The following is a 72089-nucleotide window of genomic DNA, read 5'->3' on the forward strand; positions in this document are numbered from 1 at the left end:
GCTGCCTGTCAGCTTATTTTGACACATGGGCAGGGTTGTCTTAAGCATATGCGATGCTGGGGTGCAAAAATTTGCCCCGTACCACCTCCCCCCAGTTTGCTCAGTCCCAGGCACGCAGGAGGGCGGAGCTGACTGGCCACCTCAGCGTCACGCTGGCTTGGTCGCCCCCAGAGCCGCGTGCAGCAGAAGAGCCCACCGCGGTGCTCCAACTGACTGACGGGCTCTCAGGCCCCGGACTCTTGGTCTGGCGTTCCTGAGAGCCCCTGAGAGCCCGGGTGCCCTGCACCCCTAGCGCCTATGGGTAAGACGGCCCTGCACATGGGTCATACAATTCCACAAGCACCTTTTCTCCTCTGGCAGTGAAAGCACAACAAATTAAATAACAATTTGCTACCTTTTAGTGACATCTAAAATCGGCTGCCTCAGGTGGCCACCTCACTCTGCCTAACGGTAGAGCCAGTTCTGCAAAAAAGAAAAGAAAGGAGAGATAGACCACTTGTTTTACTGGTACAAAATTAATACTAGTAACAAGCATGTAACAGCCCATTTATGGCAGAGATAACCAACATGGTGCCCTCTTGACGTGGTTGGAAAACAACACATGCCATTGCTGACCATTGGCTGAGGCTGACGGGACTTGGAATCCAACAACACCTGGAGAGCATCACGTTGGCTATCCCCAAGTCATAGTTTTCAAAGTGATTCAGGCACATTGTCTTATTACAAGGTTGTTTTAGAATTCCCACACAGCAGGTGAAAAGTCTGAGGCTGAGAAATAGTGGCTTGCCTAAGGACAGGGTGAATTTGTGCTGATAACTGAATCCAGTATTACCATATATTTTTCTTTCTTGGCTGTCTGTGCCTTTCACAAAAAAGAATGGAAGAGGTGAAGGATTTTTAATTATTTTATCTCCATGTCTGGAAATCATATAATCACTTCATATACTGTTAAAAGCATGAGAAGAAGAAAAGGAAAATAATAATGCGGAAATGTTATTTGAAACAGGGAGTTATTAAATCCATGCACAGCTCATTGTTGTTAACCAGCTAACTAGTGTGAGATTCCATACCCTCCAACATTTCTCTAACGAAAAGAGGGACGTCCCATTCCATACTGATAATTTTACGATTTATACCCCACACATCTTACTGGGTTGCCCCAGCCACTCTGTGCAGCTTCCAACATATATAAAGGTAAAGGTAAAGGGGCCCCTGACCGTTAGGTCAAGTCGTGGCTGACTCTGGGGTTGTGGCGCTCATCTCGCTTTATTGGCCGAGGGAGCCAGCGTACAGCTTCCGGGTCATGTGGCCAGCATGACTAAGCCGCTTCTGGCGAACCAAAGCAGTGCACGGAAACGCCATTTATCTTCCCACCGGAGCGGTACCTATTTATCTACTTGCACTTTGACGTGCTTTCGAACTGCTAGGTGGGCAGGAGCAGGGACCGAGCAATGGGAGCTCACCCTGCCACGGGGATTGGAACCGCCGACCTTCTGATCGGCAAGTCCTAGGCTCTGTGGTTTAACCCACAGTGCCACCTGCGTCCCTCCAATATATATATGTAAATAAAAAAAAATAAACATTAAAAAAAACTTTTCTATACAGGATTGCCTTCAGATGACGCAGGGGTCGGATAACTCCATACCCTCCAACATTTCTCCAATGAAAATAGAGACATCCTACGGAAAAGTGGGACATTCTGGGATCAAATCAGGAACTGGGATGGCTTCTCTAAATCAGGGACGTCCCTGGAAAATAGGGACACTTGGAGGGTCTGAGATTCTGGACAGGCGAATCGAAGGACATCTTTGCATAGTTAAACTGTGGCATTCTCTGCTACAAGCAGACTTGGAAAGTGGGATTGGACCGATTCATGGAGCAAGAGGCTATCAATGGCAATTATTCATAATGGCTGTATGCTATCTCCAGAATCAAAGGTAGCATATTTCTGAATATTTTGTTTATTTGCTTATTTAAATAATTATAAACCACACTTGGTAAAAATAACAAGACAGTGTGCAGCATGATGGCATGCGACTGGAATAACATCAGTATAAATTACAATAGCATTAATGAAAATTTAAAGATTGGTCGCTTGTTGTTTTTTAAAAAATCAAGTTCCAAAGGTCTGTCTGAACGCAGGACATTTTTTAAAAGACATCTAAAAGAAACCAGGGATGACTCCAGCCAAACTTCTATTGGCAAGGAGTTCCACAGGGCATGGCTTGCCTCACTAGTTGGGAACTGGTTGGCCACTGTAGGAAATGAATGCCAAGAGGCCTTTGGTCTGACCCAGCAGGGATCTTCTTATGGTTGTGTGACTCTTAAAGTTGTATGTGTGAAATGTTTTTCATGTGAAATTGCAATGTATTGCAGTAGCAAATGGGTATTTGCAAGCACATGTGTTATATAGGCTTATCACTGGAAAGGTGTGAAGTCCCCCCTCCCCGTCCCTAATTATCCAAACATTTTAGATAAACCTTGCCTCAGGCTGGTTTGATAAATGAGATTGCTCTCCATGAAGCTTTTAAAGGAACAGAGTTTAAACTATAAGTAATTCAACGGATTACAAAACTGTCATATGAAAAAAGGCATATGTGCAGAAACACAATAGCACCATCTGACATATTTGCAGCGCCACGTTTCTATAAATATAAAGATATGTTAGTTAGCAGTGAATTTATTCATTTTAAAATAGTGAGAGCTTGCCATTGTGCAGCTGTTCATAAAAGCTACTGTCCCTGGATACAGCCATTTAATGCATTATCTTGCCTTCTGGCGATGCTCAGTACCCCATCCACCACAGGATATAGGTCACAGCCTATTGTGACCAATGCCTATTATGAAAAGTTATAATAGTTATAATGTTCTGGAGGGAGGATTGGTTTAGTCTTTCCATGCGAAGGGAATTTTGTATGAGAGGCAGCATGCAAGCACGTGATCCATCTCACATCTGCACTCCCAATTAGTGCAGAACCACTGCAGGTGGTATCAGGTGGGCTTTTTTTGGTGTGTGTGTTTTTTTGCACTGGCTATTATTTGCTAGCCATCAACTCATGCTGGGAAAGGAGGGTTCCTAATCCAGTTTTCTTGCTGGCTCAGTGCTGGTTTGTCCCCTAACTCTTTTCTTGCATCTCACTACTGGCCTTATTATCTGAGGCCCTCTGGCTTTCCTCATCTCTTCCTCAGGTCTATGTAGAGATGGGGGAGCATTTCAATTCAGTTCACATTTAAAAGCAAACTTTCCAAAACAATTCATAGCTATCCTTTGAAATTTGCACTTACTTGCAGTTCTCCAGTCAAGTATTGTGTACAAAAATCCATATACTTGGGTAAGATGACCATTAAAATGCATGTTTTAGTGAAAATAACAAATATTGTTTAAAGGGGAAAATGCTTTGCAGTCACAAACTGATGTGGGAAATAGACAGTTTTGCTCATCCCTAGGTTTGCGCTCCTCTTCCTAGAGATTTCCTCCTGAGGCTTTTTCTTTCTTCCCATATGCTCTGCTTCCACTGCCCCGCCCATTGCTAATGGGAAAGAAGCGGCGCTGCTAGCTACAAATCAACATTTTGATTTGGATAATTAGCAACATTCTTCAACTTACAAGAGGAAAATTAAGATCCTTCTTTCCATTTATATTGTTAACATTTGTTTTCCTTTCTGTTTGCGACAAGCGCTTTCAGTGACATCTTGCTAATCCAATCACTCTCATTAGGATTTCTCCTTATGCTTGATGAGATTGATGCTGCTCTGGATCCTACTTGCTTTCTGCTCCCCTCCTGTTTTTTGGACATCTTTCAGTGGTACTCGAGTGGGGAGGAGGGAGACCTCTAGTCATGAGAGAAACAACAAAATAAGCTTCGTTTCCTAATGTGGCAAGGAAAGCTTCCAGCAGAAAGCTTTGGAGCTGCTCTTTGGAGGCATGAAATTTCTCTGCTTACAGCAAATAAGCTAGACAGTTTAATTTGCAACCTTCCCTTCCCTTTAGTCTTATTTTTAGAGATTCGGTGCCTGGCTTCCACAAATCAGGTTAAGCTGTGCATTACAAGGTAACTGGTTGACCTTGAAGCAATCCTTTTTGAGGGAGAGGTGACGGAGGGTTTGGCAGGCAGAATTTATGTCACCCTGGGGAATGCAGAGGGAGCGCACGAGCATAAATATAATGTGGAAATGGGAGCAGGAATCGCAGATGGATCTGTTGGATAAGACTTGGGCCTGTGTTTTTGAGTAAGTAGGTCAATATGATAGCATCATCTCCTGTAGAAATACAATTCAAAATCTAGTTTAGGATGGTATGTAATGCCAGCCAGGCTTCATCACAGAGATAAAAAATTATCTCCATTATGCCACTGAGGCTGCAGAGTAAGTGGAAAACTAGGCATATATTATGAGGCTGAGAGGGTTCTGAGGCAAAAATCAAAGGATGATGGGATAGGTCACCGGAGACCCATTCTTACTAAGCAGCACAGGGTGAAAGCTGTTGGAGGGCCTGTGCTCTGGCTGAAGCAGAGCACTTACTGAAATGTTTTTATTAGAAGCATGTTATTCCAACAGTGGCAGCCTGACCCTATCTGCTGTTGCACTGAATGTGAATAACGGAAGAAAGGAACGCAGGACTGGTTCATAGCAGAGCTATGGCACTATGCCAGTACCACTGGCCCTGGATGTTCTGCTGTGAATCAACACTGCTCTGCCAGCCATTATTTCAACATAAGTTGCCATATGTCCATATTTTCCCGGACATTACCAGGATTTTAAAGGTGGAACTGACATCCAGCCCTTTGTCTTGGATCTTAGGCAAGTCAATCGGAAAAAAAGCTTAACAATTTTGAGGTCTTCCTAAAAAGAGTTTTTACTTTTTGAAATGTGGCAACTTGATGTGGTTGAGATGTGGATAGCAGTTCAATACTGACACTCCCCTCCATGCATTTACTGAATGCAGAGAGTGGGGGGGGGGGTAGGGGGGGGCTGTTGCCACCAGTCCCACTCCGATGTCTGTGCACTCAATACTACATTCCTGTAGTTGAAACCGGACCAATGCACATACAGCTGTATATACATAAGGCTTCTTCCTGCAACTGGGAAATCTAATTGCCCCAGGTGCATCTATACATCCTCGTCTCCATGTGTTAGAAGTCATGCATAGCGGACAAACATGTGCTTCCGAGTCTTCGGCTCAGAGTCTCCGTGTGCCACTTCTAAATTACATTTCGCATATAATAATGTGAATTAGCACTCAGAGAACAAACAGGGGATAGAATATTTTTTTTTTACAAATCATTATGAAAGACAAAGACTAATATGCAAGTTGTTACAGAACTATAAAGCTGATTACACAGACAGTATTTAAACGCAACTGGAAACTCTGAAGTCAAAGCTAAAAGGCAATAGAGGGAGGAGGGCCCTAGTGTCAAACATGAAGAGGGAAAGATGATAGAGGCCAGGCAGACATGCACAAAGGTGAGAATTAGATTAGGCATTAGAATGCATTGCAAACACATGTTGATGCACAGCTGTGCAAGTAACTGCATGAGGGCTAGAAAGAAAGAGAGAGAAAGCAAGAGAGGGAATTGGAACATTAACTGTCCCAATGCGGGGGAGAAGCTCTTTTCTTTAGGGGCTGCAGTATATAAGGAAGCTGTCTTCACTGCTAGTTCCTTGAGTGATTCCATACAAAATCTTGGTGGTCAGATGCCCTGGGTCTTAGTCAATAAACAACCAGTGAAAATGATCAACAAACAGCCAGAAAAAAAGAAAGTGATGGAAGACCAAAAGTAGGTTCCCCTGAGCCCATATTGTGTAAAACTACTGTTGAGCTGATGGGAGAGGTGTGTGTTATGTGCCTCTCCTGGAGCACTAATTAATGGGGGAATTAAAGATAACAGAGGTGGAAGGGATGCACGGAACACTGGAGAAAAGGAGGGGGAATGAGGGAACCAAGAGGACTAGGAGCAGATCAAGACTGAAGCAGCAGGGCTTAAGAAGTAAACTCTTTAAGGTTCAGTTCCTTGGTCCAATGAGGAAGAGCTGGGTGCCAGGGACTGGTGCAGGGCTGAATTTAAATCCCCTGGGAGCAGACCTGAGGGAAGCCTGATTGTTCCCCCAGGCCCGCCCCCGGAGAGCCTGGCCCTCCGTGTTAGCCTGCCATTGGCCAGTTCAGCAGGCTGACGCGGAGCAGGATTTCAAGCCAGGAGCGCAAGCCAAATCTCATGCTCCGACAAGAACAGATCATCGACACACAGCCCTGCATCGCCATTGGGTTGGTGGAGGGAGGCGCTGGCTGTCCCACAAAGCCGCCACACCCCTAAAAGGGGGTTAGTGGACTCAGGGGCAGATTTTTCAACAATACTTTTTCCAGGATGATGAGGAACAATTAGTGAGCACTCTTTGGGTTCAGTCAGCCAGCCAGCTACCAATCCACCTGTTATCTCGTCCAGCCCACATTTTGCCAGCTTCCCACAATAATATCATGGGGGACTTTGTCAAAAGCCTTACTTAATGTAAGAAGAGGTCAACAACACATGTTGCAACTTCCTTGGCTTGCACGCCAAAGCTTTTACTTCATAGACCTTCTCAGGCAAACTGGAGATTGTAAAGGTGCCAGAGGAGTCCCCTATATTGGGGGGGGGGGGCACAATTGGTAAATGTAGCATTTACCACTGCAAAATGGCCACTGTGAAGACCTGGCTGGTCACACAGAACAAGTAACTTGCCCAAGTAATTGAGTACAAAGCAGAGGTGGGAGCTGAACCAGGAGCAGTTGTCAGGACAGTGGCATACAGCAGGCATCTTGGCACTAACATTGCTGTGGCTTACTGGGAGGGTGAGGCAAAAGGGTAGGCGTAGGGTCTGCACTATGGAGACACATAGCCTCCACCACAATTTCTGAGATGTCCCATATTTACAAGTTTTTAAAGGAAGTTGAACTGAGTCAGAACTCCACAGAGTTGAGGTTCTGGAGAGATGCCCAGATATAATCCATCTATATGTGGGATTTGATCACAGGATGGAGCTGCCGTAGCTGCATCGCTGGGTCAGTTGCAGCCATGTGGATCAAGGGTACTGAATAGGCTTTCATAAAGCCTAGTGACAGAAGCAGTTTCATATATTAGTTGAATTGCGGTCTCACATATAAAATTTCCTTCCAGTAGCACCTTAAAGACCAACTAAGTTAGTTCTTGGTATGAGCTTTCGTGTGCATGCACACTTCTTCAGATACGAAGAATCTTGGTATCTGAAGAAGTGTGCATGCACACAAAAGCTCATACCAAGAACTAACTTAGTTGGTCTTTAAGGTGCTACTGGAAGGAATTTTTTTTTTTTTTTTTGACTATGGCAGACCAACACGGCTACCTATCTGTAACTGGGTCTCACATATGTTAGGGTTGCCATACGTCCGGACATAGCCAGAATTCAGCCACCAGAAACAAGTGTCTGGTCGGAAATCGCTAAAATGTCAGGGGAAATCTGGATGTATGGCAACCCATGTTAGCAGTGGCAACCCATGTATGGCAACCCATGTTAGCTCAATAACTTTTGTTTCTGGATTTTCACTTTTTGAAATATGGCAACCCTAAATAGTAACTCCTATGTTATAAAAGGGCTTCTTTTTGCCAGTCGTATAAGAGCATTAAGAGCTTATATTCAGACTGAAGAGAAGGAAGGTGGGTGTGAAGCATGATACTAACCCTAACACATTACATAAATTGTTTGAACTAGTTTAACATGGTGTGATAATTTGTGTGTGTGTTTGAGCACCCACATACAAAAAAGTTATGCCCAAGTGAACCTAAAAGACACATTTTACAAAAGGGAAAGGGAAAAAAAGTTGCTACAAAGCATTTTGCACAAACCAACAGGAAACCTGAACCTGATATAATCGTTCTGAAAGGGACGACTGCTAGAATCCTGCCTTTTAACTCAGCTGGCCCATTATATCTCTGAACACTGGCGCTCACAATGCCTTTTTCCCTCCAATTTCTGAATTGTCAGACAGGAGACACAGTGCCAGAGAAAAACCTTATACAATCTCTTGTTAGCTAACTGCAGTGTTTTGTTCCACAGTTACATGTCTGTACAAGCCATCATTGTGTCATTCATAATTACCACCTGTTCAGTGGTTCCCTTCAGATTTCATCACCTTTGCAGCTTTAAGCAGCCAGCTGCAAGAAGCAGAGTCGGCTTCCCTGGAGCAACAACCGTCAGACTCTAGGTTTCAGGCTATAATTGCTGCCTGTGCACAAACATCTCTGCTGCTTCCAAAATATAAAATATCTGGGGCCATTCACTGGCTTTAGAAAGGAAAATGGGAGCTATCAAGTTTAGTTTCTGCCAGGACTTTCCCAATGCTGAACTCTGTGCCCATGATATCTACTTCTTCTTTCACTGTTGCACCCTGCCAGTCAATTATATAAGGGGTTGGTACAGTTCAACAGACAATAATGTCAGCTGTGAGCCAGGGAACCCCTAGCTGAAAGTTCACCTCTACAATGGATTTGGTTGGTAGTTTTAGGTGAGCCACTATTTTCTCCACCTCAGTTCCTGCCCCAAATCTGTGTAATAATACAGTGGTACCTTGGGTTACATACGCTTCAGGTTACAAACGCTTCAGGTTACAGACTGTGCTAACCCAGAAATATTACCTCGGGTTAAGAACTTTGCTTCAGGATGAGAACCGAAATCGTGCAGCGGCGGTGTGGCGGCAGCAGGAGGCCCCATTAGCTAAAGTGGCGCTTCAGGTTAAGAACAGTTTCAGGTTAAGAACGGACCTCCAGAACGAATTAAGTTCTTAACCCGAGGTAACACTGTATTGGCCTTCCTCACATACTTCTTGTTGTAAGGATTATTGAGGATTATTGAGATAATGCATGAATCATGCTATTTCAAATGATGTATATTATATATTTTTTTTAAAAAACTGAAGGTAAAGTGGTAGAAAGGACATGGGACAAGGCAACAAACCCTCCTCCCACGGCGCAAAGTTTATAACATAGACCACAGTGCCTCACAGATAGAGAGAAGAGTAGTTGTCTGATCCTGGTAGAGAAAATGGATCCAGTGGAAAAAACCCCAAAAGCAATTGTTTTAATTTGATCTAGAACCTGGCCCTAAGGCAGAGTTTGGGGAACCTGGAGCCTGAAGAGAATGTGCAGGTCTGATTTTGTTTGGGTGTGGGAAGCCCGCAAGGAGAGAAAGAGGATGAAAAAACACATGGGGAAAGTCAAAATGGATGGATCAATGGAAAGAGGAGCAGGGAAACCTCTTCGCAAGCAAATGAGGTCTGGCAACAGCAATTCGGTCCTCCACCAACATCGGGGTGGGTGGGAAGGGACAGAGAGAACAAATGGGTTGCTAGAAAGCTCCAATTCCACCCGCTTGTGGCTCCACCTCTAGCATGCAGCCTCCAACAGATTGCCCCCGATTCCCTCAGCAGGAAAATGTGCAAGAGAACAGTACAAAAAACAACCCCGTTGTACAGTTCAGCTAACACAACAAAGTACATTTTAACTCAGCAGGAAAATAAAAAGGTACCCCCAAGTGGTGCAGCCAAGCAGGAGTCTGTGGGAGTCCTGTACTGGAGTATGAGGACCCATGGTACTGTCTATGAGGCAGCGTCAGGCCTGCACTCCTGCCCACATCATGTTACTGTTCCCTTGCTCAGTAGGTCACAGGCCAAACGACACCAGGGCCTATAATGACAATCACTACAACAGCACAAACTCTGGACTGGATTCATGGCAGACTTGACTCATGGTATACTTTCCCTAAAGGCTGGCAAACACCAGTATAAAGTAAACAGTGTAACTGTAAGGATCTGGAGAGTACAAATAACTCATGTGGGATTCTAGGGTCCATTTTGAAGTGTGTGGTTCCCAGCCTCTCTCATTTTAGAATGGCATGACCATAGATGAAATCCTAGCGATGCCCCTGTCAGCTGAATACCACTGTTTACTAAGTGGAGGCAGTCCCTGTTCAGGTCAGTGTTCATTGAAGCATTATCCCTGCAGCCCATTCCTGGGTATACCTACCACTGCTTCTGCATGCCACATTGTTGGGTCCTAAAAAGGTAGAAGTAAGTTGGTTGCATTTTGTCTCATAGGCAGCCAGCTCAAAGGCAGCTGGGTCCACATCCTCCCTGGGGAACCATAAAAAACTGTTTATGGGATCAGATTAATGGGCTCTTAGTGTGGGAACAGACATCCAACAGGAAGTTGGGCCCACCCAGGATACTGTGATGATCAGAGTGAGCTCTGTTGCCAAATATGTGGTAATGCTGTGTTTAGCTTTTAATTCCATGGATGTTTCTACAGACTCAGCTATCCACAAGGATATTTCACTGCCTGTGTGGCTTAAACTCCTTTCTACCCGAGATCATAGGGCAAGTTGTATCCAGACAGTGGCAGATTCCTTTCCGTGTCTGGATCTGCAAGACAGTCTCTGAAAAGTCCTAGTTTCCGGGATGCTTAGCAGGAAGAAGAAAGGGGGAGGGGGAAAGGAAGGAAAGGAAAGGAAAGGAAAGGAAAGGAAAGGAGGGGATCATGGTAGGGAGGGAGGTTTTTGCTTCTGTTGTTGTATCTCCTTTGTAAGATGCAAGTTGATTTCTCAGAATCCAGGGTATTCATAAATCCATCTTATTTAGGTAATAGGAGAAAGTTCCAGAGAAATCCAGAACAGCTCTGCAGTGAGCTTGCCAATTCATTCATGGTTTGTTTGCATTTTAAAATTATATTTATTGACGATTTCAACAAAAAGATAACAAATAAAACTAACCCCCCAAAGAAGAAACAACTTTAATACAAAACTCATTAATCATCCTGCATCACTGGGCAGGACTGATTCACAGAATATTTAATCCCACAGAAGATCTGATCAAGAAACATATATTCTCAATCCTTAGGGCGGATTTCAGCACTGTCCCCTCAGCACAAGGAAATACACCTCTGCTTTCCCAGATGGAAAGTCTTTTTCAGCCTGGTGCCTCTCAGATGTTCTGGACTACAGTTGCCACCACCCCTGACCACTGGCCATGCCAGCTGGAGCCGATGGAGTTGTAGTCCAAAACCTCTGGAAGTTGTGGGAGGCTACTGTATTACATAAAAAGACAGGTCTTAAACATACATTATTCCCAGATTGGAGGATAATAGATAACAACAGTCAGCGGTTTAAGTTGTAGATACAAATTCTAAACAGGGACCAAACGACTGCAAGCTTAATTCTGTCTGGATCAGGTGTCCCATCTTTTGCAAATTGAGCAAACAGGGACTGCCATTAGGCAGAGATAGTCCAAGTTTTAGCAGGCTGTTCATTGCACAGAGCTGGGGAGCAGAATGGCAAGAGCTTCCTTTGCTGTTGTCATGAAAAAGCACGACTTTTTAAATATATCCTATAAACTATTTACATAGCATTATAAATGTCAATATTTGCAATGATTAGAAATAAAAGGTGGTTCTGACATTCACCCTTGTGTGCAGCTAGATCTAGAAATGAACAAATGCTTATGATTTGCATGGTGGTAGGGTCCTGAGGCCCTAGCATTATACTGGCCATGAAATAAGATCCTGGCCCCCTAGCCAAGGGTACCTATACTGTACAGTCAAGCCTTTTATTTTGGGGAAATTATGCATTTCTTATGCAGCTCTCAAATGTATTTAGACTCTAAAAACTGGACTCCAAAGTACAACTAGAAAATCCCAGAAATGGAGTTGCATGCCGCCTTGCAGATCCATTATAAAATCAGTCCCTTTATTGCTAACCCAGGGCCATATCTGAATTAAATGAGGTTTTAACCTCTGCCATAATTAACCTTGGTCTTTTGTTAAAATGCAAGGGCAATCCATTGTCAAACCCAGCTGCTGCACATTTAAAAATGCACACACACACACACACACACTGGAGTGTGGTATCTGGAGCAGGCGGTGTGCCTGTTCTCCTTCTGCATGTTTCAGAATAAGATCCAAGCGTTCGGCCTCTGTATAATTGTGCGTTCAGTCACTGAATATGAATCGTGTTTAGAAGAGCTGTGTAACATGTTGACAACTCGCTGCACATAAATATGGATTATTCCATTCCAGCAACAGCCTGGCCAAAGCAGAATGAAAACTCCTTTTTGTTCTATTGTTTTTGCAATGCCAAAACAAACTATAATAGACTTTCTATAAAAGAAAGGGATGTAATGGCTTAACTGGCAATTGGAAAGAAACAGAGGCCTCAGAAGGAGAAGCTCTACTCCCAAAATACCTATCTGTCTCTTGCTTAGATTTAATCAGTTGTTCTTGCCTTTTGCAACCATTAGCTCTTGAACTATCTGCTTCTATCTAACTATCTAAGCAGCAAACCAGGCAGGAAGGGAATGGGTCTGTTTAGCTTACAAAAAATGTGTAAAAAGGAGCCCTGAAGGAATCAAAGAGGATTACAGAGCAGCAGAATAAATTATTTGCCTCAGCTTTCACTGCAGGAGAGTACTGTAGTCTGTCACTAAAACCAGCCCCCTGGACTGGTAGGTGGCCCATATCACCTTAATAATTGTTTTAAAATGAGGAAGTTCTAGGGAATTATACATATATCAGCTTAGCTTCTGGTGGAAAGCGTTAGAAAACCTGATGCTAGTAAAAATATAGAAGAAAAAGCCTTGCTGAGGAAGAACCAGCTTGGCTTCAATGGTTGGAAATCTTGCTTCATATTATGTTTAGAATTCTTTGGGAATATCAACAAGAATGAAGATAGGAAAGAATAAACAGTTTACACTTGGGTTTCCAAAAATGTTCAGGTAAAGTCCCTTCAGGCAGCTCAAAAAAAAACCTTCATAATCAGGATAGTCCTTTTTATAGACTGGTAACTGATATGAAGCATAAAAGTTGAATAAATTAGCCATTTTACAGTAAAGAAAACAATTCCACAAGGGTCTGTCAACCTTCACATATGTACAGGTGGATCAAATTTTGCTTTAACCACGCTTTGTTTAGAAACTAAACTATGCAGGGCACATGATGGAAGTTTGCAAAATTATGAAATCCTCTCTCAAAATAGGGGTCACTCAGTGAAGCTGAGTCACAATTGGTTCAGGACAGAAAAAAAGCACTTGGTATATACATAGTGAAATTTACAGGCTGAAATCTTTGTCACAAAATGTGCCCAGAAGGCTTTAAAAATTAGACAATTCATGATCATCACCTTTGAGATGCTGGTGACAAAACCCAGGTAATGACTACCTGCCTGTGAGTTTCCTAGGGACATCTGGACGATCACTATCTTTAAAAACAAGGAGCTAGACTAGGTAGACCTTTGGTCTGATCCAGCAGGACAATTATGTTTTAAGTCTAATTATTTTCAGATGACTTTTGAGAGCGTAACATCATTCTAAAGGGGGGAAAATGAGAGCTTTAGCTATTCTTTAAAATCAGAATCTTCCTTTTTTTCAACATCAAGTACTCTTCCTTTGATAACTTCAAATGCTCTTTCTTCACTCCGCATCACATTTCTCACCAATGATTCCCCCCACCTGCTTTCCAGTCAAACATAGAAATGTCATTCTGTGTGTTGTGGTCAGTTTTATAGTTCCCTGAGATATGGCTTGAAAATTATTACTTCTGCGTGATTGTTGTGCTTCTTTTCCCCACCCCCCCTCTCCTGTTTATGTAAAAGCTGACTTGCTTTTTAAGTACAGTTAAAATGTACTTTGTTGTGTTAGCTGAACTGTACAACGGGGTTGTTTTTTGTGCTGTTCTCTTGCACATTCTTCTTTCTTGCTTACTGTGAAATAAATGAAAGGCAGAGTTTTGCAATTCATAGCCTTGAAGTTCTTTGAGGAGTTTCACCTCCGGGGCTCAGAAACAGAGCATTTGCAAACAGCTTAGAGAAAAGAGGGGAAGAGAAAAGGCAATAAACAATATGATTTTGGGATTTTCATGATTCCAGCTAAATGATAAGGCACACAAAGTGGCATCTTAATGACGGAATTGAACAGTTATGTAACTTAAAATACCTACTGCTATTTGTAGCCTTGGAAATTGCCGCTGGAAAAACAACAGGTCATTGAGCACAATTCAGATAGCAAATGGACTGTGTGTACTGTCCCTGAAGTCTAGGATGCAACCACGCAGGGATCTGTCCCTGTGGGGAGGAGGCCTCAGAAGCCTGAGGCTGGTTGTGTAATGCTATATAATAATTTAGTGTTATGAGTGTAAATCGGACAGAAGAGCCGAACTGCTTACTGCTGGTGAAGGTGCAGAGCAGGGATGGGGAACTTGTGGCCATCCAGATTTTGTTGGACTAGCATTCCCATCACCTCTGACCATTGGCAATGCTCACTGTGGCTCATGGGAAGCTGAGTCCAACAACATATGAAGGGCCACAGGTTCCCCATCCCTGGTGAAGACTACTATATTCTCCCAGCAGTAGTTTTCTTGGGTTTATCAGAAGACCACATTGCGTGTTGAGGTCCACCAAAACCCACCCCTTCCCAATAACTCACACATCACACATAATTTTTGGTTTAGGTTTTTGGCATAATTTTGGCCACAACTTTATTTGAATACAAATTGAGAGTGGTTGCTTAGGCATTGGTTATGACTATCTGTCCCCCCCCCGCCATGGGGGACAGCACTGACTCCCTAGTCAGTCCCGGAAGAACAAGGGACAGAGTCAGCTGGAGCTGCGTCACAGGCCCTCAGCTACTCCGCGCTTGCTCCTTGAAGCTTACGCGGCCCGCACCCTGCTCCAAGGGTTTGGACGAAGGGGATGGTAAGCTTCAGAATTCCTTTAACGGAATACCCGTCTACAGCAGCATTGGAGGGGCAGGCACAGCCAATCCGTACCCCTCCACCAACCAATTTTAAACCAATGCCTAACCGCCAACCTTACAAGTTGTGACGATTTGCTAAGCAGTAGGCAAAACCCAAAAGGCACGCACTAATCAGCCAATTGGAAAAATTCCTACTGGGCCCCCGCACCAAGGCGGACGACCCCATGACAGGCAAAGCAAGGTCAAGGCGCAAGCCCAAGCAAGGGAGGGCGGGCGGGAGATCCGGTGTCCGCAGCAAAAGAGAAAGAGAAAGCTGTGGACCCTGCTTATAAAGCCATTGATCCCACCCCTAAATTGGCAACATCCAAATTGCCCCAGTAACAACAACCTCCAATCCGCTCCCAGGCCACTAGCCATCTATGGCCTGGTCACTAACATGGGGTTTTGTTCGGCCCCAACCGCAACACGTGCTCTCTTTTGATGTGAACACGCTTTGCGTGTTGAGGTCCACCAAAACCCACCCCTTCCCAATAACTCACACATCACACATAATTTTTGGTTTAGGTTTTTGGCATAATTTTGGCCACAACTTTATTTGAATACAAATTGAGAGTGGTTGCTTAGGCATTGGTTATGACTATCTGTCCCCCCCCCGCCATGGGGGACAGCACTGACTCCCTAGTCAGTCCCGGAAGAACAAGGGACAGAGTCAGCTGGAGCTGCGTCACAGGCCCTCAGCTACTCCGCGCTTGCTCCTTGAAGCTTACGCGGCCCGCACCCTGCTCCAAGGGTTTGGACGAAGGGGATGGTAAGCTTCAGAATTCCTTTAACGGAATACCCGTCTACAGCAGCATTGGAGGGGCAGGCACAGCCAATCCGTACCCCTCCACCAACCAATTTTAAACCAATGCCTAACCGCCATTCGAGCCCTTACGCTCGCCGCCAACCACTCACAAATTAAGCCACACCCTCAACCTGGACGCCAGAGCACCCAACCACGCATCATTCCCCACTGGCGAGAGATGAACCCCATCATCCCTATAAAATTCAATCGCCTTGAATGAGATCAGAGGGTGAGGGATAACAAACCCGCCCAGGTTCACCACCAGCTTACTTGCTGCGGAATTAATCCGCTTCCTTACGCGTTCGGTGGCAGCAGGGCAAGGGCTACCACGCCAAATGCGGCGTTGAAGAAGCTGTGACCAAATTAACTTGGAAGTCGGCACCAGCGCCGCCAGCTCCCCCAGGTCCAGTAAAACGGCCGCACGCAGCCCGAAGCAGGAAGAAGAAACCAGATCATTCTCCCCGAGCTGCACCACGATCGCCGAAGGAGGGCCGAATTGGAGGACACGCCTTCGCATGAGAGGTAAAAATTCACTCCACAGCATCCCCCTTCTGGAGATCCAGGACACATGTACGTGCTGCGGGAGTCCCAGGCCTTCACCCAGTCCGGACTGGCGAGCTCTGTCTGCAGCCCAGTACACAATACTGTGCCCTACTACCCAGATGTGGATAGCAGCCTGACCTAGGGTTAAAACACACACATGTAAGTACAACGACACATCATTTCCGCACATAGCCCTTGAAAGCGTCCGATTTCCAATGGCCCAAGTCCTTAATCCTTTTTACCGACAAACCCCAGTGGGCAGCGGTTGTGGCAGCTCCAATCCTAAAGGAGTGAGGGGCAAACTCCTGAGCCGGGAGGCCGCAAGCCGCAACCGCTTTTCGCAACACACTGGCGAACTGGTGTCTCGCCAGCGGGCGGCCATTTTCGTGAACGAAAAGGGGGCCTTCGCCGCCGGGGCGCAAGGCTAGGTACTTGGTAAGGTCTTTTACTGGGCAAGGGCCACTTCCACCAGTTGCAGGGAGCGTGATAAAGGCGCCCCTGCCTAATTGGTCTGTCTTCGAATTCCTGACATTAACCTGCAGGTCACTTGCCGACACGCTAACGTCCTGTATCAGCAAACCCCTTGAGCCTCCGTCCCGCTTAGGCTCCAGCACCACCTCACCGACTCTTAGGGCCCCGAAAAAGGCTAATGAAAAGGCTGCTGAAAATAGCCGAGCCTCGAATTTGGACCAACAGATGCTCCGTAGTTTGGAGCGCATTTTTTCTAATAATTCAAACGTAATGGGGCGTCTGGGAATGGGCCTGGAAGGAGTAAGACGCCTCCAACCCTCCAAGGCCCTACGGACCACGAACTTCCGACATGGGTCTTTGTTAAAGTAAGCCTTATTAAAAAGAAATTGCTGCTGAGTGCAGACGAAGGGTCCTAGCCGCCCGACGCATCCGGAACAAATGCGCCAGGTACCGGAGCACCTGAGAGGTGGAATGAGAGGTGGTAACTTCCCCAGCGGATTGCCCATTAAATAACAAGAAGTCCGTCCAGGCCTTCTCATAGGACCTCAATGTAGAGGGTGCGACAGATGCAGCTACTCCCTGTAAAACTAAGCTCTGCCAAGGTTCCAGAGATGATCCGGGAAAATTTCCGGACGGTCTCGAGCCACTGGCACCAGGGACCTGAAACGCTGCATCTGAAAACGGGACAGAGCATCGGCAATTTCGTTAGAAATTCCTGGGACAAAACGAGCAGAAAACACAATATTGAAACGCAAACAATGCAGCACAAAGGCCCGTAAGAGGGCCGATACTCTAGGGGAGCGTGAAGACTGCTTTGCCAGTACATTCACCACCGCTTGGTTATCAGTCCAGAAACAAACACGATGATCCCTGAAATGCTCAACCCACAAGTGCACTGCCACTACAATGGGAAAAAACTCGAGAAACGTTAGGTCCCTAGTAATAGCCTGCCCTTGCCAAGCGGGTGGCCAGCGCTCAGCACACCACCTGCCGTCCCAATACAAGCCAAACCCCATGGACCCGGCAGCGTCAGAATGTACCTGGAAGTCGTTGTGCAGGTTCAAAGTGTCCTGCCACAAGGACACCCCGTTGAAGTCCTCCAGAAACTCCAACCAAATATCAAGGTCAACCCGTACCTGACTTGGAAGGCGTATCTTGTGATGCGGGGCCCGTAACCCCGAGGTAAGTTTGGCCAATCGGGAGCAAAATGGTCGTCCGGGGGAGACCACCCTACACGCAAAATTTAAATGGCCCAGCAACGACTGAAGCTGCCGTAAGGTGACCTTTTTTAAGGGCAAAAGATCCTTAATAACCTTTTTCAAGTTGATTATCTTCTCCGGTGGTAAGCTAGAGGTTTGAGCCACGGTATCTAACAAGATACCCAAATAAGTCAACTGCGTAGAAGGACCCTCAGTCTTTCCAGCCGCTAAAGGGACGCCCAGATCTTCCGTCAAGGAAGCAAAGGCCTGCAATAACGCCACGCAGTCCCCTGTATTACCTGCCGAGGCGACCAAAAAATCATCAAGATAATGTGTGACACCGCCCAGTCCGGTCTTCTCACGCAAGGCCCACTCTAAAAATGAACTGAAACACTCAAATGCCGCACAGGCAACCGAACAGCCCATGGGCATAGCCTTATCAAAATAAAATCCTCCTTCAAACTGAAATCCCAGCAACCAAAAATCGTCGGGATGAATTGGAAGTAGCCGAAAAGCCGATTCGATGTCGCATTTCGCCAGTAAAGCACCCGTCCCAAATTTCCGGATCATCTTGATCGCGTGATCAAGAGAGGCATATTTCACGGAACAAAGCTCTGGGGGAATGACGTCATTTACTGACGTGCCTGTAGGATGAGAGAGGTTATGGATTAGGCGGAATTCCCCCGGAGCTTTTTTGGGAACTATACCCAGAGGTGAAATGTGGAAATTGGGAAAAGGAGGGGCGGCAAAAGGACCGGCCATGCGACGTAAAGCCAATTCTTTTTCGATTTTCCTACGTGCTACTTCTGGCATGTCCCTGATCGATTTCTGATTTGCTGGGTTCCTGGCTACTGGGGTGGAAACTATGGGGATTCTGAAACCTGCGGAAAAACCCTCCCGCAAATATGACGCCGATTTGGTGTCAGGGTAGGATTCTAACAATAACAGCAACGGTTGTAACCTTACTGGGGTGTAGGCTAAGGAAGACAAGATACTACTTTCCTGCTCCAGCAGCAGGGGACTGGGCAGCTGTCTTTGGAGGCTGCTGAGAGCCCCCCCCCTTTTCGAAAGGGCCGGCGACCCCCTGCGCATGTGGATGCTGGATGGTTCCCAGAGCATCTGTCGCACGCATGCGTGAATTTGCAAGGCTGCCTAGAGCAAGCACCCTTATTAAAATCCCAACAGAACAGCTTGCGGCCCGACCTAGCCGGGGCGGGCCTGAGCTTCTGCGGGTCGGGCAGTTTCTTGTCAATACGGGGGGCCACATAAGTGGTCCAGACATCCAAATCTTTCCGATCCCAACGTGCTGTGGGGATCTTGGCTGCCCTACGTCTGAAGTTCTGGTCGTAGGCCAGCGCAGCAGTCTCCCCGGCCATCGTAAAGGCCGATCGGACAATGGACAGGTAAACCCACAGATGCAGGGATCTTCTGGGGTAAGCTGCGGACACAACTCCAGCAAAAACCTGGAAGCTATCTAACCACCTTTCGAAAGTCCTATCTGCTTTTGACAAGACAGACCGCTTCTTAGATACCTGCAGACCCTTGTCTAAGGGCTCCTGACCTTCGAGCGGGGGGGCCAGGCAGAAAATATCAACATAGCGGCCATCCAAGATTCTAGACCGCAATTTGGCAGACAGGTGGGCCCCGGGGATGATGTCCCTGGCCGAATTGGTGGAGACTTTTACGTCAGGCACCAATGCCCCATCAAGGCAATCCTGCACCGCCCCATACTTGGCCCTATGGGAGTTGGCCCTCCGCTCCCACACCCATTTTGGGAGGCCAGAGGTCTCCCCAAACCCCCAGTAGAGCTTAAGCGACGCTTCCTCGTCACTACTCGAACTCTGTGAGGAGGTACCTGAAGAAGAAGACGAGGTGTCTCGACGTCTCTTCTTGGCGCGCCTCTTGGAGCTTCTCTTGCGGCGGCGGAGCCCCCCGGAAGATGACCTTGGAGGTAGGGGAAGGCTATCCTCCACCGAAGATTCCGATAAGTCAGCCTGCTGCACCGTACCTGGGATCGACTGACAAGAAATTGAATGTGAATGACCCGGCGCCAGAATCCCTGCCACCGGGGACCGCGAAGGAGAACCCCCCATGCGGTCCCGTGCTGTTGCCCTCCTGCTGGCCCCAACCCTGGTACGGCCACGACCCCTTGCCCCAGTAACCTGCGACGCAGGTAAAACCGGGGTGCGTGGTGTTCGACTAACAGGCGGCAACCCCCCGGCTAAAGAAGTTCCTCCCTCATCTTCGCTAGATGAGGCCACCGGGGACGAGGCGCCTAAAGCAGGACTCAATATTGCAGAGGATGACGTCGGGGTAGAGGAGCGGCGGAGCAGACCATCCATCTCGGACTCCACCCTTGCCAAGGCCACTGGGTCACCCGCCAGGCTGTTGACCATGGACCGTATGCGTTGTAGAGACTGGGCAGGTTGCGGGGAACGCAGAGCCTGCGATGGGCCTTTTATGGGCCGCTTTGTAGTAATAGCAGGACCAGCCTTCCTTGCTGCCTTCTTTGGCGCCATTCCTGCTAAGCACTTAAAATAAAATCGACAAGAAGGAAGGGGTTAAATTCAAAGACTAAATAATTAATTAATCAAAGTCGACAATTGTAAAAGTAATAAAATAAAATTAAAATTAAAAATTAATAAATAATAAAATTAATGAAAGATAAATTAACAAATAATGACTAAAATTAGGGAGAATCAGCAGGTTCAGGAATAACCGAACACCGCCGGCGTAACCGGAGGCCTATGCAACCAATTATAAGCACAGGTATTAAAAGGAACTCAAACAGCAGGGAAGGCACCCTGCAATACCTAGACGGCCACAAGAGGCCACTGCTGAGTAAATTCCTGAGTTACAGGCAAGCCCTGTAATTACCAAGGCTGGCCACCAGAGGCCACTGCCCAGGAAGGAAGCACCAGGAAGAAGGTAAGAGGATTTTATCCCCCAAATGGAGGACCTCCAGCTCACCAGCGACTCAGGAGGCCGGCAGCCGGGGCCCAGGCCACCCTGAGCCCCCCCCAAGGCCTTCACTACCCCCCGTGCACCCCCCAAGCCGTCCTATGCTGGATGGGGGGGGGCGCCGACTCCCCGGGGCCAAGGGGCAGGCCGAATGCAAGCGGCAGCCGGGGCCCCAATCAGCCTCCACCAGGCCGCAGCGGGCTGCCGATCCCCGCGCCGCAGAGAGGAAGCGGCGCGGAGCAGCAGGCCCAGCCGGGCCCAAAGGTAATGCGGGGGGCGACGGGGCGGCCAATCCGGCCGAAACCGGGCCGAAAGGCCGCAACGCAGGCCCCCAGGAGCCGCCGCCGGACGCGGCCCGCGCAGCGGCAACAGCCGGAGCGGGCCCGGGAAGCGGCAGCCCGCGGATCGGGGCCGCGACCGGCCGGCGCCCGCAGGCCCCAAGGCCGGAGAGGCGGCCGAGGCCTACAGGCCCCAACCAGGCCGCAGCGGGCCGCGGGAGACCCCGCGCCGCCGAGAGGAAGCGGCGCGGAGCGGCAGGCCCAGCCGGGCCCAAATCAGCCACAGGCCGGAGCGGGCCCGGGGAGCAGGGGTCCGCGGATCGGGACCACAACCGGCCGGCGCCCGCAGGCCCCCAAGGCCCGGGGAGGCGGCCGAGGCCTAGAGGCCCCCGACCAGGCCGCAGCGGGCCGCGGGAGGCCCCGCGCCGCCGGTAGGAAGCGGCGCGGCGCAGCGAGCGCAGGCCGAGCGGGCCTGAGAAGCGGCAGCCCGCGGATCGGGCCCTCGACCAGGCGGCACCCACAGGCCCCAAGGCCCGGGGAGACAGCCAAGGCCTACAGGCCCCGAACAGGCCGCCGCCGGCCGCGGGTGGCTAGATCAGGGCCGGGAGCCTCCCCCGGTTAAGGGAGGCCCGGCTCCAACCGGGCTGGACCCGGCAGGGCTCAGGGGAAATCCCCGGCACTGACGGCTCGGCCGAGAGCGGGCCGTAAGCCGGCCGGGACCGGGAGGTCCCGCGCCACAAGGAAGAGGCTAGAGAATAGAGGGAAGGGGGAATAAAATTAATTAATTACCCTGGGTATCTATAAGAAAGTCAAAGGAGGGGAAGGAAAGAGAGTAGAGGTAAAAATTGGTTATACGACCAAAATCTTTTGCTGAATCGCTCCGGTGCTAGTAATAGATCCGGTGTCCGCAGCAAAAGAGAAAGAGAAAGCTGTGGACCCTGCTTATAAAGCCATTGATCCCACCCCTAAATTGGCAACATCCAAATTGCCCCAGTAACAACAACCTCCAATCCGCTCCCAGGCCACTAGCCATCTATGGCCTGGTCACTAACATGGGGTTTTGTTCGGCCCCAACCGCAACACGTGCTCTCTTTTGATGTGAACACGCTTTATCAACAGAAAGTCTGCCAGGGAAGAGGGGAAGTCTTTAAAAGAATACTTATTTATCTCTTCATTTCTTTTGTATTTCTATTTTGGAGCAGGGAGGGCCTCATGTGGTGGAAGGAGGACCTTCAAGTATCCTGGCCCTATACTGTTGAAGGCTTTATTGGTGATTATATCAGCACATTGTGTTCAGAAATGAACTGGAAACCAGTGTACCTGGTGCAGCAGTGAAGTCACATGATATATATAAAAAAACCTAGCTGCGCCCAGATTCTCACAACCACAGCTTGCATCATCTGGTATTTCTGAATACTTTCCCAAGGCACGCCTACATAGTGCACATAGTAGTCACCTGTTTTGGAGGTGGCATGGACCCATGGGTCAGTGGCCAGTGAGAACTGCAGGTGTATCACATGTTGATATCCATGGGTGCAAGTTGATTCTTTTTTTAAAATGTCTAAGGCAAGACACACAGCCCCAGATGGAATCAGTGTGCGCATGACATGCTCTAATGTGAGTGGCAATCATGTATAAGAGGTTACTGACAAATGCTTTGGAAAAGAATAGTGATTCATGCACAGGGGTGTGTGTGTGTGTGTGTGTGTGTGTGTGTGTGTGTGTGTGTGAGAGAGAGAGAGAGAGAGAGAGAGAGAGAGAGAGAGAGAGAGATCAAACACAAATGCAGATTGACCCAGTAATGAAAAACCTTATTATACCCTGCATTATCTTGGAGCAGCTCTTCTTTTCAGAACACATCCAAGCCGATAAAGGCATCTTACCACACTCATTAAACCGTGCATGGTTTGATGCAATCAGACTTGCATAATTTGCATATGGATCAGTTTAATCTAACTCGCCCATTCTCATACCTATTGTTAATCATGCCTGCTCCCTCTCTCTTCCAGCTCCCCCACTCTCTCTCCTCTCAGCTCCAGCCCTTTGATGCAAACAGATAAACAAATATTTGTAAGGACATCTTTCTGAGTGATCATCAGGTTCGTAAATTCACAGTGTCTCATGCCTTGTTTTTTATTATTATTATTATTATTATTATTATTATTATTATTATTATTATTTTAAATTTATACACTGCTTGATTGTAACGAAACCTCTAAGCAGTTTACAGGAACTATTATCAGTAAAAACAGTTACAAGCAAGCAATTAAAACATTTTAATGGACTCCATGGACCGGAGCACGCCAGGCACTCCTGTCTTCCACTGCCTCCTGCAGTTTGGTCAGACTCATGTTAGTAGCTTCGAGAACACTGTCCAACCATCTCGTCCTCTGTTGTCCCCTTCTCCTTGTGCCCTCAATCTTTCCCAACATCAGGGTCTTTTCCAGGGAGTCTTCTTTCACTTTCATACATCACTACAGGGAAAACCATAGCTTTAACTATACAGACCTATGTTGGCAATGTGATGTCTCTGCCTTTTAAAAAGCTGTCTAGGTTTGTCATTGCCCTTCTCCCAAGAAGCAGGCGTCTTTTAATTTCGTTTCTGCTGTCACCATCTGCAGTGATCATGGAACTCAGGAAAGTAAAATCTCTCATTGCCTCCATTTCTTCACCTTCTATTTGCCAGGAGGTGATGGGACCAGTGGCCATGATTAAAGATTAAAGAGATTGAAACACATCCACATCTACCTGCTGACCATATAGGCTTACCTAAACAAAACTGCTTTAAGCAGGTGGGTGCACCTGCCTGATCTCAAGAGGCAGAGAGTTCCAAAGTCCTACCACACTAGAAGAACGATTCCTTACATGCACAGAATGAGTATTATCTGGCAGCTGTCATGGTGCCAGTTCTGCAGTTGGCATCCCATATGTTCTAAGTTGTGTCTGCCTTTGCTGATTTAGGGGAAGCTGTACTATGGAGAGAGTGAGGAATACAGATTGGGAACCTGTGCCAAAGGCCTAGCTTTAGCATTACTGCTCACAAATTAAGCAAGACTTGTGCTTTCGATTTATCCAAGAGGGCAGAATTATCATGGAGTTGTGCCTGCACATTGGTTACAAGTTGTCTACTAAAACTGTTGATCCCTCACCCCCTAAAATTTTGCAGTGCTAAGTTCCAGTACCCCAGAAACTCTTGCCTTCAAAAAGAGCTGCCTTTCTTTGACTAATAGACAACTCGCAGCAACCAAACTCATTAGAGGTGAAATTGCCAAGCGAATCAGTTTCATCTAAGATAGGACATAAAAGCTGGTGTATCATTCAGTACTTACACAAGGAAAGTGATAAAGGTGGCACTAGACACTTCTTCTTCTTCTTCTTCTTCTTCTTCTTCTTCTTCTTCTTCTTCTTCTTCTTCTTCTTCTTCTCTCTCCATCTATCTAACATCTATCTATCATGTCTAATACAAATAATAGTCTTTCTTCCAATTACTCCCCAAATGGTTGGATCAACATTTTGGCTGTAACTGCAATCTAGAACAAATACCATTGAAATCAGTGGATTCAAGTGTACTTAATTCTGTAGACTCAGAGTTTTGGAGTAGTAGCACTGCTAGATTCTTGATAAAGCAATAGTTTTTGAAGAAACAGAAGATTTGTTTCTGCAGAAACAAACCTGAGTTGGCCAACACAATTTACCCATCCCAAACAGAGATTATAGAGATTAAAGTGAGGATTTGGTTCATGAAGTGAGACTGAGAGCTCAAGAAAATCCATACTCAAAGCTCATATCACTGGCCACAGGATGATAGCCAAAGGCTGTAAGTATGTATACATGATGAATCAACCCAATGATTCTATTATCATTGTCCGGTAGAAGTCAGATAGGATGTTTCAAGAACTATCAACCTGGTCTGCACTGGATCGGATGGAAATCAGTAAAGAAAGAAGACAGAGAGAGACAATAGCTTTGCATTTCCCAGGTGCACTTTTTAAAAAAAGAAACCTTTGGATTGCAAGCACAAAACAGGCTCCCAACCTACGCGGTGTTCATTCCCTCTCTGCCCCATCTGTTCCCCCATTTGCCCCCGAACAGTATGCATGCTGACACAGACACAGAAGAATGCTGCCTTTCCATAGCACAAAGAACATTGTTGTCAGTTCAGATGAGCAAATGCCAGGGATATGGCAATGTTTTCAGTCCTGGCAAATGCAATCATAAGTTCGGTTTATTAATATTGCAACAGTTGCACTAAATGAGATCACTTGGATAACAAAACATTTATCAACTAAACGCTGCCACCTATTGAAGTTTTGCAAACAGCCCAGATGATTGGATAAGATCACAAATTCACTCTGTCAGAAGCTTATGGTTTTTGCTGAAATCTCTCCGAAGGAGGGAGGGGATAGAAAGGAAGGGAAGAATGATAACCAGCAGAACAAAACAAGACATCTCTTTCGTGCAGTCTGTTTGGAAGGTGTCAGGCTAAATCCTGGAGAGCAGCATCTAAACAGAGCAGAGCGGGGTTTTGGCTTGGGTTGTTGTGGAATTTTCAAGTACAGCAACTGGAGAATGCTTCTTCTGATCAACTGTGTAAGCCGACTGCAGTATATTACAAAGTTCCGTTCTTTTTCCCACAAGAATGGCCAGAATTTTAACCTAGTTTGTGCTGAAAGCCTCAATTAAGAGAAAGAGGTGGGAGAGGAGAAAAGCAAGGCACCCTTTACTTCTCAGGATAAATGTCTTTCTGGAAAAAAAGAAAAAGAAAGAAAAGTCGCAGACTTTGCTCTTCCCATTTCAGAGCATGCTGTCATGCACCAGGGTAATACCATTTAAGCTAACATGATTACATGGGTTTAAATCTCAGGTAAGCTAGATCAGAACCTGATACTTTGACTGCAGCTCAGGATGCATATTCAAGATAATTGAATGTGGAGCGTGCACACACCTGTGCACACACTTTGTGGGGCATGTGGTAGTGACAGAGCGGTAAAAGGGTTGGCTTGACCCACCTTTCCAACGCCTGCTTCTTGGTGAGGTAGGGCTTCCAAGTAAAGAACCAGGGAGCAGAAGCAGCTCTTTCAGATTAAGGACAATGGAATCCAAAAATAGAGCCGCGATTGTGCTACGTGGAAGCTGTGAGCTTTCAAACTGTTTCACGCATGAATGAGATTTGCAATAAGCGTGTAAAATTGTAAACAAGTCATTTTTTCTCAGTTTGTAATCTGAAAGCCTAGGGCTTGCTGATCAGAAGGTCGGCGGTTCAAATCCCTGCAACGGGGTGTGCTCCCGTTGCTCAGTCCCTGCTCCTGCCAGCCTAGCAGTTCGAAAGCACATCAAGTGCAAATAGATAAATAGGTACCACTCCGGCAGGAAGGTAAACGGCGTTTCCATGCGCTGCTCTGGTTCGCCAGAAGTGGCTTAGTCATGTTGGCCACATGACCCGGAAGCTGTACGCCGGCTCCCTCGGCCAATAAAGCGAGATGAGCGCCCCAACCCCATAGTCCACGACTGGATCTAACAGTCAGGGGTCCCTTTACCTAATCTGAAATTCAGTTCACCCTATTTCTGCATCAGTGTGTGATTTCTTTTTTAAAAATTGAATTTTCATGCTGATTTCTTCAAGTATAGACATTTTGCATGTAAATTTAAACACATTGCAAGCAATTTTTGCAATGGATTTCCATACAGCATTTTCACAATCACCAATATATGTGCATGTACACATTCCCATATTATGCACATTTTGGTATGCATTTTTAGTTGGTCACATCACAAAATCTGGAGAAGTGTGTCCTGGCTTTCGCTCACACCAATGATGACAGTGGCTCTTACTTGAGAGTAAGGAAGATTCAGCCACAGCAGACACTATGCTCTGGCTAAGTGATAGATAAGCCAAGGCTAGCTGGGCTGGAAGCAGTGGTCCAAATTTAAGGAGTCTAAGATCAGGGGAAGGAGTTCAGAATTGCACAGAAAGAATGGAGTTGTTCCCCTGGACTGTCATGCCCAATGCAAACCTTTAAAACATCAAGTAAAACAATTCAGAACAAAACATTACAGAAAAAGTCAGATATGAAGGATACATTCAAAGCAACATGATTAACAGGAAAACTAAAATATTCTCTTAAAGATTTCAAAACAAAACATTACAAAAGAGGTCAACTACAGAATGCACATTTAATCTAGCAAAGGTAACAAACCTTACCTGAAACTTTTCAAAAGAAAACATTACTAAAGGAAGTAAAATATAAAATGCACATTTAAAACAGCTTAATTAGCAAGTAAATAAAATATTATCATAGGCATAGTACATATCTGCTGCTGCTGCCAGTCCTACCAACGGTGATTCATGGTTGGTGGTGGCTGTGGAAGCTCAGGCTTGAGGACCTAGGTCTGCATTAAAAGACAGCCAAGATGGTCTCTGGTTTCATCCGCAGCTTCAGCTGGAGTCAGTCAGGGCCTAGCTCTGCCAGACCAAGTGAGAAAAGGCCTGAAAAGCAGGGAGCAGGTCTTCCAAGACTCACGACCAAGATGGTCTCTTTGTTGTGAACAGCACTATGGCTATTTCCCCTGCAGCGAGCTTAGCACTAGCATAGCCCTAAAGGGGGGGAAATCCATTTTGAAAAATATTGTCTGGAAAAGCCCATAGACTTACCTTCATTATTCAAGGGATAAATGGTTTTTCTGACACTCAAGGGCTGTATTATCCTCTTCTTGGATTATCCTTCACCCCTTTAAGCCTTCAGCTTTACTGAGATTGGAATGGCTATTTCTGAGGGACCAAGGAAAGTGTTTTGTTGACGAGGATCTTATCTGTCCTAATATGGAATTCAGGAACCATAGACATGGGATAAAGAGGCTGCAGCGACAACTCCAGGAGAAAGTCCAAGGGCAATTCTGACAAATTTCATGGATGGCAGCAGCCCCCTTGTATTCTTAGGCAAAGGGAACATGGGTTAAAAATGGAGATATACTCACTTTCCAAGAGCTAACTCCCTTTGGAGAATAAGAGTTTTTCTTCTTCTTGGGGTTGCCAGGAAAGCGTCGAGTTGATTTGCTCTTGGATTTGGCCTGTTCACAAAACTGACACAGAATTACTGCCAAAGGCTGAATGTTGTCCTTGCAGCATGTCTGGAAATACCAGAGAGCAAGATGCACAATGTCAACATGCTCACGATGTCAGTGCCTAATGTTCCCTATGATATTTCATCACCATTGACACCATGAGTATGCAAAATAATGGATTTGCTTAGCGTGGAAAGTGATGATCTTTTTTATAAAAAAAAACTTATTATTTAGGGTATCACCCTTCCTCCAAAGGATTTCAGCTAAACATAAGCTTTACATCAGGACTAAACATCAAGAAGAACTTTTTGATGGTAAGAACTGTAAGAATTTTGATGGTAAGAACAGTAGAATAGACTCCCTCGGGTTGTTCATTGGAAGTTTTAAAGCAGAGGTCATGAATGCTTTAGTTGAGATGCCTGCATTTCAGGGGGTTGGACTAGTTGGCCCTTGTGATCCCTTCCAATTCTATGATTCTAAGCACAAAAGCAAAATACATCAATCCTCAATAAAGACATGTACAATTGTGTGTGTGTGCGTGCGTGCATGCATGCACGAATGCTATAGCAGTGCCCTTATCCAGTGGCGGAGCTTCATGCTCTGGCACCAGGGGGTGGAGAGCAGGCATGGGCGTGGCTGGTACGCATCCCAGGGGCATGGCGCACTGCCCGCAGCAGTGTGGCACACGTCCTGGGAGTGTGGCGCGCTGCAAGCAGGGGTGTGGCGTGCGACCTGGGGGTGTGATGTGCATCCTGGGGTGTGACGCCCTGCACGGGCGGGAGGGGTCAGCCGCGATTGCACCCCACCGGGATTGCACTGCCGGGGGTGGTGCGCTCCCCCCGCCCCATCTTCCTCCGCAAGGGCCCTTATCTCTTATGGCAGGGACGGCCAACTCCCAATAGACTGCGATCTACTCACAGTATAAAAAAATGGCAGTGATCTACCCATTGCCGTTGGATGGACCAAAGTTGTTGATTTTTTTTTTTTTGGAAGCATATAGTCTCAGTAAATATTCCGAGTGGTAATGGAATATCCCACTGGGATAAAAAGGCACCCACACGTCACTGTTCTGCTTGCTCACAGACAGCCCTTTGCACCACTGCTCTGCTCAGTCCAGTCCTGGCATCCAGTGAAATGTGGACCTGTTTAAGGGGCCCTTTCCAATGTCGGAAAGGCTAGTACAAGCTAGTACAAACAGGAACTGAGCAGGAAGAGCAAACTGTCTCTCATGGTTGATAATGGGAAATGTGCTTTTTTAGATACTTGGGTCCCTGACATTTATGGCTTTATATGCTTGTACTAACATGTTGAATTTGATTTAGTAGCTCACTGACAGCCAGTGCAGTGCTTTCAGGACTGGGGGCACATGGTCTCCTCAGGCTGCCCCACTTATCATCCTGGCAGCCACATTCCATCCTAGCTGCAGCCTCTCAGCCACCTTCAAGGGCAGCTCCATGTAGAGTATAGTGCAGTAGTTCACTGGAGGTTACAAGAGCATGGGCAACTGAGGAATGAGCATAGCTGGCGGATCAGCCTAATCTGGGCCTAAGCACTCCTAGCCACAGAAGCCACTTGAGACTCCAGCTGGAATCCAAGAGTACACCCATATTATGAAGCATTTTCCTTAGGGGAGTGCTCTAGCTTAATGTTTGACAGGCATTAACACAGTGTGTTTGAAGGACTGCAAGTTTCCATTTTTGATTTTGCATTAGAAAAAAGAAAGAAGGGAACAGGGGAATGCTCCCCCTCTTAGATTGGGGGGGGGGGAGCATTCCCCTGTTCATTGACATTTTACAAAGCATCTTGTAAGCTTGGACTGCCCCTTTCTGACTTAGTATGCATGGTCAAGAGAAACTGCAGGTGGGAGGGGTACTACTGCCAGCTAAAAAATATACTCTTTAATGATAACCATCTTAAATTTTTAAAAGCTAACTCATTGTGTAGAGGTGAGGCAGCTTCCACTGAGTTGCTCAATGTACAATAGCCTTTGTTACATGAAAGGGGAAGGGTGAAGAGGTAAGGTGGAGGGGGGGGCAGCTTGTTTACGAAGGCAGCTGAGTAAAAAATGAGCTGGGGCTGGTTTTTTTATTTTTTAAAAAAGGGAAATAATCTCTCTGGAAGGGTCTGGCACTGTACCTTCCTCCCTGCCTGCATCATTTGTAAAGTGAATAGCTACATTTTATGGACGGTTCGGAGTGATGCCTAGGGAAATTGAACACCAATGAAATCAGCCCGGGTGTAAAGAAATGTGTGTGCGTTTTCTGGCTGATGGATTAGTAAACCACAAAAGTACCAAGATCTCATTAATGCAAAATTCTCAGTCTGGGGCTCGTGGGGATGGAGAAGTGCTCCGAAGAGACAGAAAGATGTGCACTATTGTCAGAGTGGCCTCCTAAAGCAATGGATCATGGGAAAAGAACAGCCCTCTAACTGTTCAGATCACCTTTCCCTGGAGAGCACCCAGCGTTTCAACTAGCATACGAATCAGGAATGGGGAGATGTGAAGAATGGCAGTTTAGCCCAACTTTTGACTTCAGCTCCTCTGACCTGGGAGAGGAGGTACAGAAATAGAACAATTACCTTTCCTCCGCATTCGTAAGCTGCAAAACATGTATGTTTCAGAGGCACCGTATCTGATCAGACACTGTCTGGATTAGGATCTGTTTTGAGAGCTGGCATGTTAACCATGATTCAAAGCACCAGACATTTAGTGTATTCTATACTGGTAATTGAAAGAAACCACTTATTTGATCTTGCATTATCTGACAGGGCAACTTGGCGTTGAAGCATCAAGGGTCCAATTCAAAGAAGCCCCGTGGGTATAGTCTAATTGTGCCCCTCTTCAAATTAGTCACCCAAACCTACCAATAAGAGGGACCAGGCCCTCCCAATATTCACCATTTGGACAATGCAAATTGATACACGGAGCAGAGCCACTGTTCCCATCACCAGATGTCCATAAAAATTCATAGCAGGCTATTAAATTTAGCAGATCCCATCTTAATTAGATTAGCTTCTGCACAGCATGACAGACGAATATTTCACTGATGGAGAAATTATAAACATTTCTGGTGGGAATTCTTTGTGGAAGATGTAGTCTCTTTTCTCCAGTGGGGAAAGGGCCCAATAATGACACACCAACGCTGGCATATTAGAACATAAGCAACACTTTTATTTTATTTTTTAATTTTAGCAAATTGATGTTCCCCTTTTATTTTTCTCAAGAACATGCAGGCTTTGTGCATACTTTCGTCTGTTTGCATATCAAGCCCAGGTAACCTAACAGTGTACACAATAGTGAGGAACGATAAGCAATTCTTATTGTCAAATCCCATTACCAAACTATCACCATACAAAGCTGTCATTTGTCGCCTTGACAGTTCAAGAGTTATTATTTTTGCCTACATAATGGAAACAGAATTCTGCATTTTGAATTGAGTGGATTTTGTACACTATAATCTAGCATCTTTTTATTGCTTGCCCTTTAAGGTCATTGCTTCTTTTTTTAATAATAAAAAACCCAACCTTTTGCTAACAATTCCTCAGTAAAATACAAAGGATATAGTGTTTGAATGGTAAGCATCAGAGTCTGTTTGATGGGGGTGTATATTTGTGACAGCGTATACTAATTCCCTACAACTGGTTCATTCTTCCATCCTTCACAATGTCCATCTCAGCTTGCTTGGAGTCTCACACCTGTTCACCTTACAGATCAGAGGTTGCAAGTAAGTGCTTGGTGGTGGGTGGGAAGGAGTGAATAAGGTTGGCCAAACCTGCTTCCTTCCATCTGATGGCACACTAATGCAAGATGACTTACTTAGCTGCAAACCCCATCTAAATCAATGTTAAGTATCTTCAAGTAAACACGTTGAAGATTAGGTTGTGTGAGACACAAACTAAGAGCACAGAACCATCCAGGATAGGTGTGTTCTTAAGGTTACGTTCAGGATGCAAAGTGCAGCCATGACACTTTGCTGCCTTGAGGCAAAGGATAAGATAGTCCCTTCCACATACAAAAGTCAGCTGGATGGGAAGCTGAATCTTACTTCAATTCTGGTGATGGGACAGCATCTTCCACTGCACCCGAGGATGCCAGGCCAGCTTAGGCAGTGCAGAGCTCTGTTTCCCAACACTTCACTGCCCCCTTCCCCCTGCCCACCAGCACCTGCTGCCTGAGACAGCTGCCTCCATCTGCCTAATGGTGGGGCCAGTCCTGACACCCATACTATCCACATACATGCACTAGTGAAGACACTGTAGGTGTGTATCATCACAAGATAGACATTTGTCTAAACTGCTTTAAATTAAAGTTCAACAAATCAATGGGTGGTATCAATGGCTGTTATTCATGATAGTTAAGTGGGTATTCCATATTCAAAGGCAGCAAATATCTGATGATCAACAACAAGGGATAGGTATCACCATCACTGACTGCTACTAAGTTTGATCTAAAAATCATATCTCCTTATCTTCTGACCAGTTTTTCCTATGGACATTCGATGAATTTGATCTTTGCAAATTCCATTAGGAGTTGCCATGATTCACACACCCTGGACTAATGTGTGGATCAGAACTTAAGTTATTCTCTAGCTCCTGCATTTCCCAAATTTTCCACCACAGTTCTTGGCTCAAAAACAGAATAAAAAAGGCTTTAACATGTGCATTTTGAGAGAAAAACACTTTTGGAAATTTGTATTTGGAAGAAATGTGCTTAGAAATGTGTATCTTGGGAGACATTTAAAAAATATTATTTAAAAATAATTTTTCATGCAGATTCTTTTTTTTAAAAAGCCACAGATCAATGTGGAAATGAAATGGAACAAACCCAGGGGTAGAAGCATGTGGAAGTAATATGGATCAGAAAGAGACTGATTCACCCATCCCTACTCTTCAGTCTTACGTGGAGAGGATTGCTGTCGTCATCAAGTGAAGAACGTGCCTATGTGAAGTCACCTTAAGTACTTAAAATAAGTCACCTTAAGTACTTAAAATATCTGTTGCAAGTAATTTTTCCAGTCCCCCCTCAAAAGTCTATATTTATGTCAGCAGAGACCAGTTTTTCTGACATTGTTTGGGGTGTGTGTGTGTGAGGGGGCAGGGAAGAGAGGCAAAGAAAGAGCGAAAATGTCAGGCAGGACTCCCACTCAGATCACCATTTCATATAATAGCAAAGGAGCCCTTCAGAACACAAGGATGCATAAACGCAGAGCACGCATGCTGACGGCTGATAAAAAGAAAAGGCCAGCATTTGCTCACACTGCAGGCTGATAGCATTCACATCATACACCATTTGTTACTAGGCAACTGATTAAATATATGTGCTGGTCCTTCAAGCAGTGCTTGCAATTAATTAACCAACCCATTTTCATTTTGACTTCCTTCCTTCCCCCACTCCTTTTCAAATGCTGACAGCTGAGAAGTGCTGGTTATCCTCCTAAATTGGGGCCAGTAGTGAGGTGGAGTCATCAGTGCACAGGTAGCAGTCACCTGTGAATACACTTGGAGGGTTTAGAGGGCATCTGAACAGCACAAACGGATCTCCTTCCCCCTCCTATTTTCTGGAATTGCAGGAGACAAGTGAGCTGCAAAAGCTGTAGGGCATATGGCTGGTGAATGCCTACAGAGCATCATTAAATGAATCTATTGGATTTGGAAGGACACTAGTAGACCCATACTTCGCAAGATCCAATCAGAAAATGAGATTGATCCGAAAGCAAGACTGGATCAAGGTCAAATCAAGCAGTATTGTCCAAAAATGGTGGATCGCAATTATGGGTGGACCTAGGGATCTGGAGTGCAAAAAGTTCAATATGTAAGAACAAAATTGCAACAGTGAAATGAACTGATTGACTGGGTGGTCGATGATCATGACAGTTCCAGATTTTTTGGGGTGAGAAGGACTCTTTGTTTATTTCAGAAGTCCTGAAGAATTTAGAAGAATTTATAAAGAATATAATCAAAGAATCTCTAAGTGGTGTACATTAAATAATGCTGAGCAATGATCAATCTACAGATAAAACCAGCAAAATGTTAAAAACAGATATGCACAATAAATGCCCAGGTAGGCTTGCTGAAACAGAAGTACTGTTGCATGTGAGCATTTTAGGTTGTGTTATGCTTCTCAGGCCACGTGACCTGGAAGTGTCTCCGGACAGCGCTGGCCCCTGGCCTCTTAAGTGAGATGGGCTCACAACCCCAGAGTCTGTCAAGACTGGCCCGTACGGGCAGGGGTACCTTTACCTTTACCTTTTATGCTTCTCAGGCACATTGGCAGTCCTTTGCCCAATTACATCCCTGCATGTTTTCAAATCAGATAAATCCTCCTAGTGCAAGTGACCCTGAGTTCCCAGGGTTCCATATAAGCAGTTAGCGTCTCCACCCCCATCATTCAGCCCGGACACTGAGGTCCAGTGCCGAGGGCCTTCTGGCGGTTCCCTCACTGTGAGAAGCAAAGCTACAGGGAACCAGGCAGAGGGCCTTCTCGGTAGTGGCACCCGCCCTGTGGAACGCTCTCTCACCAGATGTCAAAGAGATAAACAACTACCTGACATTTAGAAGACATCTGAAGGCAGCCTGTTTAGGGAAGTTTTTCATGTGTGACATTTTAATGTATTTTTTGTCTTTGTTGAAAGCCGCCCAGAGTGGCTGGGGAAACCCAGCCAGATGGGTGGGGTACAAATAAATCATCATCATCATCATCATCATCATCATCATCATCATCATTCTTAATGGCCAAAGTAAGAAAAAGGGGTGGGGGTGGGGAGGAAGATAAACAAGGAGGAGAAAGACAGTGTAGCGGCCATTCATGGGGGCAGTGACAGCGCCCTGGGACAGTGTACTTGCGGCTCAGATTTAATGGTAGGAAAATCCACCACCGTTGCTTTTTTTTGGCCTGCTAATTTTGTAATATACTTGTCCTATTAAAGGACTATGAAAGGGACTGGAATTACACATGGAGAATAGCTAGCTATGAGGATCTGGGAAGATCTGACTGTTTCTATTACACTTGATCAAATGCAACTGTCAGCAGCTTTGGCAGAGATCACCTCTGATAAGGAAAAGGAAAGAACTACATTACGGGAGGGTTCAAAGGCAAAAACGTTCGCTGCAACCTGCAATTAAATGGAACGGCTATTGTTCCACTTTCTGACTAGGAAAAGAGCTTCAGTCTTGCTGCTCAGCTTGCCTTTAATGAGGACTTCCTAAATCAGAGCGAGCTTCCTGCTCCCTCTCAAGAAACTAACGGCATTCAACATAATTTAGGTAATGAATAGATTTATGTGCAATATTATTTCCAGTTGTGTTCCTTTCTTTCCCCCCACGGATTCCCTGGATTTTCCTTTCTCCTTCCCCCCCTTTTTTGAATCACTGGGTCCTCAGAAGTACTCTAGTACCAGAGTTGAGTAAGTGACTGATGGATGTGAATTTTAAAAGTGAAAAACTGCAGAAATGTAAAAGGTTTAGGTAGATTAGGTCAAACTCTCAGCTGGATTAAACTGGAGTAGCTCTTCAACATTGGCAAGAGAATCATGCTAGATATGGAACCGTGCTGGGCTTAAAGAGGTGATGTTCTGGCCCGCTGCACTGAATGACTCAAAGAGACCACAGCCTAGTGCAAATGGACTTGATTGCTTCCTGTATGTATTGCTAACAAAAATTCTTTAAGCTTACAGAGTAGTTTCATGTAGCATACAGATATTCTGCCATAAGAAGAGCCCTACTGGTTCAGTCCAAGGGCACAGCAAGTCTAGCATCTGATTGGAACATCTAGGTTGCCCAACCAGCTGTCTATGGGAAGCCCACAGGCAAGTTACGATAGCAACAGAATCGGGGTCTTCTAGAGCCCAGTCATTCATTTATAATAGGGTTTAGCCTATTAACCTGAGGGTGAGAGAGTGTGCACAAACCCCAGCTCCATCCCTATAACCCGCTGTGTGTTCAATGTGTGTCTGCATTGGTGACTCCTCCTGTGCTCACAGAGGTTCCTGTGCATTTTGGCATTCTGACTTATTTGTCACCCTTGAACCCACGGGAACAGGAGGTGGTGCCAGAGGGCTCATGCAATCTTTGCATGTTTAGTTAAGCTAAAAGAGCCAGAGAAGTAAGGTGGCTTAGGGCAAGGTCCATTATTCGGGAATATTCTTCATCCACAAGCAACAAAAAGAAAGAAAAGATTCACATACTTTGGTTCCACCTTCTTTCCGACGTTCTTGTAAATCAAACTGACACTGTTGCAGCCAAGAAGTCCACCAGCTTCACATGACATGAATATTTACATCCAGTTTAAGCATTGCTGGTTTTTGGGGGGTTTTTTTTGGTATAGCTTCAGTGTATTATTCCACAATGAGGTTAGTGTAAAGGAAAGGCTTTGCCTTGTACAATAACTTAAAACATTTCAAAGTTCACAGGCATCTCTATAGGGTCAATTTAGTTCTCAGATAGCATTCCTGGCATTGGTAGACATTTTAAGGAAGAGGTTTGATAATATGGCAATATTTTGGAGACTCAGACCATTCATGCATTCTGTTCCAATCTTGCGCAGTAATTGCTTAACAGATTTGCCTCGTTAGTCTGATACCTCCCAACATTTGAAAAACTCCAAAAGGCAGTTTTGTTTCATTTCCCTTGACCTCAAGGACCCTTACGCTGGAGGTAATATCAATAAAAGGGAAAATGCTAGTTGACTGCTGGACAGAGCTCTTGCGGCACTGGAATCAATTCTCTGACTGGCCACAGAGCATCACAGATTGTTAGGCTTAATATGAGGACCAGTATCCTGGTGGTGGTGGGTTCTGTCAAGATCTCATGAGATCTTGTGTTTTCCGCAGCAGCTCATGAGATTTCAGCGAGATGTCACAAGATCTCACCAGAAGCTGCTGCTATCGCCGCCACCACTTCTCTGCTGGTGGCAGGGGTGGGGCACCTGTGGGGGCTGCTGCCTCTTGGTGTTCCACTGCCCAAGGCAGCTGTCTCAGCCCACCTCATGGGCAGGCCGGTCCTGCCCTGAATTACTTGTAGATCTTTGATAGGCAGAATTTATTAGGAACTTGGTGCCTGTAGGACGGGACATGCTTTATTCAAGGGGTCAGCAAGGTTTATCTTGCCTGGGCCAGATCGGTCCCATGGAGATCCCTTCATGGGCTGGATCACACGCCCACCCTTGATTTCTGGCGCCGCGAAAGCAAGTCCCCGTGCCATGCTGCACCGGTTTAGCGCAGCGCACGAACGGGCAACTCAGCTCGGGGGTGGCTCGTGGGCCGGTCAAATGACCTCCGTGGGCTGCTTCTGGCCCATGGGCCTTAGGTTGCTGACCCCTGCCTTATTCTCTAGGCATCTCTGGGCAGGAGACCAGACTATGTTGCAGATTGTAGCGCCTGTTCCAGAACATGATGGTGGTGCTACTACTCCCTGCCACAATTGGCATGCTTGTCCGGGGCCTTCCCTCTGGTGCCAGAGGGCATAGACTTGGGGGAGCAGTATATAACACCTGACCAGGGTGAAGGGCTCAGGACTGGAACCAGCTCTGCAGCTTGTTATGTTGTAGATGTTTCCAGGCGTTAAATCAGTAACATAAAACACAGGCTCTATACATCATAAACTTTGTTAAAGCATTTTGTAAACAAGAAGTGTCATAGACCTAAAGCCAGTTTAATATCTGATCTAATCCAAATCACACTCTTAAATGTAAAGGGAAAGCATTTTTTAGAAACCACCCTACTGTATTTTGAACGAACAATAAATCTCAGTCAGTATATCTGTACATCATCATCAAGATTTACTTTCAGATAACTTTTTACAAGCTCTATCTTTTATGTAGTGTTACAAGAAACTCTGCTTTCATCTATCCGCTCATGTTTTGAAAGCCAATTATTTTCTTTTCTCTTGGAGCCGAGGTCTTGCAATGTGCTTTTCTCTGATCCACAAAGCTTATCTCTTGCAAAGTTTATCTTAACTGGCAAGAACCTCACTTAGGAAACCTCTGTGAACTGAAGCTGAATGTTTTGGGGCGCTGAGCGAAACTGGTATCAGAATGAAACTTGTTGCTCTTCCAGACCAATGCTTCCCCCAAGGATGATGCTGTGTGTTGGAGAAGGGTGTATATATAATGGATGAGGTAATGGGTTTTGTTGGGTGCTGCTGTTTTTCACCACAGCTCCTCTATACCTCACACACTGATCCTGCCAGCCTGTTTGGACTAGCAGCAATCACCATGGGATTTGGCAAAGCCCATTTAGATTGCTAAGTATTGAGTATGCAGTTCGCACCAAACACTCACAACAAACCCCTTTGAATAGAAATAACCATGGAGGTAGTAGGTCAGATTCAAAAGTAGCAGAGATATAAGCCTTCAAGCACATAGTCTATTACGCAAAGTGCTGGAGTCAGCTCGTCTAAGCTTGCATGCATGCATGTATCAATGAGCAATGAGAAGTTCACCTGAAAGATAGAAAGATTGTGATGTCTGCCTGTTCAGACACTCCTTCCTACATTTGTTAATCCAGGAAGGAGTGTGTGGGCTGGGAGAGAATCAGGGAACACCTGTATTCCTTTCTGCAGGCCCTTGCATGTATGGCTTTTTATCGTGCGTTCACGATGTTTTATCTTTAATTTGCTTTTAATTATGCCTTCTCTCTTTTTCATCTTCTGAGTGCTATGCCAAAGCCTCTTGCCAGCCCCAATTTCCCATCTTGCTTATGAAAGTAAATTCAGTCAGGATGAGAAATAAAATTGGCTCACCAAGTTCAGGCATGAAGTGTATCTATTGGGGTAGATGGAAATCTTCACCTTTGCATGCAGCAATAGGGTTTTTAAGGGGCATTTCTGGCAAAAATGAGAACATAAGCATCTGTTTTTCAGTACTAATTATCCACAGCGGTTAAACAAATTGCTTCAACTTCAAATTTTAAAATTTCATTTTAGAAACAAAAAGCAAGAAAAGCAAGCCTTGTAAACAACAGAAACTTAAGCTGTGGGCTATCAACAAATAACTTGGAGCACCTGAAGACTCTCAGTATTTTGCAAGATGGAGTCAAGAACCTGCTGGCAAAATAAAGGTTTACACAGTTGAAGTGGATTAAAGGACTGTATTGCCCTAGAGCAAAAATCCACTTTAAAAAGGAAACAGATTTTTTTGGTGTAGTTAGGAATGTGATGGGGAAATACCTTGAAAAGTGTGGAAGCAATGAATGGTTGGTTGAAAGATATATAAACACCCCACAAGCACACCGGGATGAATGCTCAAGGAAGACCAGACCTAGGTTGCGCGCACATTACCAGCTTAAAATGAAACTAGGTTATTCCCAATATTGATCAAATATGGCCTGGGGGGAAAACATCAAAAAGCAGTATTTTGAAAGAAACGACATGTTATATATGGGTTGTGGCTAATGTGTGTCCACTGCTTCCCAGTGTAGTGGTAGGAACACACTGGATGCAGAGTAATCAGGAGTGTGCCTAGAGCCATAGTCTAACCTTTACATAAGCCTTGCCTGAATGATGAATGCTCAAGGAACACATTGTCTCAAACTGATTATTTTTTTGTTGTATATTTTCCAACAATTCCAAAATTTGAGTCAGTAGCACAGATGTTGTAAAGGTGGAATGCAGTGGTAACTCAAAAACTATTTTTTTAAAACTGTGATCTGTTTTGGGAAAACCCCATTGAAGAAGATAACAGTGGTACCCAGTACCCAACCTCATTGCTGGTTGCGAAGGGCCTCCCATGACAGTTCAAGCTTCAGGGCCTCAAAAATGTAGGTCCGCCACCGCTCACAGGATTACAACCTTGCAGGAAAGAGCAAAACAGAGATTACCCATAGAGTATTCACTATCACATGGGTAGCCAATGTGATGCCTTTCAGATGCTCTTATACTGCAACTCCCATAATTCCTAGTCACTGTCTATGCTGACTAGGGGACCATTATGTTTTCTGTACCTACACTCTTATTATCCTTTTCTGTAGCTACACTCTTGTTTCCCCAACAAGGAGGGGGAAACTGGGGCAAGGCATTGGGGCAGCCTTTAGGTAGCAGCATACTTGCTCAATGATACATTAATAAATACCTGCTGAGCATCTACATCCAGAAGGTGAACTGTTGCAACTGCTACCTATTGCTGCCTGTGCATCCCTCTTGGGTCTTCTTAGCCAGCCTGCCTATAGGTACAAGAACATGCACAATGATGTAGCTGGATCATAGGTTTGCCCCGTAAACAAAATTTGCTCCATCCTTGTTCCTTTATGTGATTGTTGATTAACTCTTGCAGAGGTGATGGTTGTAAATACAGTCCGTTTTTGGGGTAGAGACTATCCCGCAATATCTATCCATTCATTTGTTCTTGCTAAATAGCTTTAATGATTTTCTCACATGAGTAGTGAATTGCTCACGAACAGACACCAGAGGAAGACACCTGTCATTGGGGAGTTCTCTGAATGGCCTTCTAGCTGGATGGTTTATGTAGCTTATAAGCCCTGAGGTAAGGAAACAGGAAAACAGATTAATAGACATAGCAATCTTCCCCAAGATACTTACAGATAAACACAGCCTTGGGCATTTAGAGAGCTTGGATGCACTACACCTTAAAAGAGGTTACTGAAAAGCATGGCTGTTTTAGTTTAAAGTATGCAGCGGAAGACACGCCGTTCTTTAATCTTGCCGCTTCTCGCCAACAAACAAGTCCAAGTACATGTCCCTGTCTTTAGAAAGAGCTATGTGGAGACTGGAAACGATCTCTGCGCTGCTTTAAAAAGAATAAAGATTTTCCCCCCACACCTCTTCAGTGCTGAAATAGGTTTGGATTGAAGCCAAGCACATTTGCAGTATGTGAGGGGCACACAGGGAAAAGAGAATTGTCTAATGTTGCAGGGAAAGGGTGTGTGTGATGCACTCCACACACACCCAGCAGTTCTCCCAAAACATAGGAGGGCCTTTGCCAACCTGGTGGCCACCAGTTGTGTTGGACTACAAATTCCATCAGCCCCAGGTAGTACTGCTGAGGGCAGCTGCAGCCCAAAACATCTGGAGGGTGCCAGGTTGGGAGAGACTGAAACAGAAGATAAAGGAAATGAGATGGTTTGGTGATGACTAGTGACTGCCTTTCCTCTTGCAGTAAACAGGTTACATACACTTCCATGGATAGGCAGTAATTATAATCTGTTTGGAGCCTGTAAGCAGCCAAGAAAGAATATTTATGTTAATCAGATGTTTACTCCACCTGTAGACATCCAGATTTCAGGCCGCTAGGCATCCAAATCCTATATATTTATTTGCAAGAGTGCAGAGTGTTTTGAAGCAATGGACATCTGTAATCAAAACTTTGGCTCATCTCTTACGAAACACAGTTTTGACAATACACTTCCTAGAGGCTTCGATCTTACAATGAGTTGATGCATGTAAGCTTCTTTCAGCTAAGCATAAGCACAGAGCAAAACATTATTGGAAACAGAACCACCACACTGGAAAGCAACATCATGTCTGTTTATTTATTACTATCTTAGTGGGGGCAGCATTTTTCTCGGTGGCCATCAACTGGTAGTTGCCATTCCCTCATCCAGCAAATGCCCAGATGTAGTGGCATTCTGAGTAAAAAACGACAACTTCTATTAACAGTTACTTGAGAAAGCTAAAAGAAAAGGTCTACCACCACCAGCTGCTGCTCAACTTTTAAACCCTTTTTCTCCCAGCAAAAAAAATTCTGAGTACCTGCCTCAATCTCACCATCACCTGTCAATGGGGCTGCAAATTTTGTGGAGAACATTTTGCTTCTGCCCTATGGTAGAACATAGACAAGTCAGCCTCCTCCATTTCATTCCTGTCCTGCTCTTCACCTATCGCGGAAAATAGAGTGAACCAAGGGACTGTTCTACATTTTTAAAACAAAAATATCAAACACAAGCCTAACAAGGGGATGAGGTCAATTTCGATAGGAAGGGATATCAATGGAAATGGCCATGGCTCTGTGGTAGATCACATGAAGCTCAGTCTCTGGTGCCACCAGTAGGGCTAGAAAGAACCCCTGGAAAACTGCTACCAGTTGGTGTAGATTAGACTGTGCTCGGTTGGACCAGTGGTTTGACTTCTGTATAAGGCAGCTTCCTGCTTCCTCTCATCAGCTCACTTCAGTCTCTGATTGACACTTTAAACCTCTAAACAATCTGCATATGAAAGCAAGCTTGGGGCTGACTGGTCACCCCAGGAAAAGAGTTCCTGCCAAGATGCCTGCCATCATTTCGCTTTGTCCGTCTCACTCCGCTCTCTCTCTCTGCCCTACTCTTCTTTCCCCAAAAAAAGAAGTGCTGGCATGGCTAGTTTAACCTTTCGCAAGAGGAAGATCAAAGAACCTCATGGCACAATTATCACAAGCAGAGAATATTCATGCCGCAAATGCGCTCTTCCCCCGCCCCCCTCGCCATTGCACTTATGTGGGGATTTTATCTTTTCATCTTGAGAGGGCTGTTTGTTTTATCTTCCTATGGTATCTGATGTGTCCGACTGGTGATTCTTATCTACTTCATCTCCGCCTGCCCAGTTCTGAGGCAATTTGCTCGAGCCTTTTTTGTGTGCTTTCGAAGCAGAGGCAGAGTTTGGAGTGCAGGTAGTCTGGTCTCCTGCCTGCCCGATAGCATTACGCTGGAAAAGAGGAGGCATCTCTGGAAATGTTTTTGAGTTGGAAAGAAAGAAGAATCTCTTTAATCATTTAGGCTTGCAAGAAACCCAAGACGGACAGGGGCAGCAGCATCTTAATCAGGACTGTCCTAGTCAATCAGTGATGCTTCAAACAAGAGCGCAGCCAAGCCAGATGGTGAAAATATTAGCAGGGTCTCAAATGAAAGGGCTGTCCTTTGGCCAAACATATGCATAGACATTTCAAGTCTGAGAAGGTGGCTTCAGGTTTCTCAGCTGAATGCCTGAAATGGGTAAGCAGGCTTCAGCAACAATGGGTAAACAGGCTTTAGAAACGATGGATCTACAAGGAAGGGCTGGTCAGTGTATGCTCTCAAACTATAAACTTCCCTCTACCCTGTTTCCCCTATCATCACAGAGCAGCAAGTTCCTTGGAACAAAGACCAGCCCTCAACCACCATTTTGCTGTTCCTTTGCCTCCTGTGCAAATTTCTGCTAGTGGATGCTGGATTTGAATTCTAACGCTGAACTAGGTATTTGTTAATTATATTTAGGATCTGATCCCAGATCAGCCTTTCACATGCAGGAGAATTCATACATTTTGGACTTCAGTTCCCAATGGCCCCAGCATTGCCCAATGGTCAGGGGTGGTGCTTTTTTCTGGGGGGATGCAGGGGGACGCACACCCCAAACATGTTGTGCATCTAATGGGAGAAGAAACTAAAAATTTTAGTTTCTTCTCTAGTATGGTGAATTGTCAGTTCTGTTGCTACCCCTAATGGTGGCTTCATTTCCTGTCACAGTGTTTCCTGAGTCTCAGACAGAAGTGAGCATTTAATATGTGAAGTAGGAGTTGAAAAATAGCATGGTGATTGGTCAGTTTCATTGTTACCACCTCTGATGACAGTTTCCTTTCCTTTCCTGGTGATTTTCTTGAGTCAAAATGAGAGTATCCCTAAACATATTTTTTTTAATAGAAAAAAGCACTGGTCAGGGGTGATGGGAGTTGTAGTCAAAAACAACTGGAAAGCACCAGGTTGGGGAAAGCTGTCCTGGAGCCTTACGAACTGTGTTTAATTGGGTGGTGATGGATTTATTTCACTCAGAACCAGAGCAGGATGGAGTCTTCAGACACATTGCCATTTAAAAAGCGAGCTCTTCATATCCTTCCTTGAGACCTTCAGCTTTCCTGGACTGCCCTGACCTCATTGCCGCTTGGATTTCCTTTCTTCTGGTCTGGCCAGAGCAACACTAATTTCTGAATGGTTCCTCCCCAACTCCTTCTCCTATCTTTGTTTAATGAAGATGGCAAGCCATCTGGGCAGAGGCTGCTGGCATTACATATGTGTTATTGAAGACCACAATCTACTGCTTCTAGCTGGGCATTTTATTGTTGTTCTGCATGTGCACTGTGCCGCTTTCTTTCCCTCTGGCAATTCCCCCCCCCCCCTTTAATTTGCCTCCTGTAATAGCACTAGTTTGTAATTTTCATTGGTATCATCCAGCTGAAATGCTCACCTTGCGAAGGTCACCTCTCCCCAGCCTTTTCTATTAGAGAGCTGATTTCCAATACATTTTGCTCTCCTTCCCTATCTGGCCTCATTTCATGGCTCGGGACCTTGTGATTTGTGGGGTTTAAAAGATCCCACTTAGACAGCTCTCTGAGAACCCTGATCTAAACGTTGGCGTTGGCATAACTGCCTGCAGTGTCGCAATAACACCGTGTTTGATGACGGCAGTCTGGCATAGCAGTGAGTATGCCTCGTCTCCAGCAATTGCTTGCTGAGGCAGCAAGGCTTCTGAGGAGGCTGTTAATGATGGTTTATATTGCTCTGAGATCCAGAGTTCTTAATAGGTAATCACTATCCTGCTGTGCTAGGCGAAGGCCTACTTCTCACAGGGGCTGATTTCCTCTGGAGACACTACAGGCTTTTTCCACAAGAGAGTTTACTATGTTTTGGCAGATGTTGGCATCCCCATTTAATCTGCATAGCCCCTATGACGTTACCACTCCAAACAACACCGGGCTTGATGCTTTTTCCACAGTAAATTTGGTTTTCCCTGATATGGAGATAATCCAATAAATTGAGGGAAATCCGATTCCAAATTGCTTTGGTGACCACCACCACTCCGTTCTTTGGAATATGCATTCTGCATGGTGTGCTTCTGCCACAGCACCTGATCATCTCTGTGCATTTGTCCTCTCACATACATAGATATTTTTTGGGCAGTAATGATAGCACCTTTCATACCTTCGTCTTGATGTGTGTGCTTTTAAAAAGATAAAGCAGCCATACAGGGTTGCTTTCACTACCATAGAATTTCTCAGCAAATTTTAGAGGTTCTGAATTATTGGAGTGGCAGCACCTACCATGTGTTGGCAAAATGCTATCCTTCCATTTCGGCGTTCAGACTTCTTGCAGATCACTGCTTTTGTTTTTCCATGGCTTTTTCTTTTCTTTTTAATGATCATTTTACAGATAGCCTCAGGCTCCTCTGCTCAGTGATGCGTACTTCCTCGAAGGCTCTGTTTCGCACTGTGTGCTTCTGTACATCGATAATCTGGGCAGAAAACAACACCACACAAATGAACAGAAAGAACTGGGCACTGTGGCAAAGTGTGCAGGTGCTGGTGCTGGAATTAAATTTAGAAAGGGTTTGTGTTGAATTGCAAGAAAGGCAGAGCAGGACGGGGAGGTGGGTTTAGGAGGAAGAGCCAACTCATGGAACAATAATGGATCAGAAAGTGGGGGGAGACCACATCTCTCATGTAGCATCTTAGCAGGCATCCTGTGTCAACTTGTACACAGCACCTACCACCAAGAACCAATCACTGAACCTTACAAAGGGTTATATCCAGCTGAATCATACTCACAGTGGAACTGCTAAACTCAAAGGACTTAAGTTAGTTACAACTAACAAGTTCATTAATTTCAGTGGGTTTATTCTAAGCATGATTTAGTCAAGTAAAACCCAGATTGCAAGTGTGGCCCCAGGGGAAAAAAAGCAGACAGAAAATGTTAGCGCTTCTTTGATTTAGGAGTGGTCTCCCACAGGGGCAGATGAAGAGGGGTGCGGGCCACCCCAGGTGTCACCACAGAGGGGAGTGACAAAATGTCGGGCGGTACTCACCGTGGGGCCTGCAGCGCGTCTGAGCCACACCTCTCTCCTGGGAGAGACACGGTAGCTTGGGTGTATGCAGGCTCTGCGCTGCTCCAGGTGCCTGAGCGGCTTCCTCCACTGCTGGTCTCCCATGTCCCAGTCCAACGCTCTAACCACTACACCACACTGGCTGTCTACGCAGAGCTACATACCAACACATATAGCACACCAGGGCTATCAGCCAAGTGACCAAAGACAATGACAATATCTACAAGATAATTGAAAGCAGTCACCCTTTCATTAATCCTGTGTTTTGGTCTACTTCTTATTTTAACGTCTTACTTCTTTATGTTCTATTTTACGACAGCTGTTTATTTATTTATTTTAAAAAAGATTACAACTCAGGCTTTATTGTTGCTTTAAGGGCAATTGAAATCACGGGGAAATTGCTTAATGCAGTACTTGCCGGATGCTTATTTGTATGCTTATCTATGAGAAGTAGTGCAGGCTTCGTGCATGTGATCATGACTCCCTCTATTGGATGATCCAGCAGCCAGACATCAGAATCTGCAGGATTTTTCTGTGTGCTGTATGTGATGGGCTTCTCCCGAGTTTCCTGATCTAGCTCAGTATTTTGTTCAATGAGTCTTTTTGACCCCTTGAAAAAGTTCTAACTTTCACTGGGGCTCTTATCTCAAGCATGCAGTGGTGTACACATGAAACACTTTGAAGGGAGGGGCGATGGCACAAATCAATTGCTTGTCAGCCTGAAATAGGATTATGGAGCTAGACATGATGGTGGAAGTCCTGTTTCTTAAATAATTGTCCAGTCACAATCACATATAAAGCATATAAAGGGTTGTATTTCGCTTAGCTCTCTACAGCTTTTCATTTGGTTGAGCTCACTTCTGATCTGGGGGCTCCAGGACCTATAGACTGCAAGGTACAATTGGGTAAAGGTCTTGCTTTGTACCTGCCATATGTACACCCCCTTTCCTTTCAAAATCAGGACACCATCCCCATTGTTTTTTATGCAACCCAGGCAAATTTATTTCTAAACAAATAGGTCAGCAGCAGTCCCTACTCATTTGGCTCAATGTGCCCTTACAAGCTGGGACTTCCCTTCCCTGCCACCCCACAGGTTTATTCTCAAACAGATACAAAGGCTGGTAGTAAGAATGAACCAGTGTATTAAATAACACTCAATTTCAGGGGTTCCCAAACTGTGGTCTATAAACTAAAAAGGTAAAAAGCTAAAGGACCCCTGGACAGTTAAATCCAGTCAAAGGCAACTCTGGGGTTTGGCGCTCATCTCACTTTCAGGCCAAGGGAACCGGTGTTTGTTCACAGACAGCTTTCCAGGTCATATGACCAGCATGACTAAACTGCGTCTGGCACAACAGAACACCGTGATGGAAGCCAGAGTGCACAGAAACGGCATTTACCTTCCCGCCACAGCGGTACCTATTTATCTACTTGCACTGGCATGCTTTCGAACTGCTAGGTTGGCAGGAGCTGGGACAGAGCAATGGGAGCTCACTCCGTTGCAGGGATTCAAACCTTCTGATTGGCAAGCCCAAGAGGCTTGGTGGTTTAGACCACAGTACCACCCGCGTCCCTGTAGTCTATAGACTACTGGTGGTCCGGGAGCATTAAATATTCATATTGATGTTTGATTGTATTTTTATTATTTCATTTATTTCTTACATTTTATTTTATTTTATTACAATTTGTATCCTATGGAATGCAATAAAATGCAACAAAACAAAACAAAACAAAACAGAATTAAAAATCTTACAGCATCTAGCACAGCACATTGCAACTGTCAGAACAGACAGAAAAATGATTAACGAACCTGCCAAAACCCTCATCAATTTTCAGTTGGTCCACCAAGGCCACCTGAACCTCTAGTGACTGCCACATTCACACCATACATTTAAATCATGATGATACCATGGTTTCCCCCAAAGAATTATGGGAACTGTTGTTTGTTAAGGGTGCTGGTAGTTATTAGGACACACCCACACACCATTCCTGTGCCAGAGCTACAGTTCCCAAAGTGGTTTAACAACCAGTGCCTCTTTCCAGGGAACTGTAGGAATCATAGTTCTCTGAGGGAAAAAGCTTCCAGAATTCTTTGAGGGAAGCCATAACTGTTTAAAATGGCACTGTGCTTTAAATGTGTGGTATGAGTGTGGCCAAAGATGGACACAAAAACACCCCCCCCCCCCCCAGAGGAAGCAACAATCTCTGTACCATCTAAAAAACCATATATTAACTATTGCAATTTTACCCGTTTGTTTGCTTGATATCACTCTTTCTAATCATGTTAGCACAAAGCAACTTTCCATAAAGCACATCCATATGCATTATGTGCCCTTCAATATCTCTTATCTTCTGTTCTGTGGTCTTGATGTGCAGTAGTGGCAAAATGGTGACATTTCGTCACTGTTATCAGTAGGATTTTTTGTGTGGAGCTGCATTGCCCTCTGCATTTTTTCTGAAGGAACTTCAGCTGGCTTAGACTGTGACAGCAAGCTAAACAAGGGAAGTGCCCTTTGGGAATAAAGTTAACTCCTCCTCCCACAGAGCTTCTCCAGCCCCACAGCTCTGTGTTTTATCAAGTTGCCATTTTGTCTGAAAATTGATGCAGGTTACTAGACGCCAAGACCAAAATGGGGTCCGGCATCCTTCAGCCTACGTTACTGACTAGTCTCTGACCTTATATGGTTAGATCGCAAAACTCTGTTTAGCAGCTTTAAAGAACTACAGAGAAAGGAATGGCTTCAAACTCCTCACGCAGATGCCCTACTTCTTCCTGGATTAGCAGAGCTGTGCTATTGCTATTACAAGAAAACAACACACGTTGCAATTGCAAATCATTCTTGTATAATATGCCGTTCATCTACCTCAGCAATGATACTATTCATTTATTTATGTTCTGTAATGGCACCATTGTTTAATTTTATATGGATGATACTACTATACAGATACTGTAAATGGAACGCCACACATTTCTACTAACATTGTCCAGTAATAGGTTACTGAGCATTAGAAGACCGTCAGGTGCCAGAGACTGGTGGGCAGAGGAGATCACTTGATTCCTCCCCTTCTTCCCAACACAAACACACCCCTCTCCTCCTGAGATGCCAACATAGCTGTGATACAGAAATAAGTGATTTATATCCAAAATAGAGCCTTAAAGGTCTGTTAGAAACTGTAGAGTTTATTTGCTGAGTTACTATGCAAATTTGACAATTAAATCTTAACTCATCTCCTGAGGGAATGATGGGGAATTACGAAGGGAAAGGAATTTGACATGATTAAAAAGAGGCAAAGGAAAATACAAGGAGAGTAGGCAGTTGATCATTTCTGCTGTGCGCTGTGAGTATCGCAGCCGTCAGTGGAAATTACTTTAGAGAGTTCCAGGTAGAAACCTAAAGAAAAAAAGGATAAAAAAATACTACCCTGTAATATAAAAACAACCACAGCGTAAATCAGCTTTTGTGTCTGTTTGCAGAATTGAATTAATGACGGCATCTTCAAGGCCTTGCCTGAACTCCATAGTTCCTTGTTTCTCTGCACACAGTCATGTGGAAACAACTAGAGGGAAAAGAAAAGAGTGGCTGCCTTTGGTTAAGAGTAAGCTAAGGTTTCTTTCTTTTTTTAAAAAATGTATTTTACTTTATTTATTTGCTTATTTTACTGCCTGCACTTTTCCAGGCTTCGTAGCTTGAGCAACAAGCTCATGTTTTGACAGCATGTCTCCTGGGTCTCCCCACTGAAAAGGCCAAAGCTCCCAGCACAGTAGCATTCTCTGCCTTTAAACACGAGATGAACGCTTCTTGCTTTCCTGCGCTGCATGCAAATAAGGGGCTTGCCGTGCTACCCACTTTATTGGCAGGGTGTCTTCTGTGTGGCAAAGACTGGCGCATGGGATCTACCCAACAATGAGACTCTGGCTGCATTAACGTTCACCACCCTGGCTCCACGGGTGCCTTGCTGTACTCATCACCTATAGTGGCCTTTGCCAACCTAGCATGCTCCAGATGTTTTGGACGACAATTCCATCAGCCTCAGATGGCACAACTGTGTTGCTTGGGACTGATGTTTGTAGTCCAACAGCATGTGCAAATCAAAACCATGTGCAAACCTCCGAAACCATGTGCAAATAATCCCAAATCCCCAGTTAGGCAATAACTTTATTAGGACCAATTTAAATGCCACAAAATAGTGAAAAATCATTCATGTTGTCCAGAACTCTTTGTCAGGTTGACTGTTACAACCACTGTCGCTTGCTTAACAACCAGCTTGAGGAAGAGTTCTGGAGACCTTGAAAGGCTGCATTCTATTTTGCAACATTTTAAGTTGGTACTAGTAAGGGACCCCTGACCATTAGGTCCAGGCATGATCGACTCTGGGGTTGCAGCGCTCATCACGCTTTTTTGGCCGAGGGAGCCGGCGTACAGCTTCCAGGTCATGTGGCCAGCATGACCACTTCTGGCGAACAGAGCAGCGCATGGAAATGCACGGTACTAGTAAAGACAGTGCCAAATTGTAAAATTTGGAATGCATCCAAATAACAGTGATTTTTTTACACAGCCAGTTGGATTTGCTGTGTGATGATGTCATCAATGGGAAGCACTGACCTCACACTGAAGTCGAATTGTGTGTTCTCGGCGACATCCTCAGGTTGGCAGATCTGCTTAGCATCCTGATCAATGTTATGAAGGCCAATCTGGAGCAGTGGGAGAGCGGGGTTGGAATAGTGCTAAATGGGTGCAGCTGATCAGGGCTGTGAAAGCAGAGGCGGTTTTAGGGTAGCGCGAGAGGCAGTGTGTGTACCAAATGTTAGCATTGCACAGGATGCCGCTGAAATTTGAGAGACCAAAGTCTGACACTGGTGAAGGGGCTTACATCTGAGAACTGCCACTGCTGCCTCAGTGCCAGATATATAGGCTGGGTGGGCTCCATTACTCTCTGTGTTTGTGAGCTGTCTCACTACATGATTGAAACAGCCCTCTCATTATCAGAAAGGAGGAAATATTTTTCTGCTCCCCTCCATTTTGGCTAAGCTACTGCAGAACCACATATTTACTCATCTTTTTTTAGAATGTAAGAAGAGCCTGCCAGTGGCCCATCTAGTCCATTCGCCTGCTCTCCCTTCCCTGGGGCTGTACGGGGAGCACACATACCATCATCTCCCAGTTGGTATGGGAGGACTCTGTAGGCCTTTGTTTTATAGAATGGATTTGTTTGGGTGTTTAAGTTGTAAACTGCCTTAGGTGCCTTGGCAGAAGGGTGGTATATAAAGCCTATAAATCCATAAATAGAAATGAAAAATACCTTTGGAAAGCCTGCAAGCTGGACATCAGTACAACAGCACTCTGTCCACCTGCAGTTCCCAGCAACCGGGATTCAGAGGAATGAAGCCTCTGACAGTGGAGGGAGAACATTGCCATTGTAGCTAGTAGGCATGGGTAGCCTCCATGAATTTGCCTAATCCTATAACAGAGCCGGGGGACATGGGTGGCGCTGTGGGTTAAATCACAGAACCTAGGACTTGCCGATCAGAAGGTCGGTGGTTCGAATCCCCGCGACGGGGTGAGCTCCTGTTGCTTGGTCCCTGCTCCTGCCAACCTAGCAGTTCGAAACCACGTCAAAGTGCAAGTAGATAAATAATTACTACTCTGGCGGGAAGGTAAACGGCGTTTCCGTGCGCTGCTCTGGGTCGCCAGAAGCGGCTTAGTCATGCTGGCCACATGACCCAGAAGCTGCACGTTGGCTCCCTCGGCCAATAAAATGAGATGAGCACCGCAACCCCAGAGTCGGTCATGACTGGACCTAATGGTCAGGGGTCCCTTTACCTTTACCTATAACAGAGCCATACATACACCACTAAACATTTTATCTAGGTTTTTTTGTACGTGTGTTAAGTTTCTGGACAATTCATAAACATCTTTTCTTTGCATAACCACTTCTGAATTATTCAGTGCACACATAAACCTTGATTTCACATGGCATTACAAATAACGCAAACACGAGTTAAATGCCAAATAGCAAATTTTGTGATCTTGACAACCTGTTCAGATATCTTGTTTGCCACAGCCATTGTGTAGCCTGAAGAGAAACAAAAGCAGCTGACTCCAGGCTGCACGGTTGTGTTTGTGTGTGTGAACTGACCCAAAGAAGCACTGTGGAGTGGAAAGGGATTTTTAAAAATTCTTTGAGAAGTGGGCTACAAACAAACAAACAAACAAAGAAAGAAAGAAACAAACAATGAAAGTAGGGACAGGTGGGGTTGGAGACAAGTCCTTGAAGAAAATGTTCATATCCACATCAAATTCTCTCTTCTTGAAGAGCATCATTAACAATGGGAACACTGATGTAACCTTCACCTTGGCAGCAAGAGTGCTACATCACATAATCAGTTTAGAGAGCATTATTCGTATAACAAGCATCAATAGAGGGAATCGGAGAATATTGCATTAATGGCTAGAAACAGCACACAGACCAACCATAGTCAACAGAAACACCTTTGAAGTTCTGAAATAGACACTTAAGAAAATAAAAGATGGCTTGTTTTCGAGAGCAGTGACGGCTTGGTGGTGAACTTGCAAAATATTTCAGAGTGCGTCTGGGTTGTTGTTGATATAATACGTGCAAGAAGTTTGTGTGCCGCAGATGTTAGTGACTGGAGTGGATCCATTTGGTAAACCATAGTTGTGTGGCATCTTGCAGCTTCAGGATACCACCAGACAGGAAAATGGCATAAATTCAGACTTCCTGAACCATCATTATTCCTAATGAAAATTACCATTTGGAAACACTTGCTGTTCACTTGGCAGGACACCAAACCAGAAGCCTGCTGCAAAATTTACACCAGTTGTAATTAAACCCCATGTGACTTCAGCTTTAGAAAACAATTTGGTTTCATGAAATAACCTGCACGCATAAGCAATTACACTGTTTGTCCCACTAGCATTATTTGACTCGTAGGTTTCCAGTGCTACAGCTTTGATTTAGAATGTGATCACATTTTGGTCATTCACATATTTCTGTTAATTGTTTGCGCACGAATAATCCCACAGATCAATCCTCCACAAAGGGTTGTTGTGATATACTGGTGTGGGTGCAAACATATGGATAGGCAAAAGGGCCTTCCATGGCAGTTCCCACACTGCGAGAAGTGAAGCTACAGGGAACCAGGCAGAGGGCCTTCTTGGTAGTGGCGCCCTCCCAACAGATGTCAAGGAAATAAACAACTATCTGACTTTTAGAAGACATCTGAAGGCAGCCCTGTTTAGGGAAGTTTTTAATGTTTTATGTTTTATCATGGTTTTAATATTCTGTTGGGAGTTGCCCTGAGTGGCTGGAGAAACCCAGCCAGATGGGCGGGGTATAAATATTATTATTATTATTATTATTATTATTATTATTATTATTATTCACAATGGCTATGTTTCAGAGGCAGTATGGCAATACCAGATGCCTGGTCTGGTAAGCGGGGAGAGTGCTGTTGCTTGTGGGCTTACCATAGGAACCTGGTTGACGATTGTGAGAACAAGATGCTGGACTACATGAGCCTTTAGTCTGGCCCAACAGGGCTCACCTTACGCTCTTATATGCAAGTGTGCTCCTCAGTAATCACCCAACGAGAATCCTCTGATCTGTGCAAAAGCATAGATCCACAGATCCTTCCTTCTGATAAGAAGGGGAAGGTCCATGGACATAGGATAGGTAATCATTGATGAACCAGTGATTTGATCTAGTTATTATCTTGGGCATAGATTCCCACACTGTGGTCCACAAGGTTCATTCAGGTGGTCCATGGTGTGTCTGTGGGTACATAATTGAAGATGGGAGATAGCACGTTCATTTATTAAATATTTACATTGATCGTTAATTGTATTTTATTATTTCTTTTATTTCTTCTGTTGCTTTTTGTGTTACAATAGCATAAAATATATAAGAAATAAAAAAAAATCAATAGAAATACAATTAAAGATCACACAGCGACCTGATCACTTTTTGAGTTGTGGCAGAATGCCAAACAGTACGACTTCGGCAAATAACCTTACTATGGAAAGATGCATGCAAATGATTTGGTATATGGCTTTAATGGAAAAATCCACTCTGAGACTAAAATTGCATAAAAAATACAAGCAGACTCTGACAAATTTACTCAATATGTAACTAACTGGGATCATCCAAGGACTCCACCTGCCACGACTGTTATGGATTGACCTTCTGAGATAACTTATGATTAAAAAACAAACAAACCCAATGTAACATAGAAAATATAAAAACAAAATACAAACAAATAAACTGCTTATCTTTGTTTACCCGACACTTTCTAGGGGGAGGGGAGAGAAGAGTTAATGGACTCTTTTTGTTGTCAAAAATGTAATGTATAAGTACTTTGGAAACCAGTGTGTGCAACAAATGTTTGTATATTGGAAAATCATAAATTAAACTTTTATAAAACCAGACAGTGTCTAGCATAGCGCAGTGCAATTGCTACAATAGCCAGAAAAATCATTAAGTGGTCTGCCAAGACCCACCCCTCAGAATTTTCCAAGTAGTCCATGGGGGGTGGGAGTTTGGAAACCACTAATATAGGGGCTACAAATATTTATTGATTAACTAGCGATTAGGGAAGTTTTCAATCTTTGATGTTTTATTGTGTTTTTAATATTCTGTTGGGAGCCGCCCAGAGTGGCTGGGGAAACACAGCCAGTTGGGTGGGGTAATAATAATAATAATAATGGGGAATTCTCACACCTGGAAAATGCTTAACTTGTGCAAATATCTACCATCCTGATAGCTGATATAGTTTACTCTTTCTTCATTGATATCCCATCTCCTGGAATGGTTCTTTAGCACTATTTCAGAACCACCCAGCTTCTTTTTCTTCCTCCTGTTTCAGTCAGTCACATGGGCAATTCCTCTCTCTCAAATTACTCTATAGAGATCAAGATGATGTCACCATGACACTACATCTGTCATACCATGACTCATCAGACGCTAGAAATCACAGCCAATCAGACGTTGCTATCTCATGGAGGGCAAGTTAAATAAATATCTGAACACCTTTGCAAGGTGTGTGTCAAATCACCTAAAAGAAAATGATTTAAAAGGGGTGGTGGTGAATTAGTGTCAGCTCAGTCCTGGCTGTAATAAATACCTGCTTTCCCTCTCAAGGTTCTGAAGAAAAATGGCTGAAGCAAATGGTTTAGTTCTTTATCCCTCTGGATCCTGCATGCATCAGGACTTCTTTTCTATGATACAAGAATATACCCAGGCATATCACATGTTTGTCGCTATCAATCAGTGGGCATAGAAAGTCTTGATGGGAGTTGACATACCTATGTTACTGTAATCACTCACGCATTGGTGAGAGGAGCAATTTGCAACAGGCTAAAGAATATGTCTGATTATATAGGGCTTTTTTTAGTTGCAAAGTGGGAAGCTGAGACTGGAAGTCAGGCTGCATAATGAGTAAGGATGCTGGGGGAATTCCCTGTTTGTGAACTGACCAGATCTGCCCCTCCCAAACTAATGTGTGGGTCTGAGTGTAATCATCCTTTAGATTTTGCATTACTCCATATTTTCATAATGCATTTTAAAAATACAAGTTTTACAATAAGGTATTTAGAATGGCTTATTCTGAGAAAGAATTGATTTAGAAAGGTATGTTTTGTTTAAAAGTTTGTTCAAAATAGTATATAATTGTGTTTAAATACAAATTGTTTGAATACTTTTAAAAAAATAATAATAATCTCAGATTAAACTAGAAACAGGAGGAATGGCTATATAAATGAACATATGCAAAAGTGATATGGACCAAATTAGACTAGTCCATCCATTCAAATGGATTGTCAAAATGGTTAGGGGCTGGAAAGAGAGAAATATGCATGGGCTGAAATGATCAAAATAGGGACAGCTAGTAATCTAATAGGCTTCATTGGGGCACACAAAAAAAGAATTTAATAGGGAGTAAATGGCTAGGCTTTAAAAATTACTTAGCTACATTAATTTCCTTTCAGTGGAATATCATTGTTTTCACAATGGACTACAAAGGACCCGTTGGTCTCTCTGAATGATACATCCAATACAGTATTATTATTATCTTAAATCCTAAATGTACAGCTTGATGTTATTCATTACAAGAGTGCCAGTTAATTTTCTTAGCTTTTAAAAAAGTTCTTTTCAAATGGGTAGGAACAATATGCTTTTTAGAAACTACTGTTCAAAATAGAAATCCAAGCTATTTGAGCAAGTTTATATATAAAAAAGCACCCACCCACATACAATGTGTATTCACTTAAATGGCTTCTTAATAGGAGTCAAGTGTGTTTATCAAATGAACGGGCATTTCAGTCTTTCTCCTGCACATTCTGTTCGTTATACTACAGTGATTTTGAAGTGGGCATTCCGTTTTATTATATTCCAAAGCAACTACTCTATCCCAAACTTAAAAATGGAAAGTGTAATGCTTGTGGTCAACAAAAGAGGGGTAAAGACTTTCTAAATGCAAATCTTTAAAAAATGTAGTATAAACACTGGCAACTGGGAAACACTGGCCTGCAAGCGCTCCAACTGGAGAACAGCTTTTACCAAAGGGTGTCATGGGCTTTGAAGACACTCGAACTCAGGATGAAAGGGAGAAACGTGTTAAGAGGAAGGCATGTTTGGCCAACCCTCACCTTGATCAACTCCTGCCCGGAAACCTATTTTCCCACTGTGGAATTGGCTTCCACAGTCACTTACGGCCTCACTGTTAAGACTGTGTTCATGGAAGACAATGCTACAAGTGATCTCCAAAGAAGAAGAAGATTCTGAAGTAGGCATTCAGTTTTATTAGCGTGAGGGTGGCGGATACTGTCAGGAACATTGGCATTATCTATCTATCATCTATCTATCTATCTATCTATCTATCTATCTATCTATCTATCATCTATCTATATCTATCTATCTATCATCTATCTATCTATCTATCTATCTATCTATCTATCTATCTATCTATCTATCTATCTATCATCTATCTATCTATCTATCTATCTATCATCTATCTATCATCTATCTATCTATCTATCTATCTATCTATCTATCATCTATCTATCATCTATCTATCTCTATCTATCTATCTATCTATCTATCTATCTATCTATCTATCTATCTATCTATCATCTATCTATCTATCATCTATCTATCTATCTATCTATCTATCTATCATCATCTATCTATCTATCTATCTATCTATCTATCTATCTATCTATCATCATCTAACTAATAGCCCACATTTCAGGACAAAACCCTCCCATGGTGACTTACAAAGAAGAATGAAACTTCTTATACATAGCAGGATAAGAACAGGATAAGAATCTGCCTGACATGAGACCACATGAGACCACACGGCTTGCAGCGCATACACTGGCTGGCAGCAGATATAAAGGGTTTCTGACAGGGTTTCTCCTAGTCTCTACCTGGAGATGCTATGGATTGGATTTGGGACCTTCTGAATGCAAAGCAGATCCTCGTCCACTCTGCTACACCCCTTTTATATAATTTAGCTTCAGGGATACTATGCTTCCAAATCAATTTCTAAAATGAATTTGTCTGCATTGCTTCCAGGCCAAGCCCCTAGCAATCTTATTTTTAACCACACACCTTTGATCTGTTCTGCCATGCTAAACCACCAAAGTTGTTCCCAGGGCCGGATTTAGGTTTGATGAGTCCCCAAGCTACTGAAGGTAATGGGGCCCTTTATATGTCCAGCTGTCCTTTGTCAACAACAAATTGTCACGGTTTTTTGTGTTGAATATATGCTATATGGTAATCTATGGACCTAATAGGTATCTAAAGCCATTTGCACATAACAAATTATGTATTTTATCAAAGTAACTGATACAGAGATGAGCAATCCAATGATATTTTTGGGAGCAGGCTAGCAAGCAGGGCCCATTACTTACATCATAGGAGACTACACAACACAAAAAACTGTTGCTGTATGTAGGCTTTATTTTATTTGTTTTTTATCTTATATTTTGGAAATGTACATCATTTTTTCCCCTTTAATTTTTTTGGGGCCCCCCAAGAGAGTGGGGCCCTAGGCTAGAGCTTGTTCAGCTCATACGTAAATCCAGCACTGGTTGTTCCCAGTCCTTGCAGCAGGGGTCAGGTACATTTTCAGCCCCAGGGTCACAGCCTCTCATTAACAAGCTTTCGGGGCCTGCATGCTGACGTTGGGCATGGCTAGAGGCAAATGTGGGCATAGCCAGAGACAGAAGTGGGCAGAGCAATGGCTAAAGCTCTTACAGCTGCCTGCACTCCAGCTATGCAAATGTCAGGTACGTTGGTGATTAAGTTAGCATTCTCACAGAAGACGAGTCCCTTTTTCAAGGAACACACTTTTCCCTGGATATAATCACATGGAGACTCTGAGTTTAGGAAAATAAGAAAGCCGTCATTTTTGCAGGAAATAGGTGTTTGACAGAAAAGATCCTTGTTCTAATTAACTAAGGAGGAAAGGCAAAGATGCTCTTTAATCTAAGGAGGAGATGCTCTTTAATCCCAGCAGGAGACACAAAGACATTGCCTCTCCTTAGGTAAGAATAAGGAAGAAGGAAGTACGAAATGAGGTCAGCAACTCTATTGGTCAACACAAGAAGGGAAGGCTAGAGTTTCCTTTCTATCAACCCTTCCCATGCAGGTATGTCCCACTACATGGCAAGCTGAGTTACACCTCAACACTGCCAACAAGAAACTTCTACTCTCTCACACACCTCCATTCAGGCAAAAGAGGACACAATTCTACCTAGACAAAATCTCTCAGGGGAGGTAGAGGATAGAGATTGCTAGGAGGGGGGCTTGGGGAGGGGGGGGTGTAGCCTCAGGGCAGTCTGGGGGGCTAGACAGAGAGACCTTGAAAGCAGCATTTGGTCTCCAGGCCCTACCCCTGCCTTATGCATTTGAGGTGTCTACAACTGCCCAACCATGCCATCTCTTCAGCACATATGTGAGGTGCACTGTCGGGGACAAATTCAAGCCAGTTGAAAGCACTTGAGAAAGGAGTGGAGCAGGGGGTGTGGCTTCAGAAATCTCCGGAGCCCCTGAGCCTGAGGTTACCCACCCCTATCTTACATCATGGGAGACGAGTGCTCCGAAGGAGGGTCACAGCAAGGTTATACTATGCTACGTAAACGGCTCACTCCTGTCATGAGATGCTCTCTCCAAGGCACTGTTATAGGCAGAGGTGGATCCACTCTAAAGGCTCAGCACATGTATTAATGACAGAATCCGTGTCTCACAGTCAGAACATCAACCGGTATTTCTTTATCTCTCCCCCCCCCACCCCCAATTCAATGCTTGGGAAAGAATTATTGAAATGAGACTGGGAGCAGATGAATACCCTGAACGTGCTTCAGCCCATTACTTTCTGTTAGACCATTTGCCTTTAACTCTCACTTGAGCGACTGTTCGGCAAAGTTAATAGCCGCGAGCTCTTCGGGGAAGGTTTATAAAACCATGTCCAAGAAAATAAATAGAATGAATGAGCAATCTCTGGAGAAAGCCTTGACATTTAAGGAGAGAGAAAAAAATGTAAATGTGTTCCAAAAGTATCTGCTATGAAAGAACATGGGGGAGGTGGGATGTGATGGTGTATTTTTATTTTATTTTATTTTATTTATGTTTTTGCAGCAATTAAAAGAGAGGATCAATTACCCTCCAGGGAACCACACCCAAACCAAGATGCGTACAATATACAGGAACCAAAACACGTCTGATCCAAAGTTGCTCTGCTCATAAGTTTCTTATCACACTCTGCCTGCATTTCAATGCACTTCTGCCGCTGTAGAATCAATGGGCTTTGATATGTGGAAAGCTGGAGAACAGCTTTGAACTCCACTGAACCCAATTATATCTGGCCATTTAAAAGTGCCACCGCATGGTGATGGTAGGATTCTGCTCTTTGAACTAAGAAACAGAGTTCAAGGCCTACTTTGAGTGCAGCAGCAAATTCATACTCCATCGGGGTATTGCTTTCTCAACTGAACTGGAGTCAGGAAAGGGAATGTGAATGGGGAATTGCATGTATTAACATAAAGGTGTTGGGGCAACCGAAGTGAGGGAAATGGAAAACTCTTTCAGAGTTATTTCTAAAGAAACTTTTGGCTGCTTATACCCTGAAGCCTTAGAAAGCTGTGCCTCTTTGAGTGCTTGAAATATTGGAATTAGGCGGTCACCCTGCGACAGGCCTCCTAGGGCCAAATTGGACATCCTGGGTGGTTCAAGTGGCAGGCTCAAATCTGATGTATCCTGAACACGATGTATCACCCACAGTAGTCACATGTCCCCCCAGCATGCCGTGGTAAAGGTATGGGTGGGCTGTTTACAAGCAGTGAGTGGGCAAGTGAGTCAGCCTCTGGAAGCCTCATTTGTGACAGACGACAAGCGCAGGCAGTTTGTGCGGGAGGAGGGCAGTAGATATCTTCACATTTGAGGATCAGCCAATTTGTAGTTACAGTACTTAAAGTATCCATCCTGCTTTTCTTTACAAAATAGATTTAAAGCAGCTTAAAAACACAAAATACAAGAAGAGTAAATACAAAGTAGCAAACAAGAGGATGTTCTGCAACAGTGCTGAACATTTCATTTACATTGATTTGACTTTGGAGTTGTTTAAAGTGAAGAACCCAAGGATTCTTGGAGAAGAAATGCCAAATATCTAGGATGGTTAGTTTCTTGGGAAAATTCAAATAGGTGCAGAGGTCTGGTTTTTTGGGCTGATTGGCTTCTCTGCACTCTAGACCAAGCTTATTTAAAAGGTTTCTTATCTCTATTTGGTAGAGATCAAAGAGAGAGCTGGAAGTGACTTGAGAGAGGTTCTCACTTTCCATGGTGTACACCAGAGTAGACAATGTGGTGACCTCTAATTAGGGATGGACAAAAGTGTCCATTTTGATTCCCCTCAATTTCCAGTCTTAAGTTTAGTATTCTACATTTCCACATCAGTTTGCAATTTTTTATTTTTTTCAAAAATATTAAAATTCACCAGCATTTTGTATATATTTTTGTAAAGCAATTTTCCCTAATATGATGAATTGCTGTATGCTATTTTCACTCATATATGCAATGTACCCAATTATATGCATTTTTGTCGCCATTACTGGGCTGGAGAACTACAAGATTTGGAGAAGTGCAAATTTCAAAGGCTGGCTCTGTTTTGGGTTGCCTATTGTTTCAGGTAGGCTCACCTTCAAATGTGAACTGAATTTCTCCATCACTGCCTACAATTCTTACCTTTCCTGATCATTAACCATGCCTGCAAGTTGGAACTGAGCAACTTCTAGAAGGCACCACACTGGCTCCCCCTGCTGTATATACACGTTTCATTTATCTGTCTGTTGCCTCTGGTCAAACAGGTTTTTCAGATAATACAGAAACCTGAAAAACCTGCTTATCTGAGGTTATCAGCAAAATGAGCACATAGTCTGAACTTCCCTACAATCCTTCTCTCAAACTGCCTTCAAGTCTCAGGGGTAAAGCGAATGCCTGCCTCCAGCTACTGGTTGGGTAAACATGACTGGGGAATGTTTACTTCCCCAGCTGCATTTCCTGCTTTTGCAGCCCTGGACCATTTCACAACCAATTTCAGGTGTGACATTTGAGTTCCACTTTTCATTCTCCTCCCTGGCCAGCCATTCCTGACACTTTCCTCCTGCACATTAAATTGGTATAAGAATGCATTATTTAAAGCCTTTCCTATCTCTGCGCTGTGGAGATAAAAGCACAGGCTTTCCTTAGGAAAAACAAAACAAAACAAAAGCCTTGCGACGACATTCAATTGCTCTAATAAAGAAAAAATATATAATGCCTGTCTTTGGGCTGCTTATCCTCTGAGACAGTTTGCACGAGAACAAGTGAAAATGACTTGAGGTAATATTCCCCTAGCCCTCGCTGCTGCTTCGGAGGATGGTAAAAGCCACTGAGGCATATTATGTCCACACTTTGCTGTGTGAATTCGCCAGAAGGGTTGTGAAATGTTTCCAGAGCAACCAAGTGTCTTGCATAAAACTCTCCTTCTCAGTGTGGATAAAGGAGCTAAAAGTATTAGTGAGCATTTCAAAGATTTATGCGCCTTTCCTGCTTTCTGCTGTTGTGTGCTTGAAGGAATCATTCATGCTTGACAGCAGGCCAGAAGTTAGTGGAGGAGGGAGGAACCCATCATTTTATAAGTTGTGTTGTGCATCTATTTGGCTGATTGTCTCTGTCCCAAACCTCCATAATAATAATAATAAGTTATTATAACTTTTTTTTAAAAAAACCACACCCTGTAATATTCTGCAGTAGCAACCTCAGGTGGGATTATGAGACACGTATCAAGAAAGGAGGTCTTATGGTGGTGTGAAGTTGCAATTTGGTGCGTCATTATAAATGCCAAGTGGGGAATTTTCACAATTTACAACAGCACCTCACTTTCACCGATTAAGGAAGCATTGTACTTAATGGGGGGGTTGGCTCTCATATTCCTGAATGGCTAGGGTCATTGATGTGATCATACATAGCCCTCAGTGACATCTAAGGGGCTACATGTCATCATGACATAATCACTTCTTCGGCAATCACTCGTAGCCAAGTAAGATTGTCTTCCATAAACATGGTTTTAACAATGAGTCCATAAGTGACTGGGGAGGCCAATTCTGGATCCACACGTCCTTCCACAGTGGGGACATTAGTTTCAGGGCAGGAGCTGATCACAGTGTGGATTTGCCAAACTTGCCTTCATCTTAGCACGTTTCTCCCTTGCATCCTGAGTTGAAGTGTCTTCAAAGCCCATGACACCTTTGGTAAAGGCTGTTCTTCAATTGGAGCGCTCACAGGCCAGTGTTTCCCAATTGCCGGTGTTTATACTACATTTTTAAAAATTTGCCTTGAGGCAGTCTATAAACCTCTTTTGTTGACCACCAGCATTACACTTTCCATTTTTAAGTTCGGAATAGAGTAGCTGCTTTGGAAGATGATAATCAGTCATCTGCACAACATGAGCAGTCCAACGCAGTTGATGTTGAAGAATCACACTGGTGATCTTTGCTTCTTCCAGTACACTGGTATTAGTTTGCCTGTCTTCCCAAGTGATGTGGAAAATTTTTCGGAGACAAGATGCTGTAACCAAGAAGGAAAAAATGGCACTAAAGCCATGAGCAGGCATGAAAATGGTGAATATTCTCAGCATTAATAGAAACTTGGAAATACTGCAGATCCCCTAGGTTCTGTTTTTACACACACACACACACACACACACACACACACACCCCAACTGAAAGCAGGCAAACATTTGGCAGAGTCCTCTAAGGGCTGCTTCACACAGTACAGTTTTCTTTATCACAAGCAATCTGATGTATCACTGCAGTTTCTAGTGGGCAAAATAGCAACTGCAGAAAAAATGTACTACTGTGACCATGGACATTTTAGTGGGTTGTATTCAAGTTATCTCATCCATGTGAGCACCATCATATGCCATAATATAGAGAAGAGGAGAAAAGTAGAAATAATATAGTGTGTACTTGCTCATAATTATTATCCAATGGCAAAAATGCAGTGATATTCAAGACACTGAACTTAATAAAAACATTTGCTATAGCAATAAGAGGTCAAATCAGAACAAGGTTGCACTCAGTTTCTGCACCACATGAAGTTATTTAATGAGTATTTTTTTAATTTAAGAAAAGACTTAAAGGTGGACGGCTGAGTGACTGACAGGTTCTAATAATATCATCTCTACAGTCTTGTTAGGGGTATAAGAGATTAGCAAGCACCTAGTTAGAACTGTCACTCAAAAAAATAAAAAAGGAAATCAAATGTTGAACATGAAAATCAGAATTCTAGGGGATGACATTCACTGATCATTTACTATTGTTTTCCCATTGACCATAGTCAGTTGAAAGTTGTCACTTAACCACAATAGCCACTTGAAAGGATCCTGCGTAGGCGTTCAGGCTTATGGAATGGTTCCAGCAGTATGATCAGTTGAGTCTTAAGGCCGACAGTACTTTTCTGGATTTCGGCATGGTAGCAGGCAGATTAGAAATATTTGGCTCACAGCTCACTGCATAGTTGAGCAATCACACAGGGCCTTTTAAAGCCACAACTACTATTCAGGAAGCTGTTGTCTGTTTTTGTGCCTCAAAATCGGTTTGGATGACTTAGGTAACTGATGCCATCAAAATTTCGGCTTCTCTGGAGAATTCGTGTGGCTCATTGTAGGGAATGGTTGCAGATCAAGCACCAAAAGGAAAGATAAATAAATGCCATTTCCTTGTGCATCCAAACTAAAACATAAATCTACTTGTAATACCACAAGCCCATTTTGTATCAAAAAAGGGATATTTCATGAATTAACTCCAATCTCTTTCCTTGAATTTCCTCAAATTTTTACAGTTTGATGATGTTGTTGTTGATGTTCTGCCTTTCCCTTTCCCTTCACTGGTGAAAGAGTAGCCTCAGATTAAGTTGAAGCTGCATGTTCCCTTTGTTTTCCTGTTTTGTTCACTGCTCCACCTTGATTATTTTTAGACTCACTGACTTTGAAGTTGTGCAAAGCGTTCAGATAACCAGATGACCATAAGCATGTGCCACTGCTAAGTCTAGCTTTACAATGATAATTTCCCTCTCCACATGCCTTCCATTTTCAAAAGTACGAAACAAAAGCAATTTCTCTGCCCCCACCTCTCACACAAAGTCGGTTCCACTAGCTTCTCACTAACAGCTAAGATGCTACTGGTATTTTAAACCCCACCTCCCCCAATGAAAACCTGGCCACTGCCTTCCTGAGTGGTGAAGAAGGAATAATTACATTTGCACTGTCTGCTGCAGCAGGGTTCTCACTTTGGCTAGTACCCTACTTTATTGCATACTTAATGTACCAAATCCATCCCTGAGCATATAATTAGAACAGCTAGGGGTATTCTGGTAACATTGCCCATATAATTTGTGCCTTGCTTAGCTGTAATTGAGTAAACATCAGATATTATTGAAGGGGCCTTTTATACACAGATTTTCAGGCTGGATAAACATGAGAACATGAAATCAAGACTCTCAACTGCATGTCATGCAAAGGATATTCTGAGTCATTTTCTCCTTAATGAGAAAAATGAATCAAGTCCAGCCAGTCTCATTTTCAAGCAATTTTACAGTCTGGGCTATTTGTAATCCAGTTTTCTGGAAAAAGGACCAATTTTAGGTAATAATTTACAAATCATCAGACCTAATTCCTTTTAAAATGATATGCTATATTACCTGAGGTCTGGTTGGCCTTCAGATAGCAGAGTGGCAAGAGATGTGAACTTATCTGCCACCTCCAAAATCTTGGTGTAGAGAAATCGCCATTCTCAGGAAGGTGCTCTGTCGCCCAGACAGCAGCTTAGGAAGAGAAAATGACACTATAATGTAAACTTCATTTGAACACTGGGAGAGGACAATAAGAGCCATCGGAGTTAGATCAGGGATCAGTTCTGGTCACCTGACCTCAAAAAGGATATTGAAGAACTGAGAAAGTTTCAAGGGGATGGAGTAGTTCCCTTAAGAGGAAACATTGCAGAGTTTGGGACTTTTTAGTTTAGGAAAAAGGTGAGTAAGAAGTGATATGATGGGAGTTTATGAAATTACACATGGCATAGAGAAAGTGGAGAGAAAGAAGTTTTTCCTCCTTCATAACACTAGAACTTGTGGACTTCCGATGAACCTGAATGTTGGTAGATTCAGGACAGAAACAAGAAAGCAAGTTCTCTCTGCTTGCAGACTTCCCACAGACATCTGGTTGACCATTGTAAGAACAGAATTTAGCCATTGGCCATTGGCCAAGCTTTCTTTTCAAGGAAAGCTTAAACCTCATTGGGGAGTAATTTATTATTATTATTATTATTATTATTATTATTATTATTATTATTATTATTAATACCCTGCCCAACAGGCTGGGTTTCCCCAGTCACTCTGGGCAGCTCCCAACACAATATTAAAACCATGATAAAACATCAAACATTAAAAAACTTCCCTAAACAGGACAGCCTTCAGATGTCCTCTAAAAGTCAGATAGTTGTTTATTTCCTTGACATCTGATGGGAGGGCGTTCCACAGGGCAGGTGCCACTACCAAGAAGGCCCTCTGCCTGGTTCCCTGTAACCTCACTTCTCACAGTGAGGGAACCGCCAGAAGGCCCTCGGAGCTAGAGCACAGTGAACGATGGGCGTGAGGATGCTCCTTCAGGTATACTGGGTCGAGGCCATTTAGGGCTTTAAAGGTCAGCACCTTTGAATTGTGCTCGGAAACATACTGGGAGCCAGGACCCGTGTTATATGGTGTCTGTGGCCACTTCCAGTCTCCAGTCTAGCTGTCACATTCTAGATGCCACTTCAAGATGTTGTGGGAAACATTCCCCTCAGTCAATTGTCAGGGATGTTGGGAGCTGTAGTCCAGTAATATTTGGAGGAGCATATGCTTAATCTTTCTTCTCATAAATATCAATCTTCGGGTACAAGACATTGTGTTGCTGGAAACTTTCCACAGCATTGGGGTTTTTTTCTCTTATGCTAAGAGGGTAAGGAAATAATGAGGGTGATGAACTCTTATCATTCCGAATGGTTAAACCTGCACAAGTATTTGTCAACAAGTTTGCAAGCAGGTGGATCCTTATGTGTAAGAATGCTTCCTTTGCTGTCTGAAGGAAAATTCACAAAACATTTTTTCACCTGCAGAAAGTCCTTATGATGGTGACATTTCCTGGGAATTGTAACGTGATTACATGAGAGGAGCATGTGACTTGGTGGTTAAGAGACCAAAGTGTAGAAGTCCCTGGCACAAATCACAGCTTAGACTGCATAACACCAGGCCATTCTCTCACTTATCCTCAGCCCCACCTCTCTTAAATGGGAATATAAAATTATATTAGCACTATGTATCAGACTGTGTTTCATCTTGCCCTTTGGAAAATGGCATATGGGGGAGTCATGATCACAACAAGTGTTGGAAGCATTCACAAAACCCATTCATCACAATAAATTTCACAATAAAGTCAGCTTGCTTTTCGCCACAAAGAAACCCATTAAGTGAGTACGTACTTTGATTAACAACACAATGGCATTAAGATTTGCAAATGAGCCTCTTTCTGAAAACTGCATAACGCAAAACTGAATCAGCTCCTGTATACGCTAAAACTGAACCAAGCTCCAAACAAACAAAAAAACCTATAATCTTTAATCACTTTCAATATACATTGGCAATGTAACTGAAGCCAACTATAAACAAGTATTATTATAAACAAGTAATCAAAGGCACAGTCCTACATCAACTTACCTGGAAGTAAACCCCCTTAGATTCATATCAACAACAACAACAACAACTTTGTTATTTATACCCCGCCCTCCCCAGCCAAGACCGGGCTCAGGGCGGCTAACATCGAATATAAATACAGTAAAAACATTAAAAACAAAAGCAAACAACAAACAAACAGTTGATTAAAATATAAGTTAGAATACAGTTTAAAATGCAGTCTTGTTTTAGTGGTAGCCTATAAATCAAAGCCATAAGGGGAGAAATGTCAAATATTCACCGGGGCCAACTATCCATGCTGGTCTACAGGCCAACAAAAAGAGCCAAGAGAAAATTTATATACAAAATTCTATATAAGGGGTTCCATCAAAAAATAAATAAATGGGGGGGGGGGGTAGACTGAGTCCAGCCCAAAGGCCAGGCGGAATAGCTCTGTCTTGCAGGCCCTGTGGAAAGATGTCAAACCCTGCAGGGCCCTAGTCTCTTGTGACAGAGCGTTCCACCAGGCCAGGGTCAGAGCTGAAAAGGCCCTGGCCCTGGTAGAGGCCAATCTAACCTCCTTGGGGCTCGGGACTTCCAAAGTGTTGTTATTTATGGACCTTAAGGTCCTCCGCGGGGCATACCAGGAGAGGTGGTCCCGTAGGTACGGTGGTCCTAATAAAAAGTTGCTTCAGGGAAATACGTGTATGATTGCATTATAAGTCTGTTGCAATCACTAGGCAGTAAGTCTCACTGAACGCACTGGTTCTTCTAAGTATATATGCTTAGGATTGTACTGTAAATCCAAATTTGTCTGTTTTTGAACCTGAGACTTGAAGTAACATTTCTTGGAAATGCGAGAAATACAAAGAAGTACAAAGCTTCTTTGGATACATAGAAGTACAAAGCTCCTGTGCCTTTCATAGTTGTATGGAAGCAGGAACTTCAAGTGGAGCAGTTCCCCACCCACCCTGAATCCCTGCAGCCCTCTCATGCTGCTAAAATCTGATCAGTCTGGCTTATAGAAGCACAGCACTCAGATGAAAATTAGATTTTATTTTACAGGAACTGCATATAGGTGGAAAAAAAAGAGTACGGATTTAGTATAGAATTTTAAACTGCAACTTTGATAAATTTGCTAATACAGTAAGTGCTAAAACACCAGTTTTCGCAAATCGCCCACACATGTATGCATGCAGAGGATGTGCGTAGATATTTTAATGAAGACGTATACCAGCTCCATTAAATAAATTGTATAGGAGAGGCAGCAATCTACTGTCTCAAACTCTTGTACTGGAATCTGGCAGTGGGTGGGTGAAGAGGACTAGCTGTGGGGCAGGGGAGTTGCAGTGGGGGGAGCATTGTGCCCCCTTCCCCTCTTTTTTCAGCTTCCAATTGCCCCTTTCTGTCATTGTTTTTCAGCAGAACCAGGGGTCTTCTTCTCGTATGTGATTGACTGTAACATGTAGCTTGTCCCCAAGTGCATTTACAGTCTGTGTTTGACATCCAAGCCCCCAACAGTAGTTATCAGTTGAGCCGGAGGAAGAAATTGAATCGACTGTTCTCCTGGATTAACTCCATCATGGTGTCATGAACAACATAAATCCGAGTGAACCAAAGATTCCATCTGAAAGAACAGAAATAGTTTTGTGAAATGCTAGTGCATTAAAAAAAAAAAAGCCAGAAGATCCTTTGTAGGGGCTGGAGGGGGAGCACTTTTCTTCCTACTTTTTAAATTTGTAGTCTTAAATCTGTACATGCAAAGCACCCCCCCACAAGAATCATAGGAATTGTAGTTTAGGGGTGCTGTGAATTATAGCTTTGTGGTTATTGTGCTTGTACTGCTGTTCTTTGTAAGTATATCTATATCAGCCTACAAGTTTCAACAGCAGCAAACAGCACATGTGGTCCAAAACATCTGGTGGTTACCAGGTTAACCACAGCTGGTATATACAATGGATTAACATTGCTACCTGTATTTTTGAACTCTCCTTGGGGTCATGGCTACAGGGGCCACCACAATGAGCCCCTGCACCTCCCGGCTCACCAGTGCAGTTTCCCTTACACACAGTTTCAGAAAAGTGGCGTTGGAGGGGGGGGTCTCACCCTTCTCCTCTTCCCTCTCAATGCACTGGAAAGGAAAGCGATGTTAGGATCAATAGAAGAATAAATTGCCGCACGGTCTTTATTGTGAAGGCAAGATTTCTACAGAAAATCCTTGTAATCAGAAAAAGAGGGAAGATGAGATTAAACTGATTAAACTGAGAAAGTCAAAAAAGGACAACTTGAAAGATTAGCTCTAGGACGGCTGAAAAGCATAACCCTCCATGCATGTTAAGTAGAATAGTCACTCTCTCTTATCAGCCCTTCATCTGGTGACCTTCTGTTGCATTAGCTCACAGCTACCTGATCCAAGGCAAACAGCGAAAATTGAAAAGCCCGCATTCCGGTGATTACAACAGGTATCGCTACCACGGCAGTGGGTCTTTGTTATCGTTAGGGAGTCTTGCCCGCTGCTGCTTGTTGTGAAAACAAGAGGACCTGGAAATAATGACAAATCAGGATTGTGCCAAGAAAGGAAAGAGGAGGTGAAGCACAATCACGGGCAAGCCCCTTTTCATTTGTTTCTGTGTCTAAAGTTAGACCAGAGGAAAGGGGCATGGAGGAACAACAATCAGAAATCTCCGAGGATATCTTGACAGTTCAGCTTCAATAGCATGCACGTATACATACACTACACAGAAGGACCTGCGTAAAAGGTTGCATTGCGTAAAAAGAAAGAATTACAACTAACAATTTCCAGAGGACAACAGGCAGCTCCGGTTGTTGCAGAGATGGTTCAGAACAAAACAAGTCTAAAGCCTTATCACATTATGTGTGCATTTTTCTCTTCTTTTCCTGGTGAGTTAGATTTACTATTGCACCAAAACAAAACAAAACCCTGGGCACTTTTATAGACTACAGCCAATATGCAGTGAAATCAAAGATCATGCAACCAATGCATACATCACCACACTGAGCAATTTTAATTTGAGAGTATAATTATTTCCCAAAGAATGGAGTAAATGGATGGACCCTGTTCCAGGCATCCTCTTTAGCAGAGGTATGCTATACAAAGGAGAGGGACTTTTCTGTGGTGGCTCGCCAAAATTGGAATGCACTTTCTCTGGAGGCCCACTTGGCACCAGCATGATGAGATTTTGGGTACCAGCTGAAGACCTTCCTATTTTGCTATGGCAATTTACATTTTATGTAAATGATATTTACAGTGGTACCTCGTGTTAAGTACCGGTACTTAATTTGTTTCGGAGGTCCGTACTTAACTGAAACTGTTCTTAACCTGAAGCACCACTTTAGCTAATGGGGCCTCCCGCTGCCGCTGCGCCGCCGGAGCCCGATTTCTGTTCTCATCCTGAAGCAAAGTTCTTAACCTGAAGCACTATTTCTGGGTTAGCGGAGTCTGTAACCTGAAGCGTATGTAACCAGAGGTACTACTGTATAATTCTGTTTTTGCTTTGGTATTTTTACGCTTATATTTTGTATTTTGTTATGCTTATTTGCTGCTTTTATTTCTTCTCTGTTGGGTGAATTAATCTTATTCATACATTTGTGCACCCCCTGGAATATTTTGACAAAGGGTAGTTATGGAATATTTTAAGCAAACAAAATAACTGACAGCTGTTGTCCGTAATTCCACGTGCTGCCTGATTATTAGAGAACTCTTATATGAACTTAAGTGATAGAGATAACCTGGCCAAGGTTATCCTGATAATACGATTGTGTGTGGATTGTATGTCAGACTGCCTTTGAAGATTACTCAGAAACTTTAATTGGTGCAAAATACAGCAGTTAGCTTATTGATGGAGATTGTTTGTTGGAACACTTCTTGTCAGTCATGAAACTCTACTTAGCTACCTGTCTGTCTCCAAGCACAATTAAAAGGGTTGATTCTTGTCTTTAAAGCCTTAAATGGCTTGGGATCAGGGTGCCAGGAGGACAGCCTTCTCTCACATGAACCTGCCTGAGAAGTACAAATTTCAGAGGACAGCTGCATTTGGGTTTGTCTATTGGCTTGGGAATTGTGAATTGGGTAGGCTTCAAACTGAACAACTTTAGCTCCCATTCCAAGGAATGAAGACATTCTTGCAAGTGGAGACCTGTACGCATAACCCAGGGCTCCTGTTCCTCCAAGGAATGATATAATTTGGATGAGTGTGCTTAGAGCAAAAATACAAAAGAACAGATAGCATGAGAAACTTGGTAAGCTTGGCTTACTCATCTACCTCACAGAGGTGTTGCAAAAATAAAAATCACCTGGCCCAGGTAAACTGTCCTGACCTGACTTAGATAAAAGACTGAATTTGATAGACAGGCAAATAAACATACAGATAGATTTGTCTGACTGATTTTCCTGAAATAAAAGATTTGCAGTTCCAGATCCCTAATGGCAAATTTCTCTTAAAGGATACCATTTGTGCCTATAGAAGGTGGCTCAATGTGTGAGTATAGATGTTTGACTATATCATCTATCTATCATCTATATCTATCTGATATAAACATTCAACATGGCATTTAAAAATACGGTTGTGTTTCCTCTGAGCCACAATACAATTTATTTCTTACACTCATTGTGTAAGAAAACTAGACTCCCACATACATTCATTTTAATATTATGAAAACAAAACTGCTAACTAAGTGATCCAGTCATTGCTTTTTAAAGCACAGATGTGGAAAGCCAGGGGCAGCCTAAGTGATACCGTTCAGATGTTGCAGAACCCCAACTCCCATCACTCAGATAAAGGGCGATATAGAAATTTAATTAACAATGATAACCCTTTGTTCAAAACAAAAACAATATGCAAGAGCCACAAAAATCCTAGTTGTTCATGCTTATGTTTTCCACACACAACCTTTTTTGGGGGGGTCTTTTTGGGTGCCTGTAAACAAATTAAACA

At 44.0% G+C, this 72089-nt stretch overlaps 1 long non-coding RNA gene across 1 annotated transcript; it reads right to left on the minus strand.

The window, feature by feature from the left end:
* Positions 1 to 23208: 23208 nt before the first annotated feature.
* Positions 23209 to 27976, minus strand: LOC144327251 (uncharacterized). The gene is made up of 3 exons (XR_013392215.1): positions 27692 to 27976; positions 24369 to 25783; positions 23209 to 23513 (listed from the first exon to the last, which is right to left on the minus strand). It is a non-coding gene; the product is annotated as an uncharacterized LOC144327251 (long non-coding RNA).
* Between the last annotated feature and the right edge of the window lie 44113 nt (positions 27977 to 72089).

This window comes from Podarcis muralis, chromosome 3, assembly GCF_964188315.1.
Source record: "Podarcis muralis chromosome 3, rPodMur119.hap1.1, whole genome shotgun sequence".
NCBI classification, from domain to species: domain Eukaryota; kingdom Metazoa; phylum Chordata; class Lepidosauria; order Squamata; family Lacertidae; genus Podarcis; species Podarcis muralis.